Genomic DNA, 66,826 nt, shown 5'->3' with positions numbered 1-66,826 from the left:
TATGTGTTCAGTTGGTTTAATTTCAGTTCAGTGGCCTAGAAGCATTATGTATGTCCCTGTTTTACTTAGTTTAGTTTTTGCTTAATAGAAAATACTTAGAGATTCATGTTTTAGTTTGATTTAGTTTCCAGTTTAATAGTTAATAGAATCCATCCGTTTATGCCTTAATTCAGTTTAGTCAATTTCAATTTTTTTTTGTTAATATTTAGGTGTTCGTATGAGTCTATACAAGGACGATCGTGTTAACTAATAATGATATGCGATATATTAAACTGTGGTATGAGCTTGTGCGCCTAAATATTGACTTGAAGCAAGATCTGAGTCATCTAGATTGGGTTTGATATTTTTGGAGTTGTTTGTTGTGAATATTTGGGTGATAGATGTTTGGATTCGGTTGTGTGTTAGTTTCGTTCTGATAAAGCATGTCTACACACTGCCTTAATCAATTTTCGATTAGTTTTGACCATTATGAAGTAGCAGCCAGTCCTAAAATGAAACTGTCACTCACTGTATTAAATTCTACCTATCTCTCATACTTGTTCCTTTTTTTGTTGATTATTTATCCGCATATTACTTGCTGAACAGAGCATCGATCCTATTCTTGTGTGTTTTCATATCATTTTGAATCCCTATCTTATTATATCCTGCCTGTTTCCCATGAGAATGATATTTGCATACTGGTATATAATTTCTTCTTGCCTTCGTATGACCTTTGTAACCTTGCATCTGCTTGTATGCCTTAGTTGATCTCGGCCCATCTTGAACTGTGTAAGACTGCTCGTTTCATTCTGATCATGCTAGCAGCGTCATTTTTAGGTCAACATGAATTCATTTTGCTCTTATCTGTGGAGAGTCCGCTGGTGCTTCCTCTGTGAACTTGCCTATGTTTCCGATGTTGACTATTTGGGTCTTGTGTGTTAAGTACTTGCCTTGTTTTAAGTCGGGCAATTGTAGTCTAGTATGAATGTCCAGTCATATATGATTAAAGTTTCTTGAAATATATAACCTACTGAGCTGTTTTGAGTTTGTATTTTTACATGTTTAACTTTACTGATTACATACTAATCTTTTTCTTTCATTTTTTTGCATGAACCTCGCATGCCCCTCCGCATTCGGTGTTGGGCCAAAGCCCAACAACATAATATTCTCTCTGCCCAGCCCTCTGTCCACAGCAAAAAAAAATAGAAAACAAAGTTCTGGGCCAAAGCCCAATAAATAGGAACAGCCGCAGCAGTCCATAAAAATGACTGGGCCAAAGCCCAACAGCAGCCTGGTCACGGCAGCCCTAAAATGGGCTGAGCCCATTTAATTTTGTTTCAGCCTCCTTTTATTTTGTGCATTTAATCTTATGTTGTTGACTAACACTTTATTTTATTGTTGTTTTACCTAGCTTAGATGAATCATAAAGGGGATTAGTGCGGGAATTAGTTTTAGTAAGGGATAGTTAATTTAGAGGAAATTAATAATTAATTCCTTAATTTTCATTCTCCTTTATTTACGTTAAAATTGTCTATAATACCTATAGTATTTATCGTCATTAGAATAATTACACATGACTACATATTTTGAGCTAAAGGGAATCATGAGTCATTCTTGATATCGTAGAAATTTAGAATGTCATTAATGTGCAAATATGAATCCAAACATATCTTATATACAATTTTTTCAAGATTTATCAAATTATACATATTTTTGAGCCGAATATAGTTAAGCAAAGTTAGTAAAAAGAGAAAGAAAACTCTATCACCTTTTGCATTCTATTTATAAAATTAAGTCTAGATTTTCTACATATAATGTAATTTTATTTCAAGTTTAATTTGGCTAGGTCTTCTCTTAAAAGCTTCTATTTATATGCAAATCATTATATTTTGCAAGTCTCATTTTTAAAATAACGTTATTATTTAAAGCATGGAAATATTTATAGTTTATTTTAAATAGCATTTGAAGTCTCTTTTTTGTGCAAATTATTCTACAAGTCTTATTTAAATAGCATTATTATACTCTTCCTTCAAAACCTTAACAACCTTTATAAGTCTTATTTTAAAATAGCCCTTAAAGATCTTCTATTTTCTGTAAATCTTATTTTAACTAACATTATTTTCCTTTAAAACTTTAGCAATATTTATAAGTCATTTTTTAAAATTTAAACACTATATTTAGCCTTAATTAATTAACCTAAATTTGGCCGGATAACCGTAGTTAACGGATCCTAGAGGATGCCTAACCCCTTCCCTTTAGGATAATCTAGAACCCTTACCTAGAATCACGTTAATTGAACAGACCATTAACAGAGGTTTAGTTAGACTTTACCTTAGTTAATAAATTAGGTGTCCTAATTCACCTTAAAATCAATTAGGTGGCGACTCCTTAAAACAAAACAAATAGGAATCACCAAAATGTTGTACTCTACTTTAACCCGTTTTAAATGGGGTATAACATCATTTACTTTCAGTACTTTGATTTCTGCAGTGTGCTAAGTTACTTTCGAATATAATCTATAATCGACTATTGATCTCAGACAGTCGACTAATCAAATGAAAAAGTTACAATTCACCCCTCCCCCTTCCCCCTCTTGCACTTCGAGATATTACCGAGCTAGATGCCGGGGTGACTCAATAGAGTCGGTGGCCTATAGCTAAAATTTAAAGGAGGCTTTTATATTTGTTGAGTAAACTTTTAATAGATTTTATTTGATATTTATTCCTATAGCTTCTTAAAATGAAAGGTTAGTTAATTATATTTTCATAATATCATTTTTTTTTCAATTGATAATAAGTCAAACATCTTTATAACAGCACCGTTGGGTCCGAAATTTTTCGGATGTTATATAAAATGGTTGTTATACACCTATAACAACATTTGATATTTAAATAATAGTTGGGTGTCATAGGTAAAAAAGATGCATAAAATCTATTTATTTATTTTATAAAGCTATAAAAATAACTAATTATGTAAATTTTAAATCTAAAAGATATGCATTTGACATTTAAATTATAGTTGGGTGTCATAGGTAAAAAAGATGCATAAAATCTAATTATTTATTTTATAAAGCTATAAAAATAACTAATTATGTAAATTTTAAATCTAAAAGATATGTAACTAAACATTAAAGAAAGTTAACACAATTTCAATAAATTCATAACTGAAATATATAAATTTTTAAGCTCTAAGGAACACATTTTAATCTACTTGAAATTAAATTCTTTCAAGATTGATGGAAGAAATATATAATTGTAGCTTGTTTCGTAGATTTCAATCTCTTAGTGGTGATATAACAATTGTTTTCCTTTTTTGGAAAATTATTTATAAATAAAAATAGAAGACAATGATATTCATAGATTACAAATATGTATTCATATGTAATATTTTGTCATAAATATAGTATATTAAAGTATCAAAGTAAATATTTAGTCAAAATCTCTAAACTTATTATTGGCAATCATAGATATTTTATTTTTATAAAGATAGTTGATTAATATATTACCAGAAAAAAAAGATAGGTGTTATATGGGGGGTAATTTTACAAAGAGCGTACTGTTGTAAAGTTAGTTGTTGCTGTTATAAGAAATCTTGTTATAGAGAAGTAAATTATAACATAAAAAAATTGATTCCGAAAAAACTTAGCTGTTATAGAGGGGAGTTGTTATATGCAAATGATGTTATAGAGAGGTCTAACTGTATAGTCAATTCGTGTAATTTTTCGTGAGACATTGTTGAACTTAGATAAAATTTCACTGATTTAGTTTTGAAAACTTTTTTTTAATTCAAACAATTATTAAACAAACTACTAAAATTATTTTATAAGCAATAGAAACATTTAAAAATAAAAGTAAGACTGGAAAAACAACATTTTGAGGAGTACGTAGACAAAAACTTTAGATCAAACAACATAATATTTAGCTTTGTTTTTGGCGTTGTAGTCTGTCCTCAAAGCATTATCCAAATAATAAATTGAAATGTATTTTTAGGTTTTTACTGAAATTTCTAGTTGAACAAAAAAACCCGTTCAGGTGAGTCCATGTAGTAAAGAAAATAACCAAACACAGTAAAGAAGAAAAGGTTGGAAGCTAACAAAAGAGAAAACATAGAGAAGAATGAACCAAGCAACCACCTTTAGCGGCGTCCTTCTAAAACAAGTCAAATAGACTTTAAATAGGAGGTCAATGCTTGTCAAACATTCTCTGTTTTTAATTAAGAAAATTACACAATTATTTTAGTTGCTAAGTTAAACTTGTGATCAGATTACACAATTCGCTATTGAGCTACGACACTCACTATTTCAAAGGTGATCAATATTTAGTATTTTCTCCGTTTCATTTTATATGAAGGTATTTGATTTGACACGAAACTTAGGAAATAAAGAAAGACTTTTGAAACTTGTGATCTAAACAAGCCATAAAAATTTATATGGCTAGAAATAATTCCATTAAGGGTAAAAAACAAACTTAAAGTTAAATTGTTACTAAATATATAAAAGTGTCATTTTTTTTTGGGAATAATTAAAAAGGAAAGAATGTCTTATAAATTGGAATGAAGAGAGTATATTTTTATAAAATATAATATTTAATCTATATATATATATATATATATATATATATAGATATGATATAATACTAAGTCCTTAACAAGAATATTCAACTGAGCAGGTGCGTAGTTGTGATGCTTTCAAATGTATCACCAGAATTTATACGCTACAACTTGTAGCCTATCATTGCCATTTGATTCTTGTGACCATATTGGCTTAGACTGATTATTATTCTTTGCTGAATCACTCAATCCGCCAGCCAATGAGCATAGAGAGTAGTTGTGTGGGTCCACATGGTGTGATGTGCGGTCCCACAAAAGGCATCCCTGGAGCCCACCCAAGCCCACCACTCTCTCTAATCTCTCTCTCCCCTATATATATATTTCTCATCTCATCTCATATATTATATATAAGCATGGAAGGAGGACTAACCCATATTTAATGGGTAATAACTTTTTACTTTTTATTTTATTTTTAGTCAAATAAATATAAATCTAATTAGAAAGAACCGATTTAACCCTCTTTGCCACTATGAGAAAAACTCATACTCCCTCTCTTTCAAAATATTTGCCTTACTTTTCTCTTCATTTGTTTAAAAAAATGTCTCTTTCCTTTTTTGGTAACTCTTTATTATCCATACTCGATGGGGTAATAACTTTTTACTTCTTTATTAATTTTTAGTCAAATAAATACAAATCTAATTAAAAAGAACCGATTCAACCAGCTTTGCCCCTATGAAAAAAACTCATCCTCCCTCCGTTTCAAATTTAATTAAAAAAAAGGCCGACCCGAACCGATCCAATCCAAAACCTATATCCAATGGGTAATAATCTTTTATTTTAATTTTATTTTTAGTCGAATAAATACAAATTCAATTAAAAAGAATTAATCCAACCTATCCGCCACTAGGAAAAAACTTAGGAGTCGTTTGGTACTCGGATTAAATTATCTCGGGATTATAATCCCAAAATTATACGGGACTAATTTATCCCAGTGTGGTAACTCTTACACCTTACTGACATAGAATTGCCAAATTTTAATAAGTTGCCATAAAACAGCCCCCACATACATTTGTTTCCTATTTTCTCTTCCACAATTTCCTCCTCTCTCTTATTTCTAATCCTAAAATCTCTCCAATGTTTCTCTCTCTCTTTCTCTCTTATTTCTTCAATCTATACGTTATTGTTTATCTCTCCTCCACTTTTTCACTCTTTCCTTTTTTTTTTCTTTTTTTTTTTAAGTGCTCCAAACAAAATAAAAAATCTACCATGATATATTTGTGAAGTACCATGTATACATTCTGATATATATATATATATATATATATATATATATATATATATATGAAGTACCATGTATACATTCTGTTATATATTGTGAAATACCATATATACATTCTTATATATAATGTGAAGTATCATGTATACAATATAATTATTATACTATTAAACACTGTATAATTATTATGTATAAAAAAGGATAAAGATAGGAGTTTCTAACCAAATATATTAAGAGTCTATTTGGAAAGCCACCTGGTAATTGGAATTGGTGTAATTACTAGGGTGGTAATTACACAGCTTAGTAATTACACAGCATAGTAATTACAATGACCTGTTTGTTTGTCAGAGCATAATTACATGTAATTCCCTCTGTCCTGTTTGGTTGGACAAATGTAATTACACAACTAAGCTAAAAAAAAAAAACAGATTAACATATAAATAAGTTTTACTGTATATATATAAAATATTTATTGTGAGGTATTTAAAATAAATATTTTTCTGCAAAATTATATTAAATAACTATAAATAATATTATTACTTAGCCGAATTAGCCGGGCTCTAATGCAAGCATCTAACACCCAATAAAAAACCAATATTTTTTTCCAGCTATCAATCAATATTGTATTATAGCCACAGAAGTTACTATATGTATCAACACATCTCGTGCGGTTAAAATGCCACAACATTGGGTTGAAAATATCTATTACAAAATGAATAGAAACTTTACAGTAATGAAGTCAATGAACCGCTTGTTGGACACTTCTTAGATTACTTAAACCTGTAAAGATACTTCTAAACAGAGATGGAAATCCACTTCACTGCAAATCCACCCTTCTATTAATATCATGATACTTATGCACCAGTAACTTTTATCAGCAAAAGTGACGCGACCATGAAGAGTAAAAGTTCAAGTCCATGAAAAACAAGGTGATTCACACAAACCATATAGAGCGACTTTTACCAACAAAAAACAAAAAAGAAGGAAGAAGAGAAAATTACAGCAAGATTCACAACAAGCTAACCCCAAGTTCCCAATATTAAATTATGATAGACTAATATCTGAGTTAACAACATCAGAGAAAAGGATATACAATGAAGTTTTACACTGATAAACCTTGCAACCTTTAATTACTCTACCTTCAAGCACTAATTAGTTTCCAATTCTAAATTTCTTTCTGGCCAACCTCTTACATCTACCTATTTTACAAAATAGACTGGTGGCTATACCCTTGCTTCAAGTGACAATGACCTACTCTGTCCCTTTCAACATATGTTATTCTACCTTATTGCTCTAGCATTCCATATCTGTTGAGCTATCCCATCTCTTAGATTGCACATATATTGTTTGTCAACATCTGTCGGTCCTCGTCCAAGTTCTTCTTCATCTGAATCTGAATCAATATCATCCAAATTGTGGAAATCTTCTATTTCCTCTTCCACGTGTTCTTCAAAATATGAATCGTCCTAGTTTCACTTACGAATGAAAATATGAAGTATACAACATGATAGCACAATCCAACCTTGTTTTTTGATGGAATATGGAGGAGGAGTCATTAATATAGGGAATCTTTTTTTCAAAACAACAAATGTCCTCTCCACGACATTTCGAAGCTTTGAATGTCTCAAGTTAAAGAGTTCACGAGCATTTTGTGGTGCTTGTGTTTGGCTCCATTCTCTCAAATGATATCGTACACCACAATAAGGTGCTAGAAATCCCTTTGTATTTGCATAGCCTGCATCAACTATGTAATATCTTCCTACAAAATTACAGGCACCAACTTAAATATTTTAGAAAAGTAAGTAAATAAATAAATAATGGATGTCTGAATTAAATATATGAAATAAAAAAGGGGAAAGAAAAGATCCTACCTGGAGGTTGAAGTGAAGAGCAGCGTTGCTGCTTGGTAGAAAGAGATGATATGTCCTTTTGTTTTCCAGATGAAATAATGACCGAAAAAAGATATCTGAAAAGTTAGGCATGTAATTACAGGGTGTAATTACACCAAATTCTCAACCCCTCCTTGAGAATTGGAGAGTGTAATTACACCCCTCCAATTACACTCAATTCCCTTTTAAGAATGTAATTACGTGGCTTGACAAACATGCCAAACAGTATAATTACACCCAATTCCAATTACATGAGTGGCTTTCCAAACAGGCCCTAAAAGATATTCATTACTCTATTTTTTTGGGGTTTGGGATCGGGGGTTGGGGGGCGGGGGGTGAATAGCGTGACATTAGGGAGAAAGTATAGTCCCTCCCTTATTTTGAGCCGATAAAATACACAAATAGCTACTCTATGCCATTTTTTTTAGGTTTCATTTGATAAATATAATATTTGGTTTAAAACATGCCAATTTTATTTAAGGGTATATTTATGTCCATTCCCCATCTTAGAGGTGGAATAAATAATCTCAAGGTTAATGGGATAAGGTGGGATATCGAGTCCGGAACCAAAATGCCCAAAAAAAAAATCATTTTAAACCAAAATATCCCAACAAAAAAAAAAGTTACAAAACTACCTTTAGCGCAGTAAAATACTGCGCTAAAGAAGTTCACGAAGACGGAGTCGTTAACTGCTTTAGCGCAGTATTTTGCTGCGCTATAGAAGCAGTTAAAAAAAAAAAATTCTATAACGCAGTAAAATACTGCGTTATAGAAACTGTACCAAAAAAAAAAAAAAATTGGCCAACTTTATTTTTTGCAACACTTAGTGTTTTTTCCATACTTTGACCAATGATTAGTCGTGTGTCAAGACTCCGAAACGTCAAAATTTTATATAGAACCTGATATTTTTTTCTGCGTACAATAATGTAGGCTTAATACATCAAGGATACGTAGACGTTCGGATCGTCATTTTAGGGGTTGAAAAGGTGTCCGAAGTAAGTTTTGTTTGAAAACTTTAGGTTTAAATGTTCTATATACATAAACGTCCATTTTTGTTTGAAGACTTGTTATCATTAGCTTAAAGTTTTTTATTTTTAGGGTTTAGATTTAAGTGTGTTATTTTTTAAAGCGTAACTTTATTTCTAATATACACGGTTTTTTGCGCTCGGACGTCCGATTTACGCATTTTTTTTTTTTTTGCAACATATTCGAAAGAAAGTTACGCATTAAAAAATAAACACTTAAGGAACACTTAGTGTTTTTTTCCATAAAAAGATCGCAAAATTTTATTTTAATAAATCTTTTCTTTGCAACACTTAGTGTTTTCCATACTTTGACCAACGATTAGTCATGTGTCAAGACTCTGAAACGTCAATATTTTATATAGAACCTGATATTTTTTTCTGCTTACTATAATGTAGGCTCAATACATCAAGGATACGTAAACGTTCGGACCGTCGTTTTAGGGGTTGAAAAGGTACTCGAAGTAAGTTTTTTTTTAAAATCAAGGATACGTAAACGTAAATGTTCCGGAAAAAAATATCCTTGATGTATTGAGCCTACATTATTGTACGCAGAAAAAAATATCAGTAACTATATAAAATATTAACGTTTTGGAGTCTTGACACACGACTAATCATTGGTCAAAGTATGGAAAAAAAAACACTAAGTGTTGCAAAAAATAAAGTTGACCAGTTTTTTTTTTTGGTACTGTTTCTATAATGCAGTATTTTACTGCGTTATAGATTTTTTTTTAACTGCTTCTATAGCGCAGCAAAATACTGCGCTAAAGCAGTTAACAGCTCCGTCTCCGTGAACTACTTTAGCGCAGTATTTTACTGCGCTAAAGGTGGTTTTGTAACTTTTTTTTTGTTGGGGTATTTTGGTTCAAAATGATTTTTTTTTGGGCATTTTGGTTCCGGACTCGTGGGATATCCCATCATTAAGTTCGGGCTTCATTTTATACTCTATTTGGTAGAAGGTATAAATTAATCCCAGGATAAATTTATATCTTTTACCATTAATTTACACATTCTACCAAACATGGTACAAAATTAATCCCAAAGTTAGTGCTGGGATATCCCACCTTAATCGTGTACCAAACGACTCGTTATAGTTTTGTCACCCACCTCTCTCTCTCTACTATTCCTATACTTCTCATCTCACCATTTTTTTCATATTTCCATTTCCAAACTACACTTTATCCACCAATACATGAGTTAATTTTATACATGATGACATAGCTATGAGTTTTTTCACCAAAATGACTTAATTATATTTCCTAACATAAAAATGCCTTTACTAACACAAAAAACACATACTATGCGGGGAAATTCTAACTTCCAATGAGTAATTCATTTTTAGTTGAAAACTAATTAAAGATCCAACCCATCCCACACTATAAAAATACTCATAGACTCATAGTTATGTGACCCACACCACTCTCTCTCTGTACTAATAATATTCCTTGTCTATATATTTTCTCATCTCACCATTTTGTTTTCATATTTCCATTTCTAAACTATATATATACCCTCTCTCTCACACATAATTCTCTCTCTTCTTTTCTTTCTTTCTCTCTCTTTGCTGCAACAACACTTAGATTCTTTTCCGGATTCATGTCGGTATGTGTACTATCCACCCCTAATTTGGGTTTTTTTTAGCACCTGTATTTCTTGGTTTTAGGTCACTAATTTTACTTACCTTTTGACAGTTAATTAGCTCTTTCATGTTTTTTTTTTTCCAGTTCTTGAATTTTGATTGATCGCTTTCTTCTTGTTAAGTTTACGCCACATAACTCAATCAGATCGTCAAAAAATAAAAAAAATTGTGAAATTTGGAAAAAAGTCGTATTTGTTTTCAGGTTGAAAATGGGAGTTGTATTTGGACATGAATACAAATTGGAGTTGTTTTTTGATTTTTGTGAGTGAAAAAAGGAAAAACAAAATTTTGGAGTTATTCGAATTCCAGAAAATTGTAACAATTCTATGTCCAAACAGTTTTACGGAATAATATTCTGGAAAAAAGTGAAAACTATCCATGGCCAAACGAGAGCTTAATTTATGCTACAATTGATATCATAATTGTTAGTCTAGAGGTCCTCCTTTAGTCTCTTCTTTTCACTTTATTTATTTTCAAATGCAAAGTTGGTATATGGTCTATATCTACTGATGATTAAACCCTATCCTATAGATTGTGTCACCGAAATTTTGTATACACTTACGCCACTATGTTTAATCGCATTTAAATTTGGAGGTGATGTCTTCTATTACTGAGACCAAAAAGGAAATTGGATGTAGGACTTTTATGTATGCATTTGGTAGGTGGGCTATGATGTGTCCTATAGCTGGACAGTAACTTTTTATTTTTTATTTTTGATAACCGTGGTGTCCTGGTCCAAGGTCCAGCTTGCGCGCATTTCGACTAATTCCACGAGATACCTGCCTCCTCCCACCAGCAACATACTACCAGGGAACTCGGTCCACCAAAGCTAAGACAGATGGAAGAAACCACCTAATGTTTTTGTCTCTGCCGGGATTTGAACCTGAGACCTCATGGTTCTCAACCCACTTCATTGACCACTCGGCCACACCCTTGGGTGCATAGTTGTACTGTTACTTTTCCAATTAATATGGAGATTCTATTGACTTGGTAATTGTTTCTCACTTGACTTGCATAAGTTCGCAGTGGTAGTGCCTTGTGTAGATTTCTTAGTACTTGTTAATGGATATAAGTTCTACTAGATGCTTCTTATATTTAGTGCATAAATCCTTTATGCCCATGCATTTCTTGATGGTTATATATACCCAGTTATCATATGACTGTTATGACGTTAGAGCCTTAGAGCTGTTTAAGATATTGAGGCTCTTTTACAGGGATTGAGCTCATAGTGGTTAAGAATTTCTTAGACAGAGGATGGCTATGATGACAGGTTCCAAATGTTTGTCTATTTCCTTTCAACAATTTATGTGAAATAAACGCTGAGAGGTAGTGGGTGAAGGAAACTTTGTGAAGAGAAAATGGATTATGATAGTGTGACTTTGACTATTGATTGGTCATGTATTTGGATATAAGCCTATCACTTGGAAATTCGCAAATGTATATTGTTCCAATCATTGCTCAAGCCCTATGATTAGATCCCTACCATGCATAGAAGAACAATCCTTTTTGTCACGTATCTCGATTTATGCAACTCAGTTGTTTTGGAATCAGCTATATGAGCTGCAGTTCGTACAAGAAGAATAGAAGGGAAATCTAGTGGTTTCTTTTTGTTTGGTGGCATATTGGGGATTTGGGGGAGGACATGGAGAAGTTGACTATGGTTAGATTGGATAATTGAACTTGTAGGACGACCCTTTTGTGGAACTAGCTCCTTTTTAGTAATTAGCACACAAGATCAATGTGCTTTCCTTAAGATCAAATACGTTTTTATGAGAAGTCAATAAGAAGGATAAACGAAATTTCTGAATAGTCTTACTTCAGGAACTCATATGTGCATGCTTCAACATCACACTTACGTTAATATATTGTGGATTATTTATCGTGTTTGTGCAATAATTTATGTTTCTGTTCCCTTTTTATGTCTAATCATCAGCAGGAAAAGGGTCAACCATTGCCTAAGTTTGGTGAGTGGGACGTCAATGACCCAGCTTCAGCAGAGGGGTTTACAGTAATCTTCAACAAGGCCCGAAATGAGAAGAAAACAGGTGGCAATCCAGACTCACCTTCAAAGGCTGATTCCAATATAAAGCAAGCAGCAGACCCGTGCAAACCTCAAGCTGTAAGTTGAACTTATAACTTGATGTGCACTTTTTTTACTACCATGACTTTCGTTTTCCTTTCTTTCTCTCTCATTTTATTTTATATATTTTTATTCTTAACTAAATATCAGCACATAATTAAAATTGAGGTCATTTTGCCACTACAGTATACCTCTTCATAGAAAGGAAAATTTTCTTATTGAGACATTAATGTTTTTTTTTTTTTTTTTTTGACAATGGACCAGGATCTTTTTAAGAAAATGAAGACTCTAAATGTATAAATCCTATTTCAAGACTTGAAAGTATCATTAATTTAGCTCTAATTTCTATGTCTAAGCTTGTATTATGGTTAATCTGGCCACAACTAATTCTTGCTTCAGTTCTTCTGTTTTTTTCATTACTTTTTTGAATATATTCAAATAATATAAATTAATAGCTCCAAGTCTGTAACTATATTTAATGCATTCTGAATGTCGCTTCTGTTAGGATTAATAGTGACCGTTTCTCATTATATTTCCTTCAGTACTGATATCGTTGTCAAAAAAAAAAAAAAAAAAAAAAAATTATTGTTCCCTAAGAAGCATGAATTCTAGAAACAATCTCTTGGCATGAAAATAACAAGGATTCTTGAGTTAGCTTTGGTTACATTTTTTGCCTACTTCACCTTCTTAATATCTGCGCTATCTTCCTGAATCCACTACCCATGTCTCACCAATCCTAAATTTGGCCTAAACGGATTCCTCAATTGGAATTAATGGATCAAATCAAATGGATGGGTCTCTAGGTTTCCGGGAGATTTTGGATATGAATTGGAAACTAAGTTTTATAAAAGGTAATAGAGCTGAGCCAAGAATGAACAACATTAAGATAAATAAGAAGTTTGATTCCTTGTTCAATACTTCTTGGAACTCTACAAAAGTTTTAGAATATAATGGGGAAAGGATACACGCAATACTCAGTTAAGGTTAGCCTTTCTCTTTGCCGAATTTCTCCATTATTGTCCTTCCCGTCCATCATTTCTCTTTTGATAAGACTTCTTCTTTTAATCTTTCTATTCATCATGAATCTTCTTTTTTCTTTTCATATCCAAAGGTTATGATCTTCTTAAAGTTTCTAAATAGGACTTCCTCATCCTTCGTGTTACACTCATTAGGATGATTATCCTATCCTTGTTTCTTCTCTTTGGCAGCCCCTTGATTAGTTGATTATATGTTTGTTTCGATTTTGGTTTATTAACCTCCTTGGACTGCATTACTGCCTTGCGCTGGAGCTTTTCTTAATTCCTATAGCCTCTTTATAATATCATATGCTTTAACTTGAGTGTTGTCTGTTCATAATATAAGCTCCTTTTTAGTTAACCAGATTTCAGATTGTGGAATAACTCTTATAACTTGAGTGTTGTCTGTTCAAAGTTCAGTTGTAAGTCGAGGGTTTTTCCAAATAGAATTAGAAGAAGACTTCAAGGAATGTACTGCCTGTAGCGTACCACAAGGACATTATGAATGGAATGTTTTATGGGTTATTACAATCAAAAGGGAAAGCAGAGATGGGGAAGAAAAGATAATATTTAGGATTAAATATGTAAAAAGGAGATGTAGGATTACAACCCCATATAGCCAAAAGTATCCTATAATTTCCAAATGAATTTAGTGATAAAAAACAATTACAAAGCTTCTTAGGATATTTAAATTATGCAAATAATTTATAAGAAAATGGAGCAAAACTAAGAGAAACCCTAAAAAAGAAATTTTGGAGGGAAAAAATTTAGTTGGAATAAAGAGGATACAAGGAAAGTAATAACAATAAAATAGACTATAAAAGAATTAAATCACGTGTCCTTGCCAAAAGACGAAAATGAACTTTATCTTAGAAACAAACCCTTCAGATAGGTAATGGGGAGCAATATTGTAACGAAAGGAGATGAGATAATACTTAAATATGCATCTAGAGGATTTAGAGGAGCATAATTAAATTACAATATAAATGAAAGGTTTGTTAGCAGTAATAAAGGCAGCTATTTATATTAGAATTTTCTGTTTTTCTTATTGGTATTAATTATACAACAAGAAATTCGAAAACCTTATTTTGATGGAAGGCATGAAAGTACTCCCTTGGCAATATGCAGAAAAAAGATTTGATGATGAACCTTCTTTTTTTATTTGGTAAATATCATAGATGTTAAAAATCAGCATAAAAAAGGTGCTGCAATTACATCCAAAAGTCAGCAAAAAGGAACACAAGAGGAGAGAAAGAAAAAAAGAAACATCCTGGCTATTACAAAGATCCCATGAACTGTAACATGGTTTCACTATCATCTATTTGTTCCTCTTTACACCAAAAAGATATCCACAAAATGCAATCTGATTTGATCTTTGAGATTGAGCTCTTTGTCCTTCAGATACCAATTTAGGCATAACTCTTTTCAACTTTTCATAGGTTTTTCCGCAACCTTGTAGATACTATCAATCAATCCGATAGGTCTAAAATCTTTTAGTTCCCTGACACCTTTCTCCTTTAGTATAAGAGCTATAAAGGTGGAGTTAAAGCTCTTTCAAATTTCTCTTATTGATGAAGTACTTAATAGCCTCCATGAATATGCATCCTATATGTAATTTTAAGCTTGACCCACATTTATGAAAAACTCCCATCATGTACCTATCCGGCCCAGGTCACAAGGGCATTGCTTTATAACTTCAATAACCTCTTCCTCTTCGAATGGTCTTTGCAACCAAATGTATTCATCATCCGTGATCTTAGGAGCCTCTCCCATGTTAAAAGGTCACCAATTCTCAGTTTCATTATACAGTTTCTCATAGTATCCGCAAACTTCATAACTTCATCTGGTTCTTCCAAGACTGTGCCCTCCACTTCTATTCAATCAATGTGGTTGTACCTTCTATGTGCATTGGCCATCCTTCGAAAAAAATTAGTGCGTGTCCCCCCCTGCTTTAGCCACAAATATTCTGATTTGTCTCCAGGATATCTATTCTCATTTTGCTAAATCCTGCATCTCTATATAAATGTTCATCTTTTCCAATAACTAAGCCTCTGTCTGTCTGTCTGTCTGTCTGTCTGTCAAGTCTCTTTCTTCCATGAACCCGTCCAGTGCCAAAATTCTGTCCAGAAGCTCTTTTTTCCTTATTCAAAGTTTCCAGTGACTTCTCTACTCCATTCTTTCAATTCCTGTTTAAGAAGTTTCAGCTTCTTAGCAGAATGAAATCAGGCCTGCTTGACACCACAAAAGAAGACCACCAGTTGTTGATCATTTCCGCAAAACCTTCTTTCTCCAGCCACCAATTCTCGAATTTGAAGTAACTGTTTCTTTCTCCGTCTCCTCATTGAAGCAATAGAGGTTCATATTTCAATATATTTAAGATTTTAAATTTTGTGGTGAATATGTCCTGTATTTTGGCTGACTATGTTCATGATAGGTAAAACTCTTGCCCATTGTAAAACATAATTCATAAACACCGACCCATACTGCTTCTTAGTTTTGATAAATGGACAGAGTAAAGATACCTAAAGGATGGATGCAATTCTTTCTTATTTGCGAAAGTATAAAATTCTATATTTTGTTATTTGCATACTTCTCTCTACCTAAGTTGAATAGAAAATTAATCAGAAAAACTTTGGTTGAAGTTGGCCATGGGATCTTCTGGCTGTGAGCATTTGTGATAAGTTAAGGACTGTACATAGGATCAGAGGCGGATCTAGGATTTTAAGGTTGTGGGTTCCCAAAAAATAAAATTAACATGCGATAATAATCAGACAAAAAATAAGTACAACAACAACAACATACCCAGTGAATCCCACAACGTGGGGTCTGGGGAGGGTAGAGTGTACGCAAACCTTACCCCCACCTTAGGTAGGGAGGCTGTTTCCGGAAGACCCTCGGCTCAAGAAAAAGCATAAGAAAGGTCAGATACGGGCAAACAAATCAAAGCAATTATGAAAATGAAAACAATGAAAGTAAAAGTAAATAAGCCATTATAAACCAACAGATACTCGCAGAAATCAAGAGACAAGAAACTATAGAGCAACATAACTACTCGTAAGAAAGGATAAACGCGACTACCTACTAGCCTTCTACCCTAATATGAGTCCTCCATACCCTCCCATCTAAGGTCATGTCCTCGGTAAGCAGGAAATGCGCCATGTCCTGTCTAATCACTTCCCCCCAATACTTCTTCGGCCTACCTTTACCTCTTTTGAAATCGTCGCTGGCCAACCTCTCGCACCTCCGCACTGGGGCATTTGCATCTCTCCGCATCACATGCCCAAACCATCTCAGCCTCGCTTCCCGCATCTTGTCTTCCACTGAGGCTATTCCAACCTTGTCTCGGATGACTTCATTCCTAATCCTATCTCTCCTAGTGTGCCCACACATCCATCGCAACATTCTCATTTCCGCCACTTTCATCTTCTGAACATGAGATTTCTTGACTGGCCAACACTCCGCCCCATACAACATAGTTGGTCTAACCACCACTTTGTAGAACTTGCCTTTGTTTCGGTGGCACCTTCTTGTCACACAACACTCCGAAGGAAAGCCTCCATTTCATCCACCCTGCACCAATACGGTGTGTGACGTCATCATCAATCTCCCCATTTCCTTGTTATTTATTGAAATATAAATAAAAAGTAGCAAACCACATTATCATTACAATTGTACTTGATGAACTGCCATCTTTTAAAAACGATCAATGATTGCTTCATTAGGTACACTTTCAAATACTTACATTCTCTATATAACAAACTAAGCAATCATTCAAAAATTCATCATCAATTCTGCTACGCAAGTCATTTTTAATATACTTCATCGAAGAAAAAACTCTTTCCACCGTTGCAGTAGCGACAGGTAATATTAAGCTCAACTTCACAAGCAAATAAACAAGTCTCCAAGTCTTGTGCAAATTTGTTTTAACCAATGTCTCTGAAAGATCTCCAAGTCTTTTCAAGTTAGAGAAAGCATTGTTCAATTCTCGTACATTGTCAATATAAGCATTGTTCAATTCTCGTACATTGTCAATATAGTTGTCAAGCTCAAAACTAAGATCCTTAAGCATGGAAACACTAAACTCATTCCGATAATGTGTAGCAAGTTTCATAATCCTCTCTTTATCATAATTTGCAAAAGAATTATCCGGACTCAAACTAGCCATACCAAGAAGTATATCGGTATTCACTTAATCAAAACGATTGTTAAGCTCTGCAAGTTGCAAATCAATAACAGCATTAAAAACTTCTACACGCAAATGATGAGAATATTTAACACTTGAGCTCTTACGCTTTGATTTTCCAAGAGCATAATTTTTATCCATTTCGGGGATCACAATATCATGCTTGACACAAAATGAAGAGACGTCTTTTACCAAAGAATCCCATTTAGACTCTCTCATAGATTGCAATTGTCTCTTTGTGAAACCAACAAGGTTCATCGCACTTACGATATCTTGATCTTTTCTTTGCAAGGCCATATTCAAATCATGTGTAATTGCCAGCACTTTCAACATCAAATGCAATGTATACCCAAACTCATAAGATCTTATGTCATCTACTAAACTTTTTGCCAGTGATCTCTCTTGATAATTTGAACCCTCCTTAGCAAGAACTCCAAGTACATGAATAATTGAAGAGAATAAACTAATAAAGTTACGCACTGTCTTAAAATGAGAACTCCAACGTGTATCCCCTGCCCTTTGAAGCCCAAGTTCTTGATTCAATCCACTTCCTGTATGAACTTCACCAAGCAGTAGTAGTTCCTTTAATTTTTCTGCTTGATCGTCTCTAAGCATCTCCTTACGCTTAAAAGAACCTCCAACAACATTCAAAACATTAGCAAGAATGTCAAAAAATTAATCTGCCTCATGATGCTTCTTTGCAACAGCTACAAGAGTCAATTGCAATTGATGAGCAAAGCAATGTCTGCAATATGCCGAAGGAGAATCTTTCATAATCAAAGTTTTAAGACCATTGATTTCTCCCTGCATGTTACTAGCTCCATCGTAACCTTGTCCCCGAATTTGAGATGAACTCAAATTATGTTCTAAAAGTAAAGAATATATCGCGTCTTTCAACGATCTTGCAGATGTATCTTTAACATGAACAACACTAAGGAATTGCTCCATTACTTACCCTCTTTGTTGACGTACCGTAGAATAAGAGCCATTTGTTCTTTATGAGAGACATCCTTAGACTCATCAACTAATATCCCAAAGTAATCCCCATTTAAGTCTTCAACAATTGCTTTTGCTTTCACTGTTTCTTTTGCACAAGAACTCACAATGTCTTTTTGGATACTTGGACAAATCATGATGTCATTTTGTGGAGCATTTTCTAACACAGCTTTTTTCACATCTTCATTCTTATCCGCATGCCACTTTAAGAGATCTAAAAAGTTTCCTCTTCTTGAAGAAGTTTCACTCTCATCATGGCCTCGAAAAGGCATTCCTTCTTTTAAAAGAAACCTTGCAACATCAAGCGAACCCGATAGTTTCCTCATTTTCCTTGTTAAAACAAGTTAGAATAGATTGTGCTTGATTATCTAAATCTAACATCATCTTGAAACACCGATAATGAACACTATTCACTTCACCCACATGTTTATTAAGTCTTTCTAAACCCTTATTCCAACTTTTGAAACCATTAACTGTGAAAGGATCACCTACTTGTTTTCCATATCCTCCCGTCTCATTTTTAAACAAGTAACAACATAAGCAAAAAACTGCATCTTTTTCAATGCTGTATTCTAACCATCCAGAATATGAAGTGCCAAACCAATCAGAATGACAAGAACGCGGTTTTTCACCAAAATATGTTACTGGAAAAACAAAATGATCATCAGGTTTACATGGACCCTTGTTAATGTAATATCTACTCACTCTATCACGTAGATTAGGAGAATAAGATGAAATTTGTTTTCTTTTAGCAGGATCTGATTCAAGAGGACCCAAATCCAACATCTTGTCTTTACCTAATGGTCGAGAAGGATTGGCATCATCGACGTTGTGAATAACTGGACTTTGTCGAGAGCTTAGCGGAGGAGAATCTAAAGTGGTTTGAGGCTTGAAAAAATTTGTGATCATATATCTCACTTCACAATTTCGACCTATTTAAATACAAAAATTTAATTTAAAACAAATCACATTCTAGGACCAAATATGAGCTTTGCAACCTTATCACAATATGCACAATATTTACTATGATATGTGAAATAGAAAGCAATTGCAATATTGATGACAATGTCACAAACTCACAATCTACACAACAATCACAATCATAGAATGTCACAATTTACACAACAATCACAATCATAGAATGTCACAATCTACACAACAATAGTAAAAGAAGAAAATACTTTACATAGACAAAGAGAAAATAAGCTTACTATGCGGGAGGAGAATGCAATGTATGGAGAATTGGAGATGAGAATGAGATTGAGCCTTGACTCTTGAGCTTTGGGATAGAAACAAAATGAGAGAGGAGGATTTAGGGGTTTTTTGATACTTTGTAGAACAATAGAAGAGAAGCTATTTTTAACCCTAACTTTTCTTGTTTCTCATTTGTTTGGTTTCAAATTTAATTTGAGATATCGGGATTTGGGTAAAGTAATAAGTTATTGGTTGATTCTTTTTAGTTAACTTTATAATGTTTTTGTAAAAAACAATAAAAGAAGAAAAAGAATGTGACATGTTATGCTGGGTCTCTGTTTTGGTGGCTGCTGCCTGCTGATTTAGAAAAGAAACGTGACCGCTGCTTTTAGAAGCAAAAGGAAGCAGTTTTTTATTTTAAAAAAAAAAAGGTTAGCGCCCAGCGGGACTCGATCCCGCATCACCTGGGCGAAATCCCCTCTAGCAGTCCGCCCTTGACCATGTAGCCATCCATCATTTTAGTTGTGGGTTCTACACTAAAAATACTTGTACTCTTCTTTTACAATATAAAACTAAGACTTACGGTAGCGGGCGTGGGTTCCCGGGAACCCACACCCGCTACTGTAGATCCGCCCCTGCATAGGATCCTATACTCATGTTGAAAAGGTGTCTTTGACTCCTTGTATTTTGACTTCTAGGTGAAGGGAGCCTTCTCTTTTTAAGTCTGGAGTTATTCATCAGGTGAAAATGTAACATTAAAATCAGATTTCTTACCTTGGAATTAGAACCAATAATTAGGAATTCGATGCTTTTTACCCCATAATAACTCTTTTTTAATTCCAGCATGTTCTCTTCTTTTCAACTTCGATAATTTCCCACCTCACAATCACTATATTTCCTTTTTCGTTAATGGGTATTGGAAAGAATGGAGAAAAGTAGACAGTTAATTTTATTTGAGAATATACCATTTTTTCATTTTAAATCGCATCTCTTCTCGTGACCTGCTGCACTGAGGCAAAAGATGGGTAGAGTTGGTCTTCTGTTCTCAAACTTAGTCTTGGAATATCAGAGGCAAGTTTTTGTTGTTCTTGTAGTTGTTGTTGCTTGTTCTTTTTCTTTTCTAATTATTTTTTGTGGATAGTTATGACTCTGGATCTACTTGTAATGCTGGATTAACATACCCAACCACTGGGCTGTGATGTTTGAATGGATTCTAACATTTCTGTGGTGAACCTCTGAAACATTCCTGTTATCTTAGAATTTCACTTTTATGTTTTGTTTTGCAGAAAAAATGGTTTTGCTGCATGCAAAGCCCCCATGCAGAAGCTTGACAAGGTTATCTGCCCGAGTTGAATATAGGATGCATATTCATAACGAACTCCAGAACTCCTGTTGGGTTGGCACGCTGGTTATAGAGGAACTGCTTTAAGTCCTTTTTGTCCTGTAATCTTGTGTTGGTGGGAAGAATATGAAAAACGACATGTTTGATGTACCTATGTGATATATTTTGTACTTCACATTTAAGAGACAATTTTTTCGATTGCTTTCATATACGTGTGGTTTGTAGAGCGCATCTCAACTATAAATTTTATAATTATTTTATTAGTCATTTCTGGTTTGCAAAGATTTTCTGGTCCCAAGCTGCCAACTTATTCAGTTGTGAATTGACTAATAAACTTGCATTATGCAATCATTTGGAGTTGTATATGTAATATTGGTGTATATCTGGCAGCTAAATGCTTGTTGCATCTGTTAAACTACCAAATAACAGGGTTTTAGAGAACTTTTGACAACCTAAGGATGTTTAGGTTTGGATTAAGATAGAAACCGTCATTTCCAACCATGTTATACCACTACTCCAGGACTTTATACAAGGTTTTTTTTTTTTTTTTTGGATAGGTGAAAGGGAAATGGAGGGGAATACAAGGTGGGGAATCAAATCCTAACCAAGAAGGTGAAAATTCATGTAGCCAATCAACTGAACTACTAAAAATCCCCCGACTTAATGCAAGATAACTTCTGCAGCGACTGATTCATTTAGAGAACATTTCAAACAGTCAAGATGCCAAAAATAAATCAAGTGGCTAGGCCCCAAACTTAGATATGGTGGTAAAAGCATAGCCCGTGATGTATGAGTTAAGCACATAGCATGAGTTCAAAGCCTACTACATGCCAAATGCCTATTTTAAGTGGGGAAGAGTAGAGGGGCGAGTTTGTCATCTATCAATTTCGAACCATGCACCAGCTTTCGGGAATTTTTTTATTGTAAAAAAATAAAAATAAAAACAAATAATCAAGTGCTTGTCAATGAGGAAAACAAACCTGCAATCTAAACAAGAATATTCCATTCACAAAACAACCAAAATGAAGGTTATAATGAGAGTTCAAATATAAGATTTGCTTGATTACAACAATGGACAGTGTAACAGCCATTAAAAGAAATTGCATGTAAGCAGATAATCTTAAAACATAGATAAGGAAAATCTCACTCATTCCTGAGAGAATGTATGAAATAACTTAATCTCGAATAAACCATGTCATTCTAGTTTCTACCCTGCCTTTCAGAAAAAGGCACAAAAAGTGAATACATCTGAGTTTACAAGGTTTGGCAGAAGAATATTATCCTCCTTGTGCCAAAAACTAAACTCTGGACTGCCCCAGCTTTCGTTCGAACAAATGCTTGAGCAGGAACACTTGCAGAAAACTAACACACATAAGAGCTGAAGACTCAAACAGAGCTTTGTAGATTGCTCTCTTGCTCATTCCTTCATTCACTGCATTAGTAGGAATTACATCAGCATATTAAAAACATAAGTAATACTAAGCATTGGATTATGCACTTTCATGATTCTAGGCTTTCTAGCGAAATTAGGGAGACAACTTTTACATAGTGAAGTTTAAGTTTGAGACGCAAAAAGTAAAAAACCATATAATATACATGATGAATCATATTCTTTTGGTGTTTCTCATTGAGTGAACCCGATGAGAATCTATACACGGGAAGGAATGATATTCTCTTGCTGTGCCTCATTGAGACAGCCCAATGAAAATCTAACCGGCATTGTGTCACTGTAAAGGTGAAGTATTTTTTTTTAAACTGGTAATTGTGTATTCATCAGCATTTAGGACATGCTGGAGACCTTCAAAAGTGTTACAGCAGGAGCATAAAAAGGAAATAGAAATACTTACAGAGATTTTAATAAATCTACAAACCGATTTATATCTTCTAATCCTATTTCTTTACACCAAAAGTAGAAAGACACTATACAATTCCATTTGACTTTCTGAAGGGAACTGGATCTATTTTCAAAACACCTATCATTCCTCTCCCTCCAAACTGTCCACCATATGCAGTGTGGGATTGTCCTCCACCATTTCTTTTGACTCTTACTACCTCCCCTCTTCATCCAACAGCTAAGTAAATCTGCAGTGTGTTCAGGCATAGTCCATTGTGTGCCTGTTATGTTGAGAAATAAGGACCACAGTTGTGCAGTGAATTTGCAGTGTAGAAACAGATGCTTGTTGGTTTCATCTGTTTCCTTGCACAAGAAACATCTGGAAACTATGATGACACCTTTTCTCTTTAGAACTTCATGTGTTAAACAAGCCCTCCTTGCCACCAATCATGTGAAGCATTTCACCTTGTTTGGAACTGGGCACTTCCATAAGTTTCTCCAAAGCTTTGGTTGCTCTCTATTCTGTAGATTAGACTCCCTTTTGTAAGCCCTTTTTACTGAGAATTTCCCATCACTATTATGCTTCCATCTCAGAGTGTCTGGTTCATTGTTGGTGCCACTGAAATCACCAATTTTGCTTAACAGGTCGGCCACCCTTTCCACCTCCCAATCATTCAACAGTCCTCTGAAATTTAAGTTCCAGCCCTGTGCACTCTACATCTCATCTATTGTGCTCTCTGGATTATTGCATAGAATAAACAAGTCTGGAAATATTTGCCTCAATGGAACTTGCTCCTTCCAAGAATCTTTCCAGAATTTCACTCTTTTTCCATCTCCTACAGTCATCTGCATATTACTTTCCATCTTGGGCCATAAAGCTCTGATTGTTTTCCATGCTCCAACACCATAAGTGCCAGTGCTCACTCTAGTACACCAAGGATTGAGTTCACCAAACTTGCACTTAATCACCTCTTTCCGTAATGCATTCTCCTCACTATTGTACCTCCATAGCCACTTCATCAACAGACAATTATTCTATGCTTTCAAGTTTCTAATGCCTAATCCACCCCTTTCTTTATCTCTCATTGTTGTCTGCCATTTAACCAGATTATAACCTTTGCCCTCTCTGCAGCCATGCCATAGAACTCCCTTCTAAGTCTATCCAATTTCTTCTGAACATTGGAGGGTAAAGGAAATAATGACATTACATATGTGGGAAGAGAATCTAGAACAGAATTGATAAGAATAAGTCTTCCTCCTAAAGATAAGTATTGTGCCTTCCACTTTGCTAATTTTTTTTTTCTGTTTTCTCAACTATTCCATCCCAAATTTCCCCTGCTTTGTGTTTGCTGCCAAGAGGCATGCCTAGATAAGTTGTAGGCAAAATATCCACTCTAAATCCTAAAATGAGAGCAAGAGTCTGTATGTTTGGTACCTCTTTTATTGAAAACAAACTGGTTTTTCCCCAATTTACCTTTAGGCCTGAAGATGCTTCAAATAGTGTCAAGATCATTCTTATGTAACCAGTCTGTTCGACCTTGGCCTCGCAAAATATCACTGTGTCATCTGCATACTGTAGATGACATATCTCTTTTCTCTGCCCCCCGATATCCCCTATCTCAAAACCTTTAATCCATTTATTCTGCAAAGCTATCCTCATCAAGCTATCAAAACCCTCCATTGCAATTATGAACAGGAAAGGCGACAATAGGTCACCCTGCCTAAGTCCTCTTTCGGAAGGGAAAAAACCTACAGGTTCTCCATTCACAAGAACAGAGAACCTGACAGTTTTCATGCAAAAGTCTATCCATTTCAGCCACTTCTCACCAAAGCCCATTTGTCTAAGGATGCTCAACAAAAATTTCCAATTAACATGGTCATAAGCTTTTTCTATGTCCAATTTACACATTGACACCTGCTTCTGCCCCTTTGATTCTGGAGTCCACACATTCACTGGCAATAAGTGCAGCATCCATGATTTGTCTCCCTTTTATAAAAGCCATTTGATGCTTGTTCACCAGATTATCAACTACCTTCTTGAGCCTTTCAGCTAGTAGCTTTGCTACTATCTTATAAACCCCACCTATGAGACTTATAGGTCTGAAGTCCTTCAACTCTGATGCTCCTGCTTTTTTGGGGATCAATGCTATAAACGTAGCATTAAAGCTTTTCTCAAACTTCTGATTCTCATGAAAATATTGAATGGTTTTCAGTATGTCATCTTTCATTATCTCCCAGAAAGTTAAATAGAATGACATAGGAAATCCATCAAGCCCAAGTGCCTTCTCCATAGCACACATTTTTACGCATTCCAGAACTTCTGCTTCATCAAATTGTCTTTGAAGCCACTCTTGCTCTTCCATAGTAATCCCTTGGACTTTATGTACCACCAGATCTAGCCTCCATTCCTCTGTTTCTTTGTAAAGAGTCTTGTAGAAGTTTTGGATTGCTTCTTTGATGTCCTCCGGGTTTGTCACCTCATTTCCCCCCACAGTCAGGTTATCAATGGAATTAACCCTTTTGTGAGCTGTTGCTATCATGTGAAAGTATTTTGTATTTTTGTCTCCCTGTTTCAGCCATTGTATCCTGGATCTTTGCTTCCAAGCTATTTATTCGTTTCTTGCTACTTCCTCATACTCCATAGCTAATTTTGATTTTTGTACTGCCTCATCATCTGTAAGAATTCTTTGTTCTTGTACAGCCTCCCAATTAGCCAATTGATTTAGAATATCCTACTTCTTCTGTTTCCAGTTGCCCCTGTTATTTTTACTCCAGTCCTTCAGTTTTTCTTTTAACATTTTCAGCTTTTCAGCCAGAACAAAGCCAGGCCTCCCATCTACCACAAATGATCCCCACCACAGTTCCGCATTTTCCTTGAACCACTCTACTCCCATCCACCAGTTCTCAAATCTAAAGTAAGATTTTTTGAAGTTCAACTCTCCACAAGATAGCAAAATAGGATTATGATCAGATCCTATCTTAGGCAAAACTGATTGTTTAATAAGAGTGAATTGTTCCTCCCATGTTGAAGAGTAGAGGAATCTATCAATTCTGGAAGCACTTCTATGATTTTCACCTCTTCTCCATGTGAAGGAACCTCCAAATAAAGGAGGATCCACTAACTCCAGTTCTTCTATGCATTCAGAGAACTCAGCCATAGCTCCATTGAATCTCAGACAACTTGTTCTCTCAATAGGGTATCGGATGAGATTAAAGTCGCCCCCCACCACCCATGGCCCTGCACACCTTTCCTTCATTGAATAAAGCTCCCCCCATTGTTCCCTTCTTTCAATTTTTTTACAGTCAGCATAGACAGCTGTTAGAAGCCAAGTAAAATCTGAGTTTTGTTCCGTCATTTAACAAGCATAGACAGTTCTTCTGTAAAGGTGAAGTATTTAAACCACTTAATCCCAGATATATAATGTAATTCCAAAAAAGCAACCACAAAAGTGAATTTCGTCAATAGGGTTAACTTACAACATGGATAGAAGTACATCAACTTGAAGTTCATACTATTGGTGGACGCCCAGGTTGATGAGAAGAAGTGAACAACAGTGTGGCTCAGCTGATTAACATTTACCGCGACTCAACTTTAGGTGGGTCACAAGCATGAATCATGGATTTCCCAGTCAAGCATTTAAATTTGATGTACTTCTCTGGAAACTAGATGGACATCCCTAAAGGGAATCTCTTTCTTTTTTTTTTTTTTTTTTTTTTATCACAAAGTGAGTGTTGATGTAGTTGAACCCACTTCATGCAAAAAATCACTCACAAAACAAGTACACAGTATATTACTCCCTCCATCCCAATTATGTGACACTTTCTATTTCAGTCAGTCCCAAAAAGAATGACACTGTTACACCTTGGATTTTCGCACGTTAAAATCGCATCATGAGTTAGTCGACGTAAGTTCAAAACGAAATTTTGTTGCGGATAAAAGGGATTGATTTTATTAATAAAAATGGTTACAAGAGTCTATAAATAATATTAGTAAGTGGCGGAAGATTTGGAGGGTGAATGAATCAAAGAAGCATGAGTTTCGTCAAAAGTCGGCAAGTTGCGAATACGATAACTTGTACTTTTGGGTGAGATTAGAAGTGCTCCACATGCTAAGCAAGTAATGATATGAAGTATTTGAAATATATAATGGTCTCTTGTTAAGTTTGGAAGTCAAACGAGTTGTAATACGAAAGTCGACAACAAGCGTCGCAAGTTAAGTTTGTAAATTTCACTAAAATTTGGGTCAGATGTCTCGGAGCTTTTCTCTCAATCTACTTGGAGTTACGGGGTGATCCACCTACCAAATCGAAGGTCTACGAGTCTAGTTTCCAGCGCATTTTATCGTTCGTCAATACGACATTGGAGTAGAGAGATATTCGCGTTTTCGTCCAAGGACGCAAACTGCTGCGTGAACAGTGAACATAGTCTTGGACGAAATTTCCTTATTTTGCCCCTATATTTTTTTTTTTTTATTAAGCACCGGGTGTCCGGGTCTCTTTGAGCCCCGACTAATCCCGGGGGTGCACAGGCCCTCGGCAAGGAGTTTCCCGCAAGTGCACCACGGGTAATTCAGGGTTTTTACCCCAGTCCGATGGCCCTCAGAAATTGTTTGCACCCAGTGGGTTTCGAACTTGAGACCTTGAAAGGGAGCACCCCAAGGCTCAAGCCAATTACCACCAGGCCAACCCCTGAGGGTTTGCTCCTATATATATACATAGCCTTGGACGAAATTTCCTTATTTCTTCACCATAAAAGGACCAGCAAACCCTAAGTAATATTCTCAAACCTTCTCCCATCAATCACAAACACTCCTAAAAGCAAATCAAACAAACTTCAACATGGAGAACAACATGGCAATTACGGAATTGTGATTTCTTCGCTAAATTGCTTCTCGGATAAGAACTTCACCTTGAAGTAACTTGGATTTTGGAGTGATTTTAATCATCTAAGGTATATTTTAACTTCCTTTTGATCTCTTTGAACTTCTACAAGTAATTAAACCTAGAAATTTGGTGAAAACCCCATAGAATAAGCTTTGACAATTCTTGTGAACTCTTATGGACTTAGCTTGATAGTTGGGCTGTTTTATGTGGTTGTAACGTGTTGTTTGGAGCTGTGTTGATATGGATTGGATCGTATTGACGAGGAGGAGTAGAAAAGTAGAATTTGGTAGCGTTTTACGAGGAAATTACGCTACAAAAAGGCCTATAAATTCACGCCTATAAGTTGCTCGATTAAATGTCTAAATGAAGATTTCTATAAGTTATAACCTTGGTTTTGATCTTGAATAGTCTGTATTATGTAGGAAATCATTCGTAAGACGTTCGAGGACTCGGGGAAAAGTATATAACTCCATCAACAAGGTATGTAGTGCTTTCTATTCTCTTTGTGGCATGACTAGATTTCAAATGACCTTTCATTGAAAAGTTGTTCCGCTAACTTGGATCGATCGCGTTCCATGATAATTGAGCTGACACATACTCATCTATGACTTGTACCAAATTATGGTCCACATCTCCTTTTGGCTATCGATTAAAAGACTTTCCGTTCAACTTGTGTCGATTATTTCCCAAAATGGTTAAGCTTACCCTTTTCTCATGGATAGCTTGTATTGAAGTACCTTTCACATTTCGTATCCCTCTTGTTTATCGAATGAAGAATGATATTAGTTATGGTACTCTTCACATCAAAGTTGAGTTGATTGTACTTCCTTTAATTGAGTTAATCCTTATCTTCTTGTCTATTGCTCCAAGATGACGAACCTTTCGTTGGCACACTCTTTCCGATAAAAGTTGTGTCGATCATATTTCATAAGAGTTTGGCTAACTTTGGCTTCATGAATAATTCATAACAAGATGTTTCCTTGTACTTTTACTTCTTTGGCCTAATGATCAAATAATGATAAACGTAGCGACAATAATGATAGTTGGAGGATAACGACAATAGGTCACTCTGACTCTTTCCATGATATTTCTTCTGAGGTCAGTCTTTCATTGCACTTATATATATGTATTTATTTTCATTATCGAGTCGCGCTATAGTCGGCCGGGTAGGCACTTATATGTGCACCTAGACATGTTTCTTTCTTTACCGAGCTGTGTTATAGGCGGCCGTGTAGGCACGTAGCTGTGCACCTAGATGTAATTCTTTCTTTACCGAGCCGTGTTGTAGGCGGCCGGGTAGGCACGTAGCTGTGCATTACCACTAATCAGTTGGGCAGAGATGATGTTATGATGATGAGCTCACCCCACAGAGGGATTTATTATTGTTATATGATATGATATATGCCTCCACATTGAGGAATGATTTTATGGGCACGCATTTACATTTATGTCATGATTATGGTCGCCCTCAGTGGCCTCGTTCAGAGTTTCAGGTTGTCTCTACATCTTTTCCCAAGTTATATGTATCTCTTATGCTTATGTTATGTTTATGCTTATTGCCTTACATACTCGGTACATCTTTCGTACTGACGCATTTTGTGCGCTGTGATCATGCCCACAGGTACGGTAGACGGATTGTTGTACCTTTCTCTGTAGGATACCAAAGTTCAGCAGGGATGTTCGCACTCCATTCTCCGGAGTTGCTGGTCAGAGTCATTAAATAGGATACATGCATTTATATATAGAGAGAGAAAGAGTATGGCTATGGGTACATCGGGGCCACTGTCCCGACTAGTTGATGTATATTAGTGCTCTTAGAGGCTTACAGACTATCAGTTAGTGTACAGGTATTTTGTTTGGCCTTGCCGGCCTTCTGACTAGTTGTTTTTCTTGGTTGTGGCCTTGTCGGCCCTAGTTATGCATATATGTGTTGTTGGGCCTTTTCTGCTTGCAGGTTGTCATGATATAGTTCTTACAATTGTTATTCCGCGGCCTTGTCGGCCTATGATTCATATTACAGAGTTCAGATATCACAGTTGGTTCGCTCGGCCCTTTCGGTGCCGGATACCGGCCACACCCCCAAGGTTGGGGTGTGACAGACACCTTTCTATATTTAGTATTCCCTCCGCTTCAAAATAAGTGTCCACTTAGTCTTTTTCACACCCCTTAAGAAAACACTAACTCCTAGAAAAAAATAGATATTTTAACTAAACTACCCTTAATTAATTAATAAGGCTCTTGCCTATTTAGTGCCTTGAGTAAATGGGGGCAAATCTGGTATAATAAAGTTAATCCTTCTTGGTTATGTAAGTGGACACTTATTTTGAACCAAAATAAAAAGGCTAAGTGGACACTTATTTTGAACCGGAGGGAGTAACAATTTAACTTTAAAATACCCATTTTACCCTTAATGAGATGATTTATCGCCATACAAATATCTATATCTTAATTTAGACCACAAGTTTCAAAAGTCTTCCTTTATTTCTTAAACTTCGTGCCCAGTTAGATACCTTCACATAAATTGGGACAGAGGGAGAAATACCTATCGCCTGACGGTCTGTCTGGGCCTCTAGCCAGTGCTGCTCAAACTGAATGTTGTACAAAGCTTCCTCTAGCTTTCCAATGTGCTCAAACAAAGGCTTGAAATGCTCTGCAAGTCTCAAACTAATCAAGTTAACTCTCTAGTATCAAGATAAGAAGTCAAGAATAAGATAAACGAACGTAGCATGCACACCATCTTTTGCATGCTCATCGTGGTATACAAAGTGAGCAGCATGTAGATCAAAGTCAATAGTTTCATGATACGGTGACTTGTTAGTGAAACAGAAACGATAAACTCCTTCATGATGAGATGTAAACTCGGACTTCTCGCTTATTTTGTCACGAAGATCATGAATCTGTTCTCCAGAAGGCCCCTTCACCTAAAATTTCAGCAACATCAATACAATAATCCATTATAAATAACTGCATGAAGGATAAAAGCCGAAACTTCTCAAGCAAAAAATGTACAACTTGACTATGTAAGGTTTCCTCTTCAAGAAAGTATGAAGAACCCTTTGTGGAACAACGACTACACGGATGAGCCTGAGTATTCTGTGTCTACATGAATCGATCAATTTACAGCTCTGAGGTTCAAAATTTCTTGAATATGCACCTGCATAGACTCGGATTCCCATGTACGGGATGGAAGCAGCCCCCCTGGGCTCCCTCAACCTATCGGCAATGTCTGCACTTCCTACTGGTCTTCATTAGAACCCAATCAAAAGGGAGGATTCCTATCTTTGTGTATGCAGGGGATGGAGTAGTCCAAAATATTTCTTAACGGATAGTTTTCTAAATATATTTTTTAAATTTTATTTATGTCAATGTGTGCTAGCTTTCTGGAATTGAAAAAGGGTCACCTTTGCTAGTTTCTGTACATACATTCTCTTCATGAAACCAAAATATACAAACAAACAAAAAAATTGCAAAATAACATCAGAGTTCTAAGTCTACTTCAATTCCATTATCAACGAGTTCATAATCACAAAGACCACATATATGATTCATTAAAGTAAACTAAAGACTTTATACTAGAAACTGCAAATTGTAACATGCACTTCTTACCAGATCCAATCTTAATCATAAACCAAATATAATAAACTAACGATAAGGGATTTACAGATGCTTTTCTTGTTTCCTCATTATCTAGCCAGAAAGTTATAATACCACTACATCCTTCAACTCCCTAGGAAAGATGGCCTACCAGTTTGCTGCCTCAATGAAGGTGAATTCAATCAGGCGAAATGCACAAACTTTAAATTTTATGGGGTTCATCTGAATGCTGAACCAAGTAGCTTATGTGCTCAAAAATTTACTAAATAAGTACTCCCTCCATTTAAATTTGTTTGTTTTACTTTCATATTAGGGTGTTAAAAAACCGCCACTTTCTCTATTTAGTAACTCTTTACACTCAACATCCTACATGACATATTTAAAACCACAAGATTCAAAGAACAGTTTGGTACATTACGCACATCTTTAGTTTAGAATCACAAGATCAAAAGTCTTCTTTATTTTCTTAAACTCCGTGCCGAATCAAACTAACACAAACAAATTGAACAGAGAAGTACCTCTGTCCCAATTTATGTGACACTTTTCGCAGATCGAGAGTCAATCTTACTAATTTTCAAAGTTAAATTGGATTAGATTAACTCAATATTTGAAAATTAAAATTTAGCTATTAAAAAACTATACGAAAGATACTATAAGATGCAATTCTTCTCTTGTCAATAAGATGAGAAAAATACATTTTAAACTATTGGAAAGCTGACATAGTTTGAATCAATGTATTGGAACGGACAAAGGGAGTAGTGGTTTGTTGCCTCAATGAAGGTGAATTGGATCCATAAACTTTATTGGGTAAAAAAAGAAACATTAAAACAGAGAGATTTAGTAATTTACATACCACAAGATCAACACCCTCTTCACTGTAATGCCAATCACCTTCAGACTTGATAACAACAAATGAATAATGGACTGTTTCTCCCATTTCAACCTTATGTGAAAAACATTCTTCTTTTTCAATTACAAATCTAATCCCAAATGCCCCATTGATGCTACATGCCACCACCAATATTGTAACCAAGATCCAAACTTCAGATAACCCATTTCTCATCTGCGATACAATTCTCAGTTAGATTTTCCTAATCCAACATATATTAACATTAAAAAAAAAAAAAAAAAATCTAAGGCTTACCATTTTCTTGAAAGAAGTGGAATTTTAAACAGAGAATTGGAAGGGTTAAGAGTGATGAAAGTATTTGACCAAGTTAAGGTACAACACATCAAGAAAAAGAGACGTGCGCCAATAATAATAAAGTAAAAGAACAAATCTACTTTTTTTTTTTTTGGTTAACATAAATCTACTTTTATCTGAGGGACCTCGTTATATGTTTTGGTTTATGTTGCCAACACAACCCGTTCTGGAGTTGGAAGTTGGGAACTTTAAGTTACTTTTTTTTTTGTCCTTGTCCTGTTTGGACTTGCCCATTCTTTAAAAAAATATAATAATATATATTTTATCACAATACTCATATTAATTCATGTTTAATGTTAGGTTATGAAAATAATGAGGAATTAATTGATTCTAAGGATAAAACATGAAAATAAAAAATTTATCTTGATATACCAAAAGTGACAAGTAAAATAATAGTCCAGTCAACCTCTCTATAACAGTGTCTTTTGATCCGATTTTTTTTTTACTGTTATAGAGAATGACGGTTATACACCTATAACATCATTTGATAATCAAATAATAGTTGGCTGCTATAAGCAAAAAAGATGCATAAAACTTAAGTTTTTTATCTCAAAGATATGCATACTTCACTAACTAAACATTAAAAAAATTAATATAATTTTAATCAATTCATAAGTGAATGTATAAAGTTTTAAGCTCAAAGACACACATTTTAAATCTTCCTGAAAATTAAATTCTTTCAATATTGATGAAAGAAAATTATAATTGTAGCATGTTTAAAACATATTAAAAGGATTCAACAATTTGTCGCTTTGCTTCTAAATAATAGAATTCGTACTCCTTCTTCACATTGTTTTACTTTTTAAAAATAATTTGTTAATAAAAATAGAAGACAATGATAATTTTATATTAGAAATGTGTATTCATATGTAATATTCTGTCATAAATATAGTATATTAAAGTATCAAATTAAACCTTTTTTACTAGTAGTTGAGTGCTCATTGTTGTTGGATTAGATCTTTTGGGAAGCTTTTGGACCTAGCAAAAAGGGCTCTAAGCCTCACGCAAGCAAGCGCAAGAGAAGCGGAGCACGAAGCTACCGCTTCGATCTCGCATTAAAAAACCTCCTTCTTTTGTATTATTTCTTGGAATATATAATACATATATGATCCAATACATATGTAGTTAAGGGCTGCTTAGAGTTGCTCCCATACAGTTCTTGCGAGAGCTGGAGAAGCGTATACGGATAAAGCACCGTATCCATATAACTGCTTGCCGCCTACGCTCCGCCATCCATTCCAAGTTTAGACCTAGTTTCAGACATAGATAATAGAAGGAAGCAAGCTAGAAGGTAGAAAAAAGTAAGAAGCAAAAATAGAGGGAAAAAAGAATAATACTATATTTGGTCAAATTCTCTACACTTATTATTGGTAATCAAAGATTTTCTATTTTTATAAAGATGGTTAATTATTATATTACCAAAAAAAAAAGATAATTGTTATATGATGGTAATTTTACAAAGGCGTACCGTAAGAAAGTTGGTTGTTGCTGTTATAGAGAAGTAAAATATAACATAAAAAATCAGTTCAGAAAAAACTTAGCTGTTATAGAGAGGTGTTGTTATATGCGGATGCTGATAGAGAGGTCTGGCTATAATATATTTTTATTATAGTGGACAAATAAAAGTGAACGAAGAAGTATCTTAAACATAACTAAAGGGATAATTTGGAAAATCATTCTTAACTTTGGTCAGGAAAAAAAATACTTCCGCGCGAATTTTGGTACCTACTAATGTCATTAATTTTGTGTTACATTTTTATAACGTAAAAATTAGTTCGTATGATCAATTTCGGACAGCTCGTCAATATTCAGTAACAATTTGAAATGTAATTGAGAAATAAACATCTTTTAAGGTGAAAATAACATCTAAACAAAATATTGTTGGTTAAAACACGAAACAACTCTAACACAATATGTTGTTGTTTGAAAATATGTTGATTCATAAAATTCAAATTTATACAATCTAGGTGCAAAAAATTTCCCGGTGGTTTTCCGTGATTTTAACTAGGGGTATTTTTGTTAAAAAAAAATCTGCATTAAAAAGTGACTAAACACTAAATAATTTTGAAATGTTAGCTAAAACTTAATTAACGATAAAAAAAATTGGCTATTGCCAATTTCTCCCTTTTATTTCCATAACGGTTTGACCCGACCCAATTCAGTCCTAGTGGGTTGCAGAATTTCACTAATTGAGAATTGGGTGGGCTAGCCACTTTGGAATAGGCATTAGATGTTTGAAATGAAATTGAAAAATAGTCATTATTTAATGTTGTATTGATCAAAATGCAATGAGCCTTTAGATGGACACACATGGGGATAAGGGACCATATCAATACAAGTAGAAGGGTCCGGAGATTGCGTTTGGAAAGTCAGAACGGTGTACGAATGAGTTATTGGTCACTCAAGTATCAGATCTCATTCCTGACATACGTCGCATACCCAGTGATCGGTGGATAACCATACATCCCGATATTCAGGAGATCACGACTTATCCCTCAGGTGAGTGGTACTCCACTTATCACTTTATTACTCGTCGGTCACGTATACTTGCGTGTCTGTTGGGATCCAACACTGGAAATGCTCAATGTGTTTGCACCCTCCAGCTTGATGGGAGTAATGAGACAAGTGATGACGTGTCAGGGTACTAAAGTGTATCTAATTTAAATTAGGGGATATAGTTGTACAGATTCAATGTTAGTAACAAACGAAATTAGTAGGCACGTATAGTTGTATATAGCTTAGATATTTTCTTCTTTTGATAACTACTTCTCTTGCATTAGCTTGATAATGCGCTGTAAGAATGGACTTCAACGTGATACTATTCGAGTTATCTGGTATCTGTAATAGTTGGAGATAACAGGTACTCGGTAATATAATCAAGGTGTGCAAGGGCCACCACTGTAAAAGAAAAAAAAATATTCTCATCCGGTGTTTGATACTAGCTTTGTGGCCTAACTAATTCGAATTCGCACAGGGAAGTTCCACTTTGAGAGTGAAGCGCTCCTACCAAAGGCGACTCTAAGGCTTGAATCTGAAACTTCTAGTTAAGAATGGAAGGATACTCACCGCATCATCACAACTTTAGTGATAAAAGAAAACTATTTGATTACATATTGTTCAACCCATGTCCTATTAAAATCTAAAAAATAGGTAACAGACATGCTATTGATACTAGGACGACAGACCGAAACAAAACAGAGGATGGCAAGCTTCCCTCGTCGCTGCGAAAAAAGAGTGCCTCATAAACTGGGACATTCACTAGAACTATTAATCCACATAGAATGACATGCGACATAACATTTTCCAGTACTTCTTCTAATGCTGCATCCACAACAAGTTTCTTGATTCCCCAAATGAAACTAATTAGATTAACCAATGCAAGTGTGGCTGTGATTGTGAACATGGCAGATGAATTGCCGAACTCCATAATCTCTTGGTCGTATCTCCTCTGGACATCGTCGTCTACGACCTTTGTTGTGAGCGCGAATGCTGTCTGAGAGATGCCTAATTGCTTAGTTACTGCATCTATGAGCGCGAAGAAGTATGAAGTTGTCCTTCGAATCATCCACATTCTTTGCAAGTTCCACCATGACTTAGGTGTGTCACCGCAAATCATGGCTTCAGCCAAGGAATACACGAACTTGGCAATGAAAACATATGCAAAAGGCAAGAACCATAGGCTTGACACCTGCGACATAAGAAGTGGTGAAGGCATAATTAAGTAAAATATGTTCTACATAATAATTTACACTTTTAGATAAGATTGTCACACGATTCAATGTGGTATATAGTGATTCGCCCATGAAAAACGTCAGACCTGCATGTATAAAAGGTGTTTTGAAGACTAAATTACGAAGTAATAAAATGGGATAGTTACCCTTTTGGGCCTCCCTAAAAAATAATAGCGGGCAAATGTATATGTTTTGTATATTAAGTATAAATATACATATTGTATACATGAATATACATATAATATACATAATCAGTGTATAGGTTTGTATATTTTTGCTAGCGCCCGTAATTAATGTCGACTGATGGGCCAAAAGTAAGAAGAAAGCCCTAATAAAATTGTGTTATCTCTTATAGTATAAGCTTTTGCTGAGACGATCACATAATTCAATAATAAAAACATTGTGCTAATGGTTGAAATGCCAAAGAAGTTGTTAAATAACATAAAAATTGATTACCTCTGGAAATAGGGAGATGCCATGAAGCAGACAAAGAGAAGGGACCAACAAATAAATCAGTGTGGCAACAGATATAGGGGCCCAGAGAAGGTAAATGCAGTATCCCATTTGGGCACCAAATTTGATTTTGCTGTGGCCATATATGAAGGGGCAATATTTGGATATGAAAATCTGGAACAAGCCTTCTGACCATCTTTTATGTTGAACAAGAGCAACATCTAAGATTGTTGGAGCTACACCCAAAAATGCATGTTTACTTGGATTACAGTATACTGATTTCCATCCTCTGCATTGGATTGTTAATCCTGTGATTATATCTTCCACAGGACACCCATACAACAACCCCATCTGAAAAGGAAAAGAATTTCAGAAATCAAACATATGTTATCATCTTTTGTTAGAATGTGCTTATGTGTGTGTTTGTTTTTTGGCTTCAGCATTTGGTTTTCAGAACCCACTGATTCAACTAATTTAGATTCGTGTGGTTGAAAGCTCATTGAGGGAAAGTAGCGCTTCCCTACTAAAGAGGACTCTATTCTCAGAGCTCGAACTCAAAGCATTTTATCAAGGGAAAAAGAATCTTTACCATTCCTTTACACCCTCTTTTGTACCTCCGCCTTTGCCTTCTGATCATGGTCATCATTTTGTTATCACTGCTACAGACTACTTCACCAAGGGGGTTGAAGCAATAACAATAGCCTAAAGATTCAGATTGGAAAGTTGCTTTTAAGTCCTAGTGAAACCAAACTAGCAGGAAATGAAAGCAGAGGTATCCGTGTATATCTGTTCTTGCAAATGCTTATGCATGTGTGGATAAAGAAATTAGTTCTCCTCAGTCCTCTCTCTCATTTGATGTGACGTATTTTGACTAAAACAAAATTTAAGAAAGACTTTTTTGAAACTTGTAGTTTAAAACAAATTATATATATTTTAAACCTTAGATATTGTGTGGCTACAAATCATTTCATAAGGGTGTATTTGGTGTGGAAGAAAACATTTTCTAAAAAATGTTTTCCAATTTCCCTTGTTTGGTTGGTCAAAAAAATGCTTGGGAAAACAAGTTCCTAAAGATGAGGAAAATAACTTCCCCAATGGAAGTAGGAAAAACAACTTCCATTAGTGACATGTCAAGTTCACAGTCTCCTTCCCACCCACCCAACGCCCCCCAACCCCTACCTGTTGACCATCCCACACCTGCCACCCCCGAAGGGCTCGAACCCCCACTCCCCACCCTATAGTGCTTTCCTATGTTACAAACAATGCTCTTGGGGTAACATCTTTTTATTTACTTACCAAACAGTAGAAAAATTAATCCGCTTATTTTCAAAGAAAATATTTTCTAGAAAAACATTTTCCTTCATACCAAACGCACAGAGTAAAATAAATTTCTTAAAGTTAAATTACTTTTAAATACGAAAATGTATTATTCTTTTTTTGGATAAACTAATGAGAGAAGCGTATCACATAAATTGAGAAACACGGATTACCTGTTTTCCCCATTGAGTTCCCTCTTCATAGCTACAGTTCGCAACAACTTTTGATGCTTCCTCTAATTCTTCCACAGTTTTATAGGTGGATTTTTCTTCCTTGTTATTCCATTCAACAGTTTGATCCTCAGAGAATTTTCTGCCACAGAGACATTCCCTTCTGTGAAAACATCCAGTGCCACAATACAGAGCAGCTCCATAACCTCCTATTCCAGCAAGTTCAATCTATATGTGGAAATTCAAAGTTTCTAAATTCATCAAAATGTCTTATAAGAACGTTAATAATAGGACTTCATTTCGATACAACAATAAGGGGTCATTTGGTATGCTGGACAAGCATAAATAGTCCTCGGATATCCCTATCAGATGGAAAAATAATAGTACTAGGATTAGTTATCCCCAGATAAAACAATAAAAATGATAAGAATACTCATCTGGTCCCTCAAACCTTTTTTCTACTAAATAGGGTGGAGGGTATTTTAGTAAACAAACAATTTCATCTTAGAAATTATGTATGCAATGCATGTTATTTTTAAGACAACAGATCAAACAGTCAACAAAAAATAATATCAAAATAACTAATCCAATGTAACTAATTCTCGTATACCTAATCCCAACATTACTTGTCTTCCAACCAAATGACCCCTAAGAGTTGAGAAACGGTTGTCATGAAATTAAAACGTCATTTTTACGACTTACTTCATGAGTAACTCGAGCCACATTTCCGTAAATATCATTCTTGGTTGCGTTATTATAACGTTGAGGATACTGAACGTAGGCTATCTCGTGCCCTTGATTTTCGTCCATGAAGAAGCACAATGCTTCTCGTATTGCATCTGGATCGTTCGAGTACATGTCACAATCCAAGTTAAGGATGATGGGTGCATTGCTTATTTGTGATGAAACTCGTATCTATACATGTAAAAAAAAAAAAAATTACACTGTCAGTGCATATAACTTAAATCCTATCAAATATCGTGACAGTAATAAATTACTGATGATAACATAAATTTTCATTGCTTTATTTACCAATGAGTTCATTGATCCAGCCTTGAAGTTATGTGGACAGGTTGGTTTTTTCTCTCGTGACATGTAGACAAGTGTTGGTAGTCGATTTCCATCCACGTCGACCATGTTATGGTCCCTTCCATCTATTAGTATCTGAAAAGACACAAATTAAATCTCTCTTTCTTTGTTTTTTTTGTTCTTTTTTCGACCTTAATACTAGCATTTACCTGAACAATTGACTGGTGATCTTGCTTTGTAACTTTAGAGTTCCATTCTGAGAACCCTTTGTGCTGAGCCTTAATTTCGCTTGGGATGTTACCACTTTCTATGGCGATTTCGATCCTGCTTGTCATATCTTCGTATAATTTCTGAAGAAAGTTTACAAGGAACATATCCATTTAGAAGCGCTAAGTTATGACTCGTTTGTTAACTTGAACTCATGGGTTGAACTCGAAATGACCCATCAAATTACTAAGTCAAAATGATAACTCAACTATTAAAATGCAACCCAAATTAATCCAAACATAGAAAATCAAGTTTGCAGATTGAAAATTATGTAAGTTTGATAACTTAAACTAATAATTAAGAAAAATACATTAACTTTTACTTTTTTTTTCTTTCAAAAAAACAAAATAAAGGAAGATGAGAGGTTAGCTCATATGGTGGACAAATTGAATTATGTCCCGTTCTTAGAGGGAAAATTCACAAATAACCACTTTGCGGTGTCTCAATTGAAAAATAGCCACTGTCATAGCGTTTCAAATTCCATAGTCCAAGACATTTCATGGAATTTCATCTACAGAAAATGTCATGTAGTACAATCCGTGGAATTTAAAACTCCATAATAGTGATTATTTTTTGAAGACATAGCCAAAAAGTGGATAGTGACCAATATTTATATCAGTTGACTCATCTTGATCCAACCCATTTTGCTCTCAGCAAACTTTAGCAGGTCGTCTATTTGCCAACTCTAAATACTCCATCCTTTTTCAATTTGCTTATCTTAATTTAACTTGACACGAAATTTAAGAAAATTAAATCTTGTGATCTTAAAATAAAGATATATATAATGTACCAAAATGTCTGGTAATATTGTAGTCTAAAACTGTCTTTTTATTTTTTTAATGACAAGGAACCCGCAGCTGCTACCCTTTGGGTGCGCATAGGGTAAACCCCGCTCCTGTGCAATAGCCCGCAAATCACACAAGAGATATAACCCACACTAGGCAAGCCATGTGTGACGAGCTCGACCCAGAAGGCAAAATCCCCTACTTTCGTAAGCAGGGGGTTTCGAACCTGAGACCTCCATTATAAAAGCTTCATGCTCAACCAACTGAGATGTTGAAAGTAAAGAGTTACCACATTAGGAAAAACTTAATTTTTTAGACTGCAGATTGAAAAAGAAGATAAGGAAAAAAAAATTGAAATAGCGAAAGCAGTACTTTTCAATTTTCAAAAAAGGCAAGTTCTCACCTTGGTATTGAACCATTCTTGAACAAAAGATTTATCTATACTATTCTTGCATGCATCATCTTCAAAATAGGTAGCAGGGCACCTAGGCTCCACATTGAATCTCTTACAGAAAGGTATCCAATATTTAGAGAATTGAGAGGCTTCAAGGAGAGCATAAAATGTATATTCTGAACCCCCATCATCAGATAGGTAAATACTCAATTTCTCAGGAGGGGAATTATATGACATAACTGATAATACTGTATTTATGACCAGTGTTGGAGGTTCCATTATTGGATCAGCTGTACAAACAAATATGTCCACACTTGGCAACTTGTCCTCATATCTGCAAACAACTTAAACAAGTGAAAACCACGAGTGGATGTAATTAAGAACTTAGGGATTTAACCGAACTCAATAATTTTTTACTCGAACTTCATGTATGTGTTAGAAAATTTACTAGATAATTACAGAAATAAAATTCGAATTCAGTAAATCAAGCAAGCCGTTTGGCCATGAGAATTGTTCATTTTTTTTTGGGAATAGTTTGCACTTTATTTCAAAAAGTGTTTGGTCAAAAAAATTGCAAATCCAACTTGGAGTTGGATTTCAAATTTGAAAAGTGCTTCAAACTTATTTTCCAACTCCATCATTATAAATTTCAAAACAAAATATTCTCTGGAGTACTCATAATGTTCAAATCATAAATATGTATCGGATTTGTAAAAAAAAATGAGTATTTTGAGCAAAAGAATAACTAGGAAAAGCTTTCAAACACTGCAAAAAGTTACAAAATGGACAAGTTCGACATCTTGTCATTCAAGGAATAGTAGCTTGGGAAGTTAAAAAGTCAAAGGCCAATCACAGACCAAGCATACCCAAGTCCGAAGAAAACGGTTCAGAATTTAAACTATAATACTTTTACCGTTAAATTCATTATACTTTTAAAACTACGAATTTAAAATGTAATATTATTGAAATATTGTGTCTAACCTGTGGGAGAGTCTGTTCTTGAAGGGATAACGATATATAACATCCCAACGAGCAGACTGAGTGATAATCCAGTATAAACCAAAGCAAAGCTCAGCTAAGAACATGCTTATCCATGCTAATCTTCCAGATTCACTTTTTCTTGGTATATTAATAAATCTATATAACCATATTAAGCAAATACCCACAAACACTGTTGAAGCAAATAACTTGTAAATATTTTTTCCTTTAGCTGCCTTTGATTCAAATAATGGAAGATGCATAGTTTCTTCTTTTCCTTTTCCATTTTCCCCCATCTCTCTGTGTCTCTCAGATACACAAACAGAGCAATCCGTGACTTTTGTAGGACAAAAAAAAAAGTTGAATCAAACTAACACAAAAAAAAAAAAATATAAGTAGATTTCACGCACTAATTTAGTATGTGAAAGGACCAAACTGCAAAAATAAAAGTTTGGCCTTTCACACATGGTGAATGAGGCATGCGTGAATAATGTACTAAATTGAATGGTAATGAAGAATTGAAAGTATTGAAAATAAGCAGCAATTGGATCGGTCTGGATTGTAGTGGTTATAAGTAGACAAAATGACAAAAGTTGTTTGATTATGTGACCCCCACTGCCCAATGACAATAAAGTAGCTATATTTTGTTTGTGGGCAAGAGATTAGTTTAGTCACGTTACACAAAATCACGTAACGACGTAACAATATGAGTCGACATTCAACAAATATCATAATAATATTGGGGGTTGGGGCCTATCCTCTGTGCACCATTTTATGATAAGAAGTCTGGCGAAATTCAGTAATTTTAATTCAATTCATATATTTGTGTGTATAAATTGTAAATTTTAGAAAACAATAATTTTAAAGAGCAAGATTCAGAAGCAATAATCAAATTTCAAATCTCAAATTCGCTTTTGATCCATTGTCGTTGCATGGATTCAACAATGGATTTACAAATTCGAGATAACCAGTGTTTCAAAATTAACTCTATATAAATGAGTTAAAGCATACATATAAATAGAACTATATATATTAAAGTCGATCTTAATTTAGAACTCGCAACATTTAAATTATAGTATTGCATGAGTAGCGGGGATTCATGTCGCATTCATCAAGAGGAAAATCAAATATAAGATTCCAATATAAACTCTCTGTTATTCGATGCATTACACTTCTACAGCAACAACTTTAATTTAAAAAACAAAAGCTGAAAAAAAGATAAGAATTCAAACTGTGGTTTAATTGTAACAATTCTATGTCCAAGCACTAGTACTACCAAGGATTATGGTAGAATATATATGATTCTTTCGGTCTTAATTAGAGGTCTAAAATTTGAATTTTGAATATAAAAAAATTCTGATAGGAAGCGTTTCCTCCTTTAATGGACCTTACGCAACACAAATTTAATTAATCGAGACTTCGAACGCCGGATAGGATAACCAAAAAGAATTACTAGTCACTTTGAATGTTGAAAACTTGAAACGACAAAAGCCATTCAATAGCATTTCAGAGGCATGTTTCCATTGTCAAAGCACGTGTAGTAGTACAAAACTAGCGAGGACCCCAACTAAAAAACCTTCATGTATTGGTCATAGACCCTAATTTAGTACACTATTCACGCATGCCTCATTCACGCATGAATTTCGTGTGTGAAAGGTCAAACTTTTATTTTTGCAGTTTGATCCTTTCACGTACTAAATTAGTACGTGAAACCTACTTATATTTTTTTTTTTTGTTAGTTTGATTCAACTTTTTTTTTATCCTACAAAAGTTACGGATTCCAAACATAGCCAAACACAGAGTAACAAAACCTATAGATGCTTTATTATTATAAGTATTATATATTATATACAATTGAATCAACGAGTCTAGATATGATTGACTATGCGTGGGGGCTACAGTTGAATATGCATTATATATAATAGGCCTATATAATATGATTATTTTACTATTTGTAGCTTACTAGGTGCAGGGGCGGTTGAAGGGTAAGAATATTAAAGCGATTGCCTTTGGCCTTGAAAACTAAAGGCTCCAAAAATGTTACTTATACTCTACTAATATTACTATTACTACTACTACTATTATTATTATTATTATTATTATTATTATTACTTACTTATACTCTACTACTACTACTATTACTATTATTATTATTATTATTATTATTATTATTATTATTTAGCAACGAAAGTTAGTCAAATTGACTCTTGAAAAGCGAAAAATGACAAGTAAAAATGGACGGAGGGAGTATTATACAACACATAATTTATGTACTTATTATTAATAAGAGATTTTAAAGTTACTATAATTTTTAAAATAATGGTGATTTTCTCTCTCATTATGATATTTACCTGCCTCTTCATTGCTAAATTTTTCGTCTTTACGTACGCTCATTTCTTTTTCATATTTTTGACGATTTCACTTTCTAGTTCCAACTCGATTTCTCTAAATTAGTTATTTCTTTTTGTCAGGTTTAATATACATCATAAAACAAGTTTTTTTCGTGTCCATTATTGTATGACTTTTATGACATTAGTTTAAGAGACCTCTTAATAGAGACTCTAGGCAACCGACTCTATCGAGCCGCTCGGTAGTTTATTGAATATATAAACCTAGGAGGACCATGTAGAAATAAATTTATATGGCTATGCAATATTTTATGTGTCACTAGCGACAGAGATCGGTGTGCCATTGCGTACCAAATTAAAAATGACTCAAAAGAGAGTGGAAAATGGAGCATATATTATGATGAGAATATAAAAGAATTAACAAGGTGCGGTGGCTCTTGCCTGGCTCTACCAAGTGATAGTGATTATCTTACAAAGGACAAACTCTTAATGGGGTTGTTAGTGATGATCTTAAAAAGGAAAGCTTTATAGTTTTCTTCTTTTCCTATTGCGGTATAATATCTTTATATTATTTAATATTATTTGATAGCATATTTGTAGGGAGATAATTACCATATATTAGTTAGTTTCCTTGTTTCACTAATTACCATATATTAGTTAGTTTCCTTGCTTCACTAGGATCTTAGTTTCCTTGTTTCACTAGGGTTCAAGATTGTATCCTATATATATTCTCTCTTGGTGAATGAATGGAACAAGTCAAGATTGTATAGTTTCTATAACCACTGCCCAACCAGTGCCTGCTGGCAGTCAGGCCGAGCTGCAGCTAACGGCCACTGTCCAGCCCGCTGGGAACCCAGCGCCAGCTGGCAGCGAGGCTGAGCAGCTGCCAACAGCCACTGCACAGCCCGCTGGGAACCCAGCGTCCGCTGGCAGCGAGGGGGGGGGGGGGGCAGCAACATCATACCCCAGTCACGAATGTGGAAGGTGGCTTGGGGCGTGGTTTTCGGGAGAAATTTCCCTCTGTTGTGCTTCGTGATTATGTGACACACTCAGTTTTTGCTAATAGTCCGTCCCCTACAACTCCTGTTAACAATCAATCCTCAGGTACTCCTTATCCTTTGGCACACTATATTAATTGTGACAATTTTTCTGTAAATTATCGTAAGTTTCTTGCAGCTATTATTTCGGGTAAGGATCCTAAGACCTTCAAAGAAGCCATGAAACACGAAGGTTGGAGACATTCAATGAAAGAAGAGATACGTGCATTGGAAGACAATGGTACATGGACTTTGGAACATCTTCCTCCGGGTAAGAAAGCACTTGGTAATCAGTGGGTGTACAAGACCAAGTTTTTGTCAAATGGAGATGTGGAACGGCTCAAATCGCGCTTGGTTGTGTTGGGAAATCATCAACAAGCGGGGATTGACTACAATGAAACTTTTGCTCCGGTCGCCAAGATGACTACTGTTCGAGTCTTCCTAGCCATTGCAACATCCAAAAATTGGGAACTTCACAAAATGGATGTTCATAATGCCTTTTTACATGGTGACCTTGATGAGGAGGTGTATATGAAGCTCCCTCCCGGGTTTGAAAGTCCAGATCCTACGTTGGTGTGTCGTTTGCGCAAATCGCTGTATGGGTTGAAACAGGCCCCTAGATGTTGGTTTGCAAAATTGGTGACTGCTTTGAAAGGGTACGGTTTCCTTCAATCTTATTCTGATTATTCTCTTTTTACATTTACTAGAGGGAATATTCAGATTAATATCTTGGTTTATGTTGACGATCTTATTATTTCTGGGAATGATTCCGCTGCACTTGCAACTTTCAAAGCCTATTTAAGTGATTGTTTCAAAATGAAAGACCTTGGGTCTCTCAAATATTTTTTGGGTATTGAAGTAGCTTGTAGTTCATTAGGATTGTTTTTGTATCAACGCAAGTATACTCTTGATAATCTCTGAAGCAGGATTGTTAGGTGCAAAGTCAAGTGGGTTCCCTATTGAGCAAAATCATAAACTTGGCCTTGCAAATGGAGATTTGTTGTCGGATCCGGAGGTCTACCGTAGATTAGTCGGGCATTTGATTTATTTGGGGGTCACTCGACCGGACTTGGCATATTTTGTTCATATTTTGTCTCAATTCATGCAAGAACCCCGGATTGAACATTGGGAAGCGGTCTTACGAGTGGTCCGTTATTTGAAAGGCACACCAGGACACGGTATTTTGTTATGTGCCGACAGTGAGTTGACTTTGCAGGGATGGTGTGATTCTGATTGGGCGGCTTGTCCGCTTACTCGTCGTTCGTTGACAGGTTGGCTAGTATTTCTAGGTCAATCTCTTATCTCTTGGAAAACAAAGAAGCAGCACACCGTTTCTAGATCTTCTGCAGAGGCTGAATATAGGTCCATGGCTGCGGTCACTTGTGAGTTGAAGTGGCTGAGAGGTCTGTTGTTGAGTTTAGGTATACAACATCCCAAGGCGATCAAATTGTTTTGTGATAGTCAGTCCGCTTTGCACATCGCAAAAAATCCGGTTTTCCATGAACGAACAAAGCACATTGAGGTAGATTGTCACTTTGTTCGTGATGCAATTAATGAAGGTTTGATTTCTCCGTCACACGTTTCAACATCTTCACAATTGGCAGACATTTTTACCAAAGCTCTCGGCGAAACTCAGTTTGACTTCTTGCTTTCCAAATTGGGCATTTTTTATTCCCATGCTCCAACTTGAGGGGGATATTGCGGTATAATATCTTTATATTATTTAATATTATTTGGTAGCATATTTGTAGGGAGATAATTACCATATATTAGTTAGTTTCCTTGTTTCACTAGGATCTTAGTTTCCTTGTTTCACTACGGTTCAAGATTGTATCCTATATATATTCTTTCTTGGTGAATGAATGGAACAAGTCAAGATTGTATAGTTTCTACATTTCCTCCTCCATCTTCCCAGAAAAAGAGGGTGTGCTGACTAGGGGACTCCACAGAAACACTTGGCACAAAAATAGAGTATCCTCAAAAACCATGATAAAAAATTTCAAACACACAGTAACAAAACCTGTAGATGCTTTGTTATTATATAACAGGTATGTACAATTGAATCAACGAGTTTAGATATGATTGACTATGGGTGGCTAAAGTTGAATATGCATTATATGTAAGAGGCCAAATACATAGATGGCCCCTAAACTTGACACAAAATCTCCATTTAGGCACCTCAACTCTAGTTATTTCCCATTGAGCACTAGTAGATCTATACTCAAACTATGTCTATTTAACACATTCAGCTTACTTGACAAAGTGCGTGTGCCCCACTTCTTCTAAGAGCGTGAAAGACCAAAATCTACCTTTTTCTCTTTCCTTCTATTCCTTTCTCTCCCCTCCGCCGATCTCTCGCCCTTCGTCATTTTTACGCTCATTACCTCCATTAACAATTACATGACCCTTTTTCCCTTTCTATCTTAACTCCAAAGACAACACAGGTGCTCATTGTTCCTCTTTTCCAATCTTGTTCTATCTATTTTTTCAAAAATAAAAATATCACTACAAAATACAAATTGTTCTCTTTATGTTTAACTCCCTCTTCAGAGCTTCGAAGACCTCATATTTTTCACACAAAAAGGCACCAGCTTTTTTAATAATTTACTCTTTGGATGCAAGAGCTACACCCACTCCGCCACCATTGCTGTAACCTCGACACCAATTCTGATGATAGTGTTATATATATACTAGAAGTTATTTATTTTGCTCAAAAGCTTCTCTTTTTTAAAAAGAAAAAACTCAAAATTCGTATGGCGTTTATCATTCGTTATTTTAGTCTTGTCGGTTTGTGTGAACTTCACGCACTACACATATAAGTCATGAGGTGTTACAAATTAAATGAAGTTGGAGTGTCTAATAGAAATAAATTTTAGTTAAATAAAAATTTGTGTCAAGTTTAGGGGTCATGGCCTATATAATATGACTATTTTACAACTTTTGTAGTTTACTAGCTAGTTAGGTGCGGCATTTATATCAAGGGGTCCAGGGCCATATTTTATTAAAATAAATGTAGACGGCCAAGGGGGTATCTACAATATTAAATACAACTTTACATCAAATCAGTAATTTGAACCCAATATATATATATATATATGATATTAATTTGAGGTTGGCGTAAAAATTCATAAATTTCAAATTTTGATTTTGCATTGATACGCGACTATGTAATATATGTGCAGCAGCGGAGCCATAATGCTAGTTACGGGTTCCGCAAAACTCAATAGCTTTAATCAAAATTTTGTATTCAAAATTCATTTAATTTTTGGTCTGCTCCGTATATGTGTCACTATACCAAATTTAAAAATGATTCAGAAGAAAGTGGAAAATGGAGCATATGAGAATATAAATAAAAGAATTAATTAATAAGGTGCAGTGGCTCTTGCCTCTACCAACTGATGCTGTGATAGTGATGATCTTAGCAGGTGAAACAAAAGGACAAACTGGTAATGGGATATTCAGAACGACAAGCCAACTTTCCACGTCCATTTTGCTAAACAAAATCACATTTAACGTCAAGGATAGAACGCCTCAAAGAAAGATCATACGCTTGACTGCACATGCATTGATAGATATACCTGTGTACCGAATAATTAAATAGTGTATGGAATCATGGAATAGATGGTCATTTGGACACATAATTATGTTAGTCCATGATTTGGAGAATAAAACATAGTAGGTGCTATACTAAAGTAACAATTATTTGGGAACAATTATTTTACTAAAAAAAATAGCTAAAATGGATGGAGGGAGTATTTATATATATTTATTGGGAGGGGGGAGTGGATATATGTTGAGCTTTGTATTTTTCGAAAAGTTGAATAAAGAAAAGGTTACATTAAAAATAGTAAAATTAAATCTCATGTAATTTTCAGTTATATATATAATTACCATTTAAGGACGATTTAAAAGAGAATGTAGCGAAGTGCCTTAATTACTTTTAATTCTGGATTGTTAAAAAGTCATGCTATTTTTTCAAAAAGAAAATTAATTTCTTGTAATAATTCATTCTGTTCTCAACGTTCTATTATAAAAGTGAACTCTATTTACCCTTTAGGGTGAGGGGTATTATAGCGAACTCTATATAATGGGGCTGCTTTTTTTCGTTCAATAAGAGCATGAAACGTGGCTTTTTAAAGCTGAAAATGAAATTTTAATTGGTACGGGTAAATATATATTTAAAGTATGACTTTAGGGGTATATTTGTTGAAAAAGTATAACCGAAGGCAAATATAACTTATTTTCGATAGTAAAGGCGCAAATATGATCCTTTTCCGAAAAAAGATTAAAGGAAAATTGAATCATGATGAGTTATGAGTTTTGATGATCGACATTCCTTGATCAGGTCCCCTGGTCACTGTACAAATGTGACAGCTGTAAAGCTGTGACACTGTTCTGACTTGCAGAGCCACAGCAGGACAGACGGATCATTGCAATGTCTCTATCTATGTAACATGCGTCTCACATGCTCCTCACTTGACCCCCTATATAAACAACATGTTGGCATTTGTTTGACCTAGCAACTCGAAACATATTATTCTCATTGTTGAAAAGAGTAGCCACCACTGTTTTCTCGGAGTTTTCAAGATCAAGACTAAATAACTCCAAGGACCAGATCCCAATACTAAAGATGTTTTAAGTCCTAGGTTATTTTAGTCTTTATCTTTTGGTCTAAATATTATAAACCTACACTTCTTTTAAGAAGGGCTTTTGTAGGTGTTTGGTTTATTAAGCTTTTTATGTAGACACCTAACTATAGTTAGTTATTGTGAGTTGAAGTTTAGTTAGAGGTAGTTGAATTAGTTTGGTTCTTGGCTAAAGTTAGTCAAGTGAGTGCTTACAATAGAGGTATTGTAAGGGAAGAGATTAGTGGGCTAATTCTTTGGTTGCAAAAGGCTTGTAATTTGAAAGACATTGCTCAGTTAGTGAAGTTGGAAATTCTAGCAGTGTAGGTTGTGGTTTTTAATCCTTTGAGCAAGAAGTTTTCCACGTAAACATCGTGTCTTGTTTACTTTCTGTTTTTACTTGAGGGAACAGATAAGGTACCCGATCCCCTTATCTGTTTTGGTGGACGCTTAGTTTCTATCAAATCATAATCCTAAGTAACAAAAATTCCTTCCTTTTCCAACTTATTTACAAAAATCTGAGTTTTTTCATGGTTTTCATCTCAGCAAGAAATTCTTCAACACCACAATCATTGCATAAATGAATGCTAAATACTAAAGTATTATTTTCTGTCAATATTATAGTTAATCAATCACTGAAAATGAACTGATTTATAGTAAGATTTTTATTTAAAATTGATTTTAGTACAAATTAATTTATGTTTCAATTTGTTCTAAGTTATAAATTTATTAGATAAAATTGTTCTAATTTAAATAGGTTTTTTCCGCTTTGATCAAAATTAAATATCAGTTTATATATGTTCATATACAGTATTGCTTTAAATTCCTGTCAAAGAAAGAGCATTTATAACTTGCCACAGCATAAAAATCTTAGTGTTAAAGTGTGTAAATGGGCAAATAATACTATCTTATTTCCTTAAAAATTTTTGCCACTTTTTTGTCAACCATCCAAAACATCTATTTTTTTTTTCTTTCTATCTTTGCAAATTTCACTAATTCATTGACATGGAATTCACAAGAAAAAGATGCAGAAAACGTCATGAAATGTCCGCTTCAAACCTGAAAGCAATGGCTGTGCGAGAGATCAGCTGAGAGGGAGGGATAAAATTGTATTTTTACTTGGTCAAATCCAAAGTGATTTTTAACCGAAAAAGCAATAAGTTGGGTAGACAGCTTTTGGCTTGTTTTGGGTTATTTTTAACTTAAAAGCAGTGTTGGTGTTTGTCAAAATTAAAATAAGTCAAAAAAAACCCAATCCAAACAACTAGGCTAATCTCTGAATTATTTAAAAAAAAAACAAAAGTTAATGGTAAAAAACATATTTGAACAATAGCTTATTCACAAGCTTCCTACTTGAAAAACTAAGTGTGCGGATTTCCTACCTGAACTATCACTAACTATTTATCAAAATACACATCAACTATTAGTTATTCCCTTTTTCTACTTGAATAGTTGAGGTAGGAAAAGGGAACAATGGATAGTTGAAGTGTTCAAATAGGAAACACACACGCCTGATAGTTCAGGTAGCAAACTTGCTCACTTAATAATTTAGGTAGCAAACTCATGAAAAAGTTATAGTTAATGTGTGTTTTTGACCATTATCTAAAAACAAAAAAAGAATACAAAACAAAAGAACCACAAGTTTAGATATTTTTTTTGAATATAACTGTAGGGAGGGAAAAATGTGAAAATTAAGAAAGAATAACATCAGTAAAAGAGAAAGTGTAATCATAATATCACTTTAAAGGATTAACTTAACTACTCCCTCTGTTTCAATTTATTTGAACCTATTTTCTTTTTAGTTCGTGCCAAAATGAATTACCTCTTTTCTAATTTGGAAACAAATGCATTTTATGAAATGATTTACAGCCATACAAATATTCAAGACTTATTTTGAACCACAAGTTTCAAAAGTCTTCACTCTTTCTTAAATGTCGTGCTCAGTCAAATGGATTCACATAAATTGAAATGGAGGGCGTATATAATAAATGCGCTCTTGCTTGTTGCTTACGTTATCCTACATCGAATATTGAGTAAGAAACTTAGTCCTTTAATATTTAGAGCAGAAGAGCAGCGCTCATACTCGGGGGTGTGGAGCTGAGATTGCACGCGATTTGTGTTTAAACCCTAAACCACTTCTGTAATCAGAAGACTTGTTGAAGGGGGTTGTTTGCCCAGTGTTTTCCCCCAAAATAAAAAAGAAACACTGATGCCCATACGTGTCTCAATTCGCAGAGTTGATCATATATCCCCAAGCAGGTTAGAAGGTAGTGTGCCATTGACACGGGACATGTCTTGTGGTTGTATACGGTAAAAATCGGACATATGTTAGAACCGGTAAGACCAGAGATCGAAGGAAAAGAGGGAAGATCATCATCTGGTCCGATTTCTCCATAGCCGAATTGATCGTGGCCATTGGTCCGTTTGACCGGGGCCGTTGGTCCGAATTGATCGTGGCCGCTGGTCCGGTTGATCATAGCTGTTGGTCCGAATCGATCGTGGCCGCTGGTCCGTTTGATCATAGCCGTTGGTCCGAATTGATCGTGGCCGCTGGTCCGTTTGATCGTGGCCGTTAGTCCGGAAAATCGTGGCCGTTAGTCCGGTAGATCCTGGCCGTTAGTCCGTTTTGGTCATGGCCGTTGATCCGGGAGATCCGTTACGCGGTTGCCACGCGTCGATAGCGTCTTGCCATGCTCAACTGCCAATCATACGGGTGTCAGACCGTACGGCCAACCTAATCCAACTCAGAGCTTTTTCATCATTATTTTATTGTTCATATTGCATGAAGCCCATAGGGCACTACTATAAATAAGGGGCATTGTCCCCCTCTTAAGGGGTTAGCTTTATCATATCAAGAACACTTTGTAATAGAAAACTATATATAAGAATCTCTCTCATATCAGATTTCGGTCCATAGTTGCTGTGCTTTATCTCTTACGTTTTCTAAATCAAATAACACTCATTTGCTAGTAGATACTCGAGTCTAGAGCAAACCACCGATTGTCGTTGCTCTCTTCATATCATACCCATATATATATCTTTCTCTTGTCAAGAAGATTGAGACTTAACCACATATCTCATACCCACATATATATCTTTCTCTTATCAAGAAGATTGAGACTTAACCACATATCTCATACCCACTCACAAATTTAATTGATTATCCAAATTCGGGGTAAACAGTTTGGCGCCCACCGTGGGGCTAGGATAATAGTGGTCTTTGATCTTGATCTCTATCTTACCCATCAAAATCAGAAACATCTATTGTTCGTCTCTGAAAAAACGGACCAAATGGCTAACAGTGGGCAATCTGGTCACGTCAACAACAACAACGAGATCGTGGCCGAAAATGGAGGCAGCGGGCCACGAGGATTGCCAAGCCCCACTGACCCTTTAAATACTAACAATTCAATTACTTTGTCCGGGACACAAGTCCGGAAAGAACCGGATACCCCGAATGATAATATTGACTTGCGTTTAATTTTTGAAATGTTACAGGAACAGAGAGCGGCGATTGCCGAACAGGGAATCGCAATAGCCCAGTTGCAAAACGGAAGAGATAAAACGACCCCGGAAAAGGCGAAGGGTGTTGCTGAACCCAGAAGAGATGAGGCACCGATGGTTGAAAGCAATGGCTCCGGAGCTGGTTCATCCACCGAGGTTCTGAGAATGCTCGAAACGTTGGCGAAACGGGTGGACTCGACCGAAAAAAGGGTGGAGACATACAACTCTCGGGTGGATCAAATCCCGGGGGCTCCGCCTATTTTAAAAGGGCCGGATTCAAAGAGGTACATCCAAAGGCCTTTTCCTCCGAGTGCGGCTCCGAAATTGATCCCGAAGAGGTTCAAAATGCCGGATATCCAAAAATATGATGGCACAACGGACCCTCACGAACACGTGACCTCATACGCCTGTGCTATAAAAGGCAATGATATGGAAGAGGATGAAATCGAATTCGTGTTGCTGAAAAAGTTCGAGGAAACTCTGTCAAAAGGAGCATTGACTTGGTACGATTATCTGCCCGAGCATTCAATCACTTCTTTCGAAATGCTCGCCGATGCCTTCATAAAAGCACACGCCGGAGCCAAAAAGGTGCAAGCTCGAAAGGCGGATATTTTCCGTATAGCCCAAAGAGACGAGGAGTTATTGCGTGAATTTTTCAACCGGTTCCAAAGGGAGCGAATGGAGCTCCCCCCGGTTCCGGAGGAATGGGCTGCACAAGCTTTCACAAAGGGGCTCAATGTTCGGAGCTCGACGGCTTCGTTCAAATTAAAGGAAAGCTTGCTGGAATACGAGGCTGTGACCTGGGCGGATGTCCATAACCGATACGAGTCAAAAATTCGGATAGAGGATGACCAACTCGAGCTTCCCCCGGGGCCCGTAAAAATGAACAAAAGCTCGGAGAGATCACGAAAGAATTACGAACCGGAGGCCGAACCGACGAGGGAAAGGTATCGGCCATACTCTCGAAAACCAAGCTTTAGGTCGGAAAAATCAAGGGATGGCCCGAGTCATTTCTCCGGGCGGGGGTGATAAACGGGCCGAGTCCCCAGTTCAGGTATACCACCGAGGAGTCAAACGAGGAGGCCATGGCTGTGAAACTCGATCTCACGGATGAACTTCGCGAAAACGCATTGGTCCGTATTGCAGCCTGTTGACACCCAATTTTGTCCCGCCTCTCCTCCGAAATACCTATTTGCGCTTCTAATATTTTTTGGCAAATTTAAAAAAAAATAATAATTATATTTTACTATAATTATTAGCTTTATTAAAATCGGCGTTTCATTATTCCATTGCATTCACCACTATTATTATCATCATTATCATTATTCCAGCATTTTTGCCAGCTTACGCACACGCATCGCATTTATCTTTGCATAATTAGATAATAGTGTTTATTTACTGTGGATTTTTGAAATATTATTGCACGGCTATTACAACGCCATTTTTTATTATCTGAGCACTAATAATTGCATATTTCATATGGAGCAATATTTTAACACAAGTTATTTAAATGGATCTTCTATTTAAATTTAGAAGCCAAATTATTTCTTTCATTCAGCCCATATTTTAATTCATCTACCCAACCAGCCCACATTTTAATTTATCCCAATCCACATTTTTATACCCAGCCTAACATTTTTCACCCCAGCCCACATTTAAAATCGACCCAGTCCAAAAATGGATCCGACCCATTTCTTAAATGAAGAAAACAGGTAGGGTTCCCTCACCCTTTTCTTTTTCCTCCGCCGCTCCCTTCCTCTTTCTCTCTCTCTTCGCTCCCTCTTCTCTCATCGACAGCCCCACCACCGCCGCTCCTCTTCGTCATCTCTCGTCCCCACCACCGCCGCCTGCACCCCGCTCCCACTTCCCTCTGTTCCCCACTTCGTCTTGTTCCCCCCGCTCCTCTCTCTCTTCCTCTCAAACGAAAACCCCAATACACCCTATAAATAATTGGATCTTGATTCGGTTAGAGGAGGGATTTTTGATTTGGTGAAACCCCCCAAGGACCTGGAGGACCTTTTGATTCAGAAAACTCCCCCAAGAACTGGGATTTTTCGGTTCAAGAAACCCCCGCCCCCTAAGAATCAAAGTCGTTTAGCCGCCGGAAATTCCTTGAAAAATTAAAGATCTTGAAACCCCCAAAATTCTCCAATACATAGATATATATCAAGTTTCAGTAGTGATAAGAAATTCTAAATGTCGAATCAAGAACATTAAATCATTTTTTTCTATTTTTTTTACTTGCCTCTGTGTCGCTTTTAATTTGAGCATCACAAACTCGGATTTAACGAGTGTTCGAGTGTAGATCGAAGATTTGCACCCACTTCGCTGCACCCGGAGAAGGTAATTCCCCTTTTCTACTTGTTCTCGCATCCTTCAGTTGCTATTCTATATGCTGTTTAGTTAGAGTTGATTAGCTCAGTTTAAATAGTTTGTTTGCATGTTGATAGTAATTCGGACTTAATTTGTTTGGTATGATGGTTTGATTATCGAGCTTGGCTCTGTTTGTGTAATTACATGTATTAGGTGCGATAATTGGGCTTTAATTGATTCAAATGTGTGGTTTAATCATGTTAGTTGGTTTAAATTGCGTATTGTTATACAAATCTGGTTAATTAGTCAGTAGGATATTCGAACCCGTTTAAGGGTTGTTGTTAGGTCAGGCATAATTAGTAGTCGAATCTGTGGCTGATTTCTGTTTTACTTCTGATTATATTAACGAAGAACACCTCTATAAGTTTGTTCAATGTGGTTTAATAATGTCATAGTAATAAGGTAGGTTAGCACAATCCTCGGAGATTCATTGATACCTGTTTATGCTCAGTTTTAATTAGTTTCAGTCACCTGTAATTTGCTGAAATAAAATCAGTATGATTAGACATGCTATTAGTATAGTCCGTAGATTTTGTTTGATATTGAAGTAGCCTGGGGATGCTGTTTGGTTTTGTTAACTGAATCAGGACTCTGTATTGAATTATTGACTCATAATTTGTGAAAATATGGTTAGTTTAAACTTCAATAATGTAGAGGATTTTGCCTAATCCAATCCAGTTTGTATATGTCACTCTAAATTGGTCTTTGTGTCCAAATTCGTATGATGAATTACCTGAAATTTAGTGGTATATTTAATTAAGACCTTCTGCCTAATATTTAAGACTCTGGCTGTTTTATTCTTATCATGTTATACTTTCCCCTTCTTTCTCTGATATTTTCCTCTGTTTCTAAGTAGCTAGTTCATGCCCCCTGTTAAATAGTAGTCCAGTATGCAAATCTGTTTGTTTGTCTGTTGTGTGTTGTCTTTTTGAGTGCTTGTTGCAGTATCTTAAAATGATGTTTTAAATATGCCAACAAGTTTGAAATTTGCTGCTGTTTGAGTATTCTTTATCATCATAGATAGTGCATTACTGAACATTTTCTTAAGTCTGAATATAGGTTCGGCTGGTATTAGTGTACTTAGTTGTATTGGCCTCTCTTCGTTTTATTTTGCTATCTGATCCTGCTGCCCCCTGTTTGATTTATATTTATGATCCAAATGCTCAGTTGGCTTATGTTCAGTTTAGCTTAGCTTAGCAGCTTTAAGCATATTCATGTTCTCGTTAGCTCAGTTTCGTTTTAGTAGTTAAAATGCTTAGACATTCATGTTTAAGGTGGTTTAGTTTCCAGACTGGTAGTTAGCAGAATCTGCCTATTCATGTCTTAATTCAGTTCAGATGATTTTAGTCTTATTAGCATGTCTGTGTTCATATGTAGCTCATTTGAATATGCTGAATGCTCATTGCCTCTGTATGACTGAAATGCCTCTGTATGACTGAAATGTACATACCTATTTTTTTTAGTTCCCTTGCCCTTCCCTCTGGTAAGTAGGTAACTGTGGTGTTTGAATATTTTGTTGGAATTAAATGAATGAAGAATAAGTTTTCATTTAGGAATAAGAAGTACCTTGGCCTTTTGGCAATCTGCATATATAAATCTGAAACTGTCCATTTAGGAATATATTTTGTTCTCTTAGATTCACGCTTAGTCCGCTAGTGTGTCAAGCATGTGTAGATTGGTATATCGTTTTGGGTTTGAAGCACATAAGTTGACATGACAGTGCATGAATTTCCTTTTCTCTTGTTTGCATTTTTTTGAAATCTGCCCATGTTGGCTTATCTCCTTCTATTCCTCATCTAGTTTTGTTTATGGTATGATATACCTCGAAGTATACATAGTATATGAGCCTTAGTATACACCGAGTGTATACAAGGGTTGCACATTAGTGTATACCTTTCAGGTATATCAAGTGTACTCTGAATATTATGTGTATACCAGCCTTCGCATATGTCCAAATTCTATACACGTTTAAGAACAATGAATGATACACTATTTGATTATGCCCATGCTTGAGTATTGCCTGTTTATATGTGTGTGGTGGTTAATTTGTGTATGCATGGATTATACTTAAGTATACGTAATATATATATATATATATATATATATATATATATATATATATATATATATATATATATGATCTACGGAGTTGTTTGAATTTATATTTTTTACATGTTTAACCTTATTGATCGTATACTAATCCTTTTCCCTTCATTTTCATGCATGACCATCATATACAAGTCCGAGGGACTCGTTCTTCTTCCGCATTCGGCGTTGGGCTAAAAGCCCAATGAGATTTTTTCTCGGTCCATCCATGTCCACAGCAAAAAACGGAAAACATAAATGCTGGGCCAAGGCCCAACAGGCATGAACAGTGCGCAATAGTTTACAAATGGGCTGAGTCCATTCTCCCCAACTGCAGCTATGGATCACAGTGGCCCAAAATGGGCAGGCCCATTTGATATTAGTTGGTCTCTTTTATTTTATTTTTGTGTCCTTTAACTTGTATTATGTGACTAACTTTTTATTTTGTTTTTATTTTCTTAATTTAGGTGAACCTTGGCAAAATTAGTAGGTTATATTTAGTATAATGGGTAGTAAATTTAAGAGAGTAACTCAATTAATACCATAAGTTTCGTTTTCTTCTCTTTACATTAAAGTTATTTATAGTATCTTAATATTTACTTTCTGAACAATTGATTTAAAAAATAGAATATTTTTGAATCAAAGGAATTATGTTTTATTTATTACCATATTAGAAAATTAAACGTCACTAATATACAAATATTAATTCGAGTATATTTTATAAACAGTCAAGATTAATTTGATTATACATATTTTGAGTCAAACATAGTTAAATAAGTTAATAAGAAAGAGAAAGAAAACTCATCACCTTTTGCATTCTATTTATAAAATAGTTTAGATTAAGTAAGCATATCTAACCAATTGAATTTTAAAGTCTCATTTACATTATTTTAAACCTTTTCCATTCTATTCATAATGAGTCTAGATTTCCTACATCACTATACTCATATAATGTCATTTTATTCCAAGTCAAATTGGCTAGGTTTTCTATTAAAAGGCTTCTATTTATATACGAATCGTTATATTTTGCAAGTCTCATCTTTTAAATAAAATTATTATTTTAAGCTTAACAACGTTTATAAGTTTTATTTTTTAAGTGGATTACTATGTATTTCTTCAAAATTAGTTTAAATAGCATTATTATGTTTTTCCTTTAAAACCTCAATAACATTTACAACCTATTTTTCTTAAGATTTAAGCATTATATTTCATCTAAATTAATTAACCTAAGTTTGGCCGGATAACCGTAAGTTAACGGATTCTAAAGGATGCCTAACCCCTTCCCTTTAGTTATAGAGCCCTTATCTAGAATCATATTGGTTAAGCAGACTATTAATTGAGGTTTAGTTCTAACTTTGCCTTAGTTAACCTCTAGGTGTCCTAATTCACCGTTAAATTAATTAGGTGGCGACTCCTTAAAACAAAATAAATAGGAATCACCAATACGTCATACTCCTAAATCAACCCGGTTAAAATGGGGGTGTGACACAGCCCAGAAGCAGAGAATGGAAAGGTACTACAATCGGAGAGCCAATTTTCGACATTTCTAAGTTGGGGACTTGGTGCTCCGGAAAGTTACCTTGAGCACCAAGAATCCCAACGGAGGAAAACTGGGTCTGAACTGGGAAAGACCGTACAAGATAACCGAGGTAACGGGCAAAGGATCGTATCAGCTGGAATCCGTGAACGGGCAGCGATTGTGCAACAATTGGAATGTGGCTCATTTGAAGGGATGTTACTGTTAAGGTATGGACACCTCATGTTTAACCTTTTTCTTTTTGCAGGAAGTCAAGTACCGGATAAAGTTAGGATCTAGGTCTGAAAACGCGTGTTGCACTCTTTTCCTTAGTACGGTTTTGTCCCAAAATGGGTTTTTTGACAAGGTTTTTAATGAGACAACAAGTACAACGTGTTACTTAACAAAGATAAGGACAAACGCCCGGGAACTCGGGGGTCACGGCCTACAAGTGGGGGCTTGATAGCGCTCGCCTGATCTTGCAGCTCGGATAATCACTAGGAGACTTATACCCACATCGAGGTTTATCCCGGTTAATGGAAAACAGAGGAGCTCAACAAATCAAGACCGGACCTTCTGCATTAGGTTTCGGTGTAAGGACCAAACGATCAAAATGAATCGTGTCCCCCCAATATTTGCTACGGCAAAACCAAAACCGGACCTTCTGCATTCGGTGTCGATGAAAGGACTAAACGATCAGAATGAATCGTGTCCAAACAGTATTAGCTACGGCAAAAGCAGAAGGAAACAAAATTCTCGTATCTTGTACAAATACTTGCAATACAAAAATCATCGAAAGTTCGGATAACGATATCTCAGATGTCTTCTTGTTAAAATACTCTACCCCGATGATTGTCGCCGTATTTCGGCATTACTTCATTCGTCTACCCTATTCCGGGCACTACGGTCGAAATTCGACAAAGGCAACAAGGTCATAGTGAACCGAGCCAAAATCGTTAACCCCTCAAACGGGGACTGTTACATCGAAATTTAGCTAAGGCTGAGATTCAGGTGTCCGAAAAATACCGGCCTTAAAAAAATATAGCCGAAAAATACCGGCCCTAAAAATGCCCATCGTGATTCGGAGACGTCTGAATTCACAAAGCATAAGATAAGTCCCACGGGCAAAAACTCCATCAAATTTTCGGGCAAAACATACCGGCTGAAGAGAAAAGCCAATATTCAGGCACAACGCGGAATAATGATTTCCAGTTTGCTTGTCCTTAAATCGGACTGACAACTCGGGCGAAGGACATAACAGATATTCAAGCAAAAGAATAAAGAAAATCAAGAAAAATGTGTGTTCCATTTATACGAAGGTCTTTACACCGGAAACCCCTACAAAAGCAAAAAACAAAAGGCTAAGTACAGCCCCTGGTCTATCCGGCATGGCTGGATCCGGAGTGTTCGGACATCGTCCGCTCGGAGTCGTGGGAGTCAGTCTCGAGGGCTCTCTTAGCTTCTTCCTCGACCCTCTTAGCTTCAAGTATCAGGGCCGGAAGATCCGCAAAACCATGCCCGGCTTGCTCAAGGGTGATCCTCCGAGACTTCCACCGTTCATAATACAAGCGATGAACCAAAGGGGATAAACGGTTAAATCAGCAACAAACTTGAGATGGAAGATGATTAGAGGTGACGAAATGAAGAGAGAATAAAGTGAAGTGAAGAAAATAAAATGGAGGAAGAATGAAATGAAGGCGTGATTCATCCACTTCCCGTTACTTCGATAAAACTACGGTCCGGAAAGTGTGGGGGCTATCTGTATACGGTAAAAATCGGACATATGTTAGAACCGGTAAAGACCAGAGATCGAAGGAAAAGAGGGAAGATCATCATCTGGTCCAATTTCTCCATAGCCGAATTGATCGTGGCCATTGGTCCGTTTGACCGGGGCCGTTGGTCCGAATTGATCGTGGCCGCTGGTCCGGTTGATCATAGCCGTTGGTCCGAATCGATCGCGGCCGCTGGTCCGTTTGATCATAGCCGTTGGTCTGAATTGATCGTGGCCGCTGGTCCGTTTGATCGTGGCCGTTAGTCCGGGAAATCGTGGCCGTTAGTCTGGCAGATCCTGGCCGTTAGTCCGTTTTGGTCATGGTCGTTGATCCGGGAGATCCGTTACGCGGTTGCCATGCGTCGATAGCGTCCTGCCATGCTCAACTGCCAATCGTACGGGTGTCAGACCGTACGGCCAACCTAATCCAACTCAGAGCTTTTTCATCATTATTTTATTGTTCATGTTGTATGAAGCCCATAGGGCACTACTATAAATAAGGGGCATTGTCCCCCTCTTAAGGGGTTGGCTTTATCATATCAAGAACACTTTGTAATAGAAAACTATATATAAGAATCTCTCTCATATCAGATTTCGGTCCATATTTGCTGTGCTTTATCTCTTACATTTTCTAAATCAAATAACACTCATTTGCTAGTAGATACTCGAGTTTAGAGCAAACCACCGATTGTCGTTGCTCTCTTCATATTATACCGATATATATATATCTTTCTCTTATCAAGAAGATTGAGACTTAACCACATATCTTATACCCACTCACAAATTTAATTGATTATCTAAATTCGGGGTAAACAGTGGTGACTTTAGTCCTCGCTAGCCAAGCACCCCCATTTTTTCATTTCGGGTTTTCAAGAAACTTAAGACCTGTTTGGGCATAAATTTTCTTTTTGCTGTTTTTAAGTTTGTTTTTTTTTCATTAATTATTTGGTTATATATTGTAGTCAATTTCTTACGCTAACTTCAGTATTTTTTTCAAGTGAATGCATGTCCAAACATAATTTTACCTTCTTAATATTCTTTTTTCGACTTAACTTCAAATACTAAATACTGAATTCACCTCGGTACAAGAAACAAGAAAATGGCTCGTTGAAAACAATATTTTATTCAAACAAGAATGTGCTTTTTTTTTTTAATTAAAAATAATCATATATATTTGTTAGGAAAATGGAAATTTTAACTCAATCAAATAACAGTAGGGGCCTTTTTTACCAAACTATTAACGGTAAGCATATTTTTTGACCAAACTATTAACAGAGATATTTTTGATCAATTTCGCATCGTTTAAGGACATTTTTGATCCTCTTTCGTACTATAAAAGAATTAACAAGGTGCAGTGGCTACCGCAAGGGTTGACTGAGTTGGTTGGGATGAGTGATTTCGCACTGGGAGACCTGAGATCGATTCCCCTTACCAGCAACCTTCTTAGTCAGAGCTCATCGCATCAGTCTTGCATAGTTTGGTTTACATCTCCTGTGTGGTTATCAAACCTATTACACAGTGAACAAATTATCCAATACGCGTCCCAAGAATAACAGCCACCGTTTTCCTGGGTTTTAAAAGAAAAGGTACAATGGCTCTGCCTCTACTGTAGTGATCATGATCTTTGCTCGTGAAACGAAAGGACAAACTCGTAATGGGATTTGTAGAACGACAAGCCGACTTTCCACGTCCATTTGCTAAAGATAATCACATTTGACGTCAAGGATAGAATACCACAAGGAAATTTCATGTGCTTGACTGCACGCCTGCATTGATAGACACCTATGTACATATTAGATAATGTAGGAATAACGGTCATTTGGACAGATGATTAATTATCTTGTAAATCTAATTTTGTAATCTATATATATATTTTGTAATCTATCTATATATATATATATATATATATATAAAAGCTGGCACAAGGCCCGGTTGATGTGGCGCTCTCCTAGGTTACGTATTTTGACTTTTTTTTCCTTATTACTTTCATACGTCATCGGCGACCAAACGCGGCTTCGCATCCATTCTGCAGCTGTTATTTGTGTTCAAAATTATAATTATCCATTAATTACTCTCTCAAACATAACCACTATCTCTTCTACTGGGTTGACTTGGAGCAATTGGGACGATTCTGCCTTTTTGGTCTTCCCTTTTTGGAGGCGATTATGCTCCAATGGCTTTGGAGCAATTGAAGGTGTTCAAATTTCCTTTTTGGTTACTGCGTCTGATTCTGCCTTCTAAGCTTTTTACATCTAAATTTTCCCATATAATATTGACAATGACGAAAATAGCAATGGGAGAAATCACTACTCCCTTATTTCTCCTTGCAATTCTTTTTATGATATTCCTTAATTAGACCCACATTTGCCATGAAAAAGGGTAAGAATGTTTTTTTTTTAGAATTTTAATTCATTCATTGTTTGTGCAATTCAATGCAACTTGTGCATGTGCTATGTATATGGCAGTTCTTTGTCAAGAGAATACGAAATTTGGGTCCATGAAAGTTATTAAGATCTTCAATTTTGTCGTACAGGAATTATGCCTATTATAACAGAGGTGTTAATGAACCAGTTTCGCGTCACATGGCCATGGGGTTGTATTTGGTGGAGAAGACAGTTCCGTAAAGGTCAAACTTTCTCCCTTAAATTTTTATCCTCATTCAAAGTAATATATGTTTAAAAGAAATTACCTCAATCTCAAAGTCATTGTTCATAAAGTGATTGTTCATCATACCATTGCCCCTCTCTTACATCACTTCAACATGAGTGGTTGTTTGGTTTTTCCCTAATTCATCGATAAGACTTTGCTACTCATTTCTCATTATTGTTTGTGATCTAGGCCTACTATATTTGTTAGAATGATAAGATAATGTTATATCCGGGGACACCCTTGAAATTATCTGTACTAGACCAATTCCTAAGACAAAAAGCAGGACATAATAACTACGAGATTATCTTTATGGTGGAGTTAGAAAAAACAAGAGGCTGAAGAAAGCACCATTTTATGCATGCATCCATCCTCCAATCCAAGGAGACAAAAATACATGCAGATTACATTTATTCATTGAATAGTCTTCTGCTGATCTATTGAAGCCGAAAGCCAATAAGGTCATAGCTTACGAATTTTGCATATTATTCTATAGATTGAATATAACTATTAACGTGTGTTGTTTTTAAGCTGCTGCTTTGTCTAATATACAATAATTGTGTCTTATTCCCTTTTCTCCCAATTAAGTGGAAACATATGGTATGGAAAATTAAAAAGGTCGGTGCTCATTATGTTTGGTTTAATCTTCAATAGCTTTTTGAAGTTTGTTTTGAATTTTACCTCTTTGTATGGCAAAGCACGGGAGTAATTTCCTGCAGATTTAGTAGTAGTTAGAGCCATTAGTAAATAGCTAACTTGCATTTTCACTTGAATGGAGGTTTAATTGAAAGCTCAAGATCTTGAAATGAATATTGCTGCTTCTCCATTAATTTAGGTGACTTTTGATGATGGTTTGCAACTATTTCTTGAATGTATATATGCCTCTATTTATCCCCAATGAATTTGATTCTTCCTTAGGCCCTTTAGCCATATGATGTTGCATCAGTTTATTATTGGTGAAATCTTTTATTTGAAGTTGATTCGGGAATTTCATTAGACTTTGGTGGTTTAAGAAAAGGCCGTAAGTACTTTGATTTAATCCGGAAGATCACCAGCTTTGTGCAGTAAGCTGTAAAGTTTCTTCAAGAAATAGCTTCTTCTATTGTTAAACCGGTTGTCGTTAATTAGTCTGCACCATTCTCAAAACCTTTTACCGCTCCATTTAAATCCCACTTTGGGAGACTATTGCATTTTCAAGTTCTGAGAATTTCCTTGGAAAGTAATGTTATTGTGGGGAGGCAATTTGTTTAGTTGATTGTTAATTGTGGTTTAGCTATGGTTACCGTCAATTGGAGTAATATTATGAGATATGTATATATAGTACCTCTCTTAGGCTAGGAATCCTTTTTTTTTTTTTTTTGATATTTTCTCTTCCTATTTTAATAAGAGATTTCCCAAAAATAAAGGTATCATATTTAACTCTATCCCAAATTAATCTCATTAATTATTCCATTTTTGTTATGTCAAAAAACTTAAAAATGATTTTTTCATAATGAATTCAATAAATGCGAGCTTTCTGTTACTAATCTTTTCCTCTTCCAGTTTTTTAGTTACTAATGTATATACTCCCTTGAATTTCATCCATTCTTCTCGTATTCCAATGCAGTTCTTACATCATCCAAGTGAAATTGCCGAATTCTTCGACCTATTGTCTTCAATTTGTGAGTTGCAAAATATTTTAATTTTATTTTGTTATCTGAAATCGCTAATCTATGTAAGGAGTGGTGGAAGGAGAAGATTCATTGAGAGCTTTGTTTTCTTGAAATTTGTTATTTTTGTCGTTGTTGCCTTTCTATTTTTTGAAGTAGACGATGGGAGGAAGTGTATTGCATTTACATTTGTTTCTTGGAATGTGCAGCTTCTTAAACCGGCGTTGGCTATTCTCAAGTTATTGATTTCTTTTGGGCATAAATCTGTTAGAGGCCTATAGGGCATTGTTTTTCATTTTGAGACTTGGAAGGGGCAGTAAAAGGGCATCAAAAGGAGGAGATTATTGAGAACAGACTCTTGGAGGGGCTGATATTAACTACATATATGCAAGTTCAGAAGTGCTTGATGTATCTATTAGAATGGTTTTAGGTGACTCTATTAACTGTTGGCCATTGCTTTGCTCATCTATTTAGTACTAGGAATTGTTGTATCTACCTTTTAACTTTTGGTCTCAATTACTATGACACCCCCCAACTCGACATTAGTAGTAAGAGATCCTACTAAATGACTTTTTCACATCATTTTAGTATAAGAACTCCATAAGAGTTCCAAGTAATGGAAATTTTAGTATTGTGTTAATAAAAGTGCCGGACAAAGAGTAATGAACTAGACAGATGTGCTTCTTCATTGAGCCATCTGTAAGTTTGTTTCTTATGTCATAGGAAAATATTTTCTGCTTCATCGCTACTTGTGATTCCTATACTGTGAGTAGTGAATTTGGTCTCATTTTCATCTTATGATTGGGTTTTGTTGAAGTCTTCTGTGGAAGGCCTGTTATCAATCCCCGCTCTTCCAAGGAATTGGTAAACTAGTCGAACGGGTGATAAAATGTTTAATGACAGGAGAATCATAAGCAATTGTTGATCCTAGGATTCCACGCAGAAAACACCAAAATCCTTGATGAATAGTTTGTAAACACTACTGAGAAATGCTTGACTGAATATGGTGCAGATCGACCGACTATGGGAGAAGTTTTGTAAAGCTTGGAATATGTATTGAAGCTTCAAGGAGAAGACGGAAAAACAACACAAGAGAATGACATCCTGGATAATCAGTTGGATAATAGTGTGTTAAGTACAAAATATAGCATGGAGAGTATGGCTGAACTTGCTGGTGTTTCAGTGAGTAAAGTTTTTTCCCAAATGGTGAAATCTGAAAACAAAAGTTTTTTTCCCAAATGGTGAAATCTGAAAACAATGACTTATGTGACATATGTTAGACTCTGCCTCTGGGTTGTATATTTGTCTTCTCTTTGCTTTAGATTAAGGAATAAATGTTACAATCCAGTAAAATTTATAGAAGATAGTAAGACTTTAGAAGTTCTTGAGATATATTAATAACGTCAAATTTTGTAATTTAGAATGTTCTTAATATATTTAGTTGTTTTCTTATTTTAAAATTTAATTGT

At 35.4% G+C, this 66,826-nt stretch overlaps 2 protein-coding genes and 1 long non-coding RNA gene across 5 annotated transcripts; 2 read left to right on the top strand and 1 right to left on the bottom strand.

Annotated features, from left to right (window-relative positions):
• Nucleotides 1–10,155: 10,155 nt before the first annotated feature.
• Nucleotides 10,156–21,446, top strand: LOC132636289 (protein NOI4-like). Of its 2 annotated transcripts, none has more exons than XM_060353091.1 (3): nucleotides 10,156–10,316; nucleotides 12,287–12,472; nucleotides 21,109–21,446. In XM_060353091.1, the coding sequence occupies exons 1-3, from the start codon at nucleotides 10,311–10,313 to the stop codon at nucleotides 21,151–21,153; spliced, it is 237 nt and encodes a 78-aa protein (XP_060209074.1). In that variant the 5' UTR covers nucleotides 10,156–10,310; the 3' UTR covers nucleotides 21,154–21,446. The 2 variants fall into 2 exon arrangements, with proteins under 2 accessions (XP_060209074.1, XP_060209075.1); XM_060353092.1 differs by having other exon boundaries at nucleotides 10,160–10,316; nucleotides 12,290–12,472.
• A 706-nt stretch (nucleotides 21,447–22,152) lies between these two features.
• On the bottom strand, nucleotides 22,153–42,317 carry LOC132636290 (cellulose synthase-like protein E6). Its single transcript, XM_060353093.1, has 12 exons — nucleotides 41,807–42,317; nucleotides 40,835–41,159; nucleotides 39,589–39,729; nucleotides 39,383–39,514; nucleotides 39,053–39,265; nucleotides 38,354–38,578; nucleotides 36,867–37,214; nucleotides 35,865–36,367; nucleotides 32,329–32,533; nucleotides 30,616–30,802; nucleotides 30,424–30,531; nucleotides 22,153–22,596 (listed from the first exon to the last, which is right to left on the bottom strand). The coding sequence occupies exons 1-12, from the start codon at nucleotides 42,097–42,099 to the stop codon at nucleotides 22,463–22,465; spliced, it is 2,814 nt and encodes a 937-aa protein (XP_060209076.1). The 5' UTR covers nucleotides 42,100–42,317; the 3' UTR covers nucleotides 22,153–22,462.
• A 20,668-nt stretch (nucleotides 42,318–62,985) lies between these two features.
• Nucleotides 62,986–66,604, top strand: LOC132636288 (uncharacterized). 2 transcript variants are annotated; one of them, XR_009581171.1, is made up of 4 exons: nucleotides 62,986–63,441; nucleotides 63,596–63,688; nucleotides 65,315–65,369; nucleotides 65,567–66,604. It is a non-coding gene; the product is annotated as an uncharacterized LOC132636288 (long non-coding RNA). The 2 variants fall into 2 exon arrangements; XR_009581170.1 differs by having other exon boundaries at nucleotides 62,994–63,256.
• The last annotated feature ends 222 nt before the right edge of the window (nucleotides 66,605–66,826 follow it).

Source organism: Lycium barbarum, chromosome 4 (genome assembly GCF_019175385.1).
Source record: "Lycium barbarum isolate Lr01 chromosome 4, ASM1917538v2, whole genome shotgun sequence".
Classification (NCBI taxonomy): Eukaryota; Viridiplantae; Streptophyta; class Magnoliopsida; order Solanales; family Solanaceae; genus Lycium; species Lycium barbarum.
The sequence above is the reverse complement of the archived record's forward strand: the minus strand, read 5'-3'. Positions and strand labels throughout refer to the sequence as shown.

Excerpts from the sequence above, each read along its gene's own strand:
- LOC132636289 (XM_060353091.1), top strand. Across the intron at positions 12,473-21,108 it reads ACCCGTGCAAACCTCAAGCT|AAAAAATGGTTTTGCTGCAT; the intron begins GTAAGTTGAACT and ends TTTGTTTTGCAG.
- LOC132636290 (XM_060353093.1), bottom strand. The coding sequence starts at position 42,099 with ATGGGGGAAAATGGAAAAGGAAAAGAAGAAACTATGCATCTTCCATTA. Across the intron at positions 39,730-40,834 it reads AAGAATGGTTCAATACCAAG|AAATTATACGAAGATATGAC; the intron begins GTGAGAACTTGC and ends AACTTTCTTCAG. Across the intron at positions 30,532-30,615 it reads CGATGAGCATGCAAAAGATG|AGCATTTCAAGCCTTTGTTT; the intron begins GTGTGCATGCTA and ends TGAGACTTGCAG.